The sequence below is a fragment of the Coregonus clupeaformis genome, chromosome 4, assembly GCF_020615455.1.
Source record: "Coregonus clupeaformis isolate EN_2021a chromosome 4, ASM2061545v1, whole genome shotgun sequence".
Taxonomy (NCBI): domain Eukaryota; kingdom Metazoa; phylum Chordata; class Actinopteri; order Salmoniformes; family Salmonidae; genus Coregonus; species Coregonus clupeaformis.
This window is the reverse complement of record NC_059195.1, coordinates 6095364-6167452: the sequence shown is the minus strand read 5'-3', so window position 1 is coordinate 6167452 and position 72089 is coordinate 6095364. Positions and strand designations below refer to the sequence as shown.

The 72089-nt window shown below is 42.3% G+C and overlaps 1 protein-coding gene across 1 annotated transcript; it reads right to left on the bottom strand.

Moving 5' to 3' along the window:
• Positions 1 to 43714: 43714 nt before the first annotated feature.
• On the bottom strand, positions 43715 to 64808 carry LOC121550500 (actin-related protein 3). The gene is made up of 12 exons (XM_041862782.2): positions 64608 to 64808; positions 61131 to 61186; positions 60633 to 60745; positions 57514 to 57624; positions 56733 to 56828; positions 56481 to 56588; positions 52480 to 52623; positions 50115 to 50288; positions 48774 to 48866; positions 48409 to 48534; positions 45712 to 45795; positions 43715 to 44817 (listed from the first exon to the last, which is right to left on the bottom strand). The coding sequence occupies exons 1-12, from the start codon at positions 64649 to 64651 to the stop codon at positions 44722 to 44724; spliced, it is 1245 nt and encodes a 414-aa protein (XP_041718716.1). The 5' UTR covers positions 64652 to 64808; the 3' UTR covers positions 43715 to 44721.
• Positions 64809 to 72089: the final 7281 nt, after the last annotated feature.

Here is a 72089-nt window from a genome sequence, read left to right as displayed (position 1 = left end):
ACAAGGAGTTCCACCGAGCTACATTACTCTCCACAATAAACAATCACACAAAAAGGCAAGGGGGCAGAGGGAACACTTATACAGGTACTGATGAGGGGATATGAACCAGGTGTGTGTAATAAACAAGACAAAACAAATGGAATGATGAGATGAGGAGGCCGGTGACAACGAACGCCAAAGCCTGCCCGAACAAGGAGAGGAGGCAACCTCAGAGGAAGTCGTGACAGGACGTCCTATGTTCACATGTTGTTGTTGTGTCCTTTTTAGATACTGTGTGGCTATAGCCCAGTGTTAACCAATATGGAAATAACATTGACATTTAACACTAAAAGCATTTACCTCCTTCAGTTTTGTTAGCATCTGAGACAAGGGGGCAGAGGGAACACTTATACAGGTACTGATGAGGGGATGTGAACCAGGTGTGTGTAATAAACAAGACGAAACAAATGGAATGATGAGATGAGGAGCGACAGTGGCTAGAAGGCCGGTGACGATAAACGCTCAAGCCTGCCCGAACAAGGAGAGGAGGCAACCTCAGAGGAAGTCGTGACAGGACGTCCTATGTTCACATGTTGTTGTTGTGTCCTTTTTAGATACTGTGTGGCTATAGCCCAGTGTTAACCAATATGGAAATAACATTGACATTTAACACTAAAAGCATTTACCTCCTTCAGTTTTGTTAGCATCTGATGCCTGCCATACAGTAAACGGCATTTGTTACATCTTCATGTGCATTGCCTTTTCCCCTGGTACAGATTATCTTTATCTCTACCTACTGTACCTAGTAATCAGCATGCAATTTGTACCTTTTACAACTTTCATCACCTTCCCCTCCATAGCCACCAGCAGGGATACTGAATACTGATATTCCGTGACCCAGGGCCAGTTCCAGGCATAAGCGACATAAGCAGTCGCTTATGACCCAGGGCCCCCTTTGATATTGTTAGTCATTCTCACTCAGATATCATATTAACTATGGCATAAGTCATTACAAAATATGTAGAATTGCAGGAAATTAACTTTTCTAACTGCAAACATTTCTTTCCATCCCGTGGCAAATGGGTAGAATTGCATGACATATTTTATAAAACTGCAACATTTCCTCTATGCCCCATGGCAAAATGTGAAGAATTGCAGGAAATTAACTTGAACATGTAATTTTTTCTCTCCACCGTGAAGGGTGTGACCTAACCAGGCAGCGCTCTCTGTCTCTCCGTTTTACCACAGAGATGGGATGGACACGGCCATGGATAGGGACAGTGAGGGAGCACACTGGGTTAACCAGGTGAGATATGAACATGACATATCATGCCTTTGAGGCTGTATCTGATTGAGGTCAATTTGTTGTGCTAGGCCGTGACAGGCGTAGAGACACAGACACCTCGGAGGCTGAGAAATTAGTGCCATCAGCGTCTCCACATCTAGATTAATGAGGGCCTGTAGTGCTGAGCCAGGCAAAGGATGCTCATTTGTTTGGGTTGCCATTGCCAGGGGAATTCAGCTCCAGCAGTTTGTTACCCCAGCAACAGTGCCGGCGATGCCTGCCACAGCGTCAAGGCTTTGTATTACGACGACGAAGCTCGTCACACTTTGTAATCTCTGATTAAATTAAAATGGCCTGGATAGCAGCTGCAAGCAATAACATTTTCTTCCTATCACTACCCCCTCTCACCCCACCCACCACCACTACTCCCACCATATCTCCTTATTCCTCTTTCAGATATTGTGTAATTTGAGGCACAGTTTCGTGGCCACAATATTGCCACAGACAATATTTAAGAAATTAAGTCAGTTTTTTCCCCCCGTTTCACCTATTTGGAAGAACACGTCGGTTTACAGGTGTCGCACGTACATTCTTCCCCCTATGGCAGCCAGGTGACTCGGGTCAGGTGACCTGGTGATTGTGTTTGGGTTTATTAATTTATACCTCAAACCATTCTCTATGAATTTTCCCTTTGCCTCGCTCTAGAATTGAACAGGGGAGAACGCACAGACACCAAGAAGCCGTTATGGTCAAATGTAGATTTACGCCTAAATAGACATACCCAAAAGTAATAATTTTTCATGAGATGGCCATGTTCTAGAAAGGTCTGGAACTCACCTTTCTGGTAAAAAATTATAATAAATTGCTGTACTCACTTTTGAGGACACAAGGTCAAGTACATAGTACAAACATTATGAAAATATAAAAAATCATATATATTTATTTTCCTATTCAACAAAAGTGGAGGAATAGGGCTTAAAATTACTGAAATGCTTTCTAAATATAGTAACAATCAAATTGTAAACGACTTACTATAAGATTTCACCTTTCTTATAACTGTAAAATAAATATAATCTTATTTATTAACACACAAAGTGATTACGTCCCTCTGTGACCAAAAGAAAGTGGTCATGTTTAATTCTACTAAATTATTTAGTATTTTTTCATGTTGAGAGCTCTAAATCCGACTGAGAATGTCACAGCGAGATGAAACAATGATTTCTGGATTCGCTAGACTGTCCCTATGAACATGCCGTCTCCCAGGCTCCGTCACTCAGAGGTAGAGGAAATCGATTATTTGTCTGGATAGGCAAGAAAATGTGACACATCACTCCCAATGCAAATGTGGGGTGTGAAACCTGACACTTCAAGTCTGCTCCGCTGACAGAGTGGTAGCAGAAAGCAGCCAGGTGGGGCTTTCTGGCACTATAAGGCACTGGACCCTGCGAAATTCACAGAGCGCTTCGTACACCAAAATGTCAGTCGGTCCAGAACCGCTCAAATTCCCCTAAATAGGGGACTTAACATCTAAGACATTAAAAACAATTAGCATGTATCTTTAGGCATTAGGCAGAGGGAAAGGACATTACCGTCACTTAGAGAGGGGAAGAGGTACAGTGTAGGTGCCCTGAGAGGAGCTCATTGCTGATGATCTCTGCAGTATGATAATGAGCATCATACTGACTGCAGTCCACACATCGTAATGAACCCATCAAAGTGACTGCGGTAGATTTAGTCAAATGTGAGAACAGTTAAATCTCTCAAAAGCACATTTCCATAATTACAATTCAACAACATCATGGTGCATCTGTGTATTTGGATAGCGATGGAAACATAAGGGAAAAATCCAGTGAACTACCAAATATATTAAGCTGATTTTCCTTTTAGTGGTTCTCACCAGAATACATTAAAATTAGTTTGGATGCTTTCTCCCGCTTTGGAGCATCTACAATAACTTTCATCTTCTTCACAGTTACATGACAGGCTAGAATATTGTTGTCACATAAAGCACATAAAAATGGTATGTGACTTTTTGTGGGATTTATGTTTGTTTACCAGACGTTAATCAAATAATAAGGAAAAAATGTGATTCATCTCAAACCCATTCAGACACAAACACTTCATAGTTGAAAATGTGAGGGTGTTCCCAGATGCTGTCTACTCCTAAACTGTTACATCTCTATCTGCCATGCTCAAGTACAGATTAAAGGCACACACACACTGCACATCCCCACGCACACACACACGCACACACACACACATTTACATTTACATTTTAGTCATTTAGCAGACGCTCTTATCCAGAGCGACTTACACACACACACACACCCACACACACACACACACACACACACACACACACACACACACACACACACACACACACACACACACATACACACCTGTAGACACACATTCAGCTCCTCTGACCTGAAATCGGTCTTTGAAAGCTGTGCTCAAAGGCTATTATGTTCAAGCGTTCTATTTTTGGAAGCGCTTCTATGCTTTCTTTCCTTTTGATGGAGAGCAAAGTATAAGTCAGACGGAAACAGGATAAGCCTGTTGCATCGGTCAAAAGTTATCTGCAGGTTTGTCCCGTATCTTGAATGGTGTATACAAAATAATTATTATATTGAAATGGAATTGCAAAATGTTGGTAACTTTCTCAATACCCAAGGTTTTCTCTCCTGGTTGGATTCAGGATTTCCTGCTTATTCCCTCCTTATTCCCATTCTGCTAATCTTCTAACTGGGATTTCTGGAAAACCAGGGAATTCTCGAAAAGGTACGGGAAATGTACAACCCTATGCTGAAATAATGTCCATTAGATAGTAATTGAAATACATATTTGATCCCTGGGTGTCACCAGTTTATTCATTACTATTCTGGCACACTGCCTATTAATCATTAGAAACCTTTGCAAACACAAACTGTATTTAATATGATTGTATAATGAGAAGTTCACCGTGACACACACCACTGGAGTGTCAAATGAATACTATAATAAACAGTAACTTCTTGTTAAATTAGAACATTCTTAATCTTGGAAAGGTAAATTCTTGTAATACACAGCAAATGGCAGGACCACCATTATCTCATTGCCTTTGCTCTGTATGGAAAGCTTTAGTGGACATGATTAGACTGTACATGCTAATAGAAGTCAGGTAATAGGCCTAAAACAAAGGAAAATTAATATTTATTTATATCATGAATAATATTTGTACTTACATTTCCTCTGTGTCCTATTCAGGCCATAAAAAAGCGCACGTACACACATGCGCTTGCTCGCTTCTCCGCACACTCACGCACGCACGCACTCTACACACACACACACACACACACACACACACACACACACACACACACACACACTCACTCTTTCTCTCTCTCTCTCTCTATGTAAAACACCAGGCAATCACCATGGGAATGTAATAGTATTACAGCAATAACATTTTTAGTGAAGCTAATCATCATTTAGTGCACATGTAGGTAGCTGGAAACTAAAAAGAGATTTTCTCTCAGTAGTCCTTGGGTGCTCGTGGAAGGTAAATTGAATTCTGTTGAATGTGCTTTCTTTTTCTCTAGCCGCTATCTTCAGTGTAGTGCAAACTACCCTTACAACAACAAAAAAATCTAATTTGCAGTATGTGAAATAGCTGTTTTCACAAGTTGAGCTTACATTTCACACGTGAAACCATAGTTTCACATGTACTACATTTTGAGTTCACAGGTTAACACCACCTTTTCACATGTGAGAATAATATGTTTTCACTTCACATGTGAAAATCAGATATGTAGTTTCATATGTGAAAATTTCACTTATATGTGGAATTGCATTTTCACGTGAAAAACAATCACATGTGAAAATCACATTTAACGTTTCATATGTGAAAAATAAGATGTATACATTTTGGGAAAGAGCAAGAAAGAAAGGTATTTCACTGTACTTGTGCCAATAAAACGTACAACTTAAAACTTCCACATTATTGTTTTACTCCAATGTTTGTAAACAAAGTAAACAAAGCCTAAAAACATGGTTAAAACTGTAATTGTTATATCATGGATGGTCAGTCCTTGCATCCATAGCGTAGTCTATGGATTTGAGAGTGGTTGCATTTCTCCAGCCCTATTCCTCTGATTTTTACCGAAACTGTGGTGGGGAGTAGACTTTGTTAATGTTTCAATTAAGGATTGCCGCTTTAATGGAGTAATATTGTTATTATATGGTGCAATCCTTTAGTGAGTGAGTTACTTTTGTGCCATTAATATCAAGCAAAACTTCTGGGGTCGAGAACAACATTTTTAGTATTGTAAATAAAAATAATGATATTGAAAGCAAAACATAAACCCCAAAGTATTGATTGCAAAAACAAAATAATGCATGGAAATCAATTAGAAATGTAAGAACAAATTAATTGTAAATGGTTGCAAAAATAAATAGTTTCATTGATTTTTTTAAAATGATAATGCGCTTAAATAAAACGCCTCCCTCTGCAATTTTCCCTATCTTTGGTTATGTTACCCTGGCCTTTGCTTTCACTGCCTTTTTTCCAGTTGCAAGTTTTGGCATATTCATTCCAGCACCATAGCACCCTGCATCCCACTGCTGTATTGCCTCTGAAGCTAAGCAGGGTTGATCCTGGTCAGTCCCTTGATGGGAGACCAGATGTAGCTGGAAGTGGTGTAGAATAAATGTTTGAAACTTCACACATGTCCAAATACATTGTGTCTGACTTATAAACATTTTCAGATGTGATTTGTTCATGTTTTTTTTTTTTTAAGGGTACGGAGACCAGACGAAATCAGATGAAAAAAAAGCATGCATTGCTACATATCTACTGTACCTCTAATATTTAGCACAGATATAAAAAAAAAATTGAACACTTTACTTGTTTTTTACACCATCACATTTCTACCCTAGCTTTATTTATACACATAGTATTCATTGGACATAAAATGCTTGCTGAAACCTTTGTCATGACTTGCCCTCATGGGCTGAGGATCAAAGATGCCGGCTAGGCAAAGGTTTGAACACCCCCTCTCCTGGGGGCCAGTTTTATGACCGGTCGTAAATTCCTTGCAGAAACGTTCTTTTCCATGCCATGCAGAATTGGGAGAGGGAATTTCACTGTGGAATAAAGGAAGCCTTCCCGCCAAGACTCCAACATCCAAAAGTGGATAATGAAACAATATTCTGTGATGTCACGAGAGGCTACACAGCTTTCAGCGGGATTGCTCAAGTAGTGCAAGGAGACCAGGTTCAACCAAAACAAGGATTTTATTAAAGGTCTTGGGAAACTAACGAAATTATAACACAATTCTGTTCTCTGGTGGCTCTTAAGGGTTAACAGTTCAGGGATGTCTCTTCCACATCCAAAATCATAACTCTCCCTCGCCCAAATAACTTTTCCCCAGTCTTACTGTATTCCACGTTGCAGCTAGTGGCCAACCCAGCAAAACGTCCTTCCAAATGTCCCACACGTATTTCCACAGGTGCATATATCCAAAGGTGAGTATTTCCCAAAGGTAAGTATCTCCAAATCCTTATATTCCTCATGGAAGTGGACGTGCAGCACTCTTGTCCTCCAGAGAGCCCAGGTTGGAGACTGTGTCTCTTCCCTTCCCAACCTTCAGCTCATCAGCTCCTCATTTGTTTCAGCTGCGTGGGAAGATTGGCCATAGAGGGTTGGAGTTCCCGACCATACCAGCAGATGGAGCCATAGCTGTCTGGGTTTGCAGCCACCTCAGGGGGATGTAACGTCCCTCCAGGACACAGCCTCTCGTGACATCACACATCCCCCTCCTCGGGACCGACGTCCTCGTCGGGGTAAAGGCAGCGAAGAAGGCATCACGCCGGGAGAGGGCGTCCGCATTGCCGTGGTGCTTGCCAGACTGCTCTCTCTTCAACTCCTCCAACTCTAGGACCAGGGACTCAGCCTCCTGTTGTCTCTCCTTGAGTTTCTTACTGAACGCATCAGCCTTGGTTTTAGCAGAGTTTAGCTTCTGTTGAGCAGCTTTCAGTTCCTTCTCTCTCTCTGCCTCCGCATTCTTCATCTTGTTCTCCAACACCTTGTACTTCTCCTCTGCCTTCTTCTGGACCTCCTTACTACTGCGCAGGGTCTCCTCACACTCCTCGATGGTCCTGCGCAGCCTCTCCAGCTCCTCCTGTTGCTTAGGGAAGGAGCTCTGTTGAGTTTAGCCTGGAGGATATCTAACTCTTCTGTCTTCATGTCTAACTGTTGCTTTAACAAACGATACCTCTCAGCGGTCCCCTTCAGACCAGACAGTTCTTTGTCCAGATTCTGTAGCTCCGTCTCTGTGTCGGTCTGGGCACCTGCCATCCCTATCAGAGCCCGGGCGGGAGCGAGTAACTCGGAGGATTGCACCGGAGCCTTCCCAGGATGAGTCTTGCCTCTCCGTTTCCGAGGTACTCGGGTTATCCTCTCCTGAGACTCTCTCCAGAGTGGGTAAAAGGCTGGGCAGTCTCGTCCAATTAGGACAGGGACGGGGAGGGAATCAACCACCCCCCGCCGTCGTGTGTATGGTTCCCCGTGTGCTGGTCATTGTAAGTTCAGTAATGGGGTATTCTCTGGTGTCCCCATGGACACAGGAAACTGGGAGGACTTTCCCCGGGGGTCAGACACGTTGGGCCCACCAAATCCTTACGCACCAGGGTGGCCCGGCTACCAGAATCCAGTAAGGCCTCCACATCATGGTGATTCACAGTTACCGGGCAGGTGGGGGGTCGATCTGGGCCGCCATCTACGACTCCCAAGAGCGAGGCAAAACGGTGTGTGGGTGCTGAGCTGGAGGACTCCGCAGTGGGCATAGGTTCATCGGCTGGTTTCCCACACTGCCAGGAGATATGTCCCATCTCCCCACACCGGTAACACTGTCGAGTTTCCCCCTCCTGGTGTACTCTTCTTGGACCCGCCTGGTTTCTGGCTCCCCCCGGAGCCGGGATAAGTCCTGACGTGGCTGGGTTCGAGACCTTGGGGTCCTTTGGACGGGTTCTTCCCATTTGTGGTGGGGCCGCCCTCCTGGGGTCTTTTTCGGGAAGCATTCAGCATCTCCGCTGTGGCCTGGTACTTTTCCACAGCTTCCACGGTCAGATCAGCCGTGGTCAAGGCCTGTTGACTGATGAACCGTTTTGCCTCATAAGGCAGGGCGCGTAGGTAACGATCCACCACAACGGCCTCCACCACCGCCGCTGCTGTATTCCTCTGCGGATCCAGCCATTTCCTTGCGTTCGGACAAGTTCATGCATCTGCGCCCGAGGAGGTTGGTCTGGTTGGAAGGTCCAGCTGTGAAAGCGCTGGGCCATACCAAACTTTGTGAGTCCATATCTGCTGAGGATCTCAGACTTCAGGGCATCATAGTCAGTAACCTGGTCAGGGCCCAGGTCCCGGGCAGCATTCAGCGCTTCCCCGGTTAGGAAGGGGGCTAACAGACCAACCCACTGTTGCTTGGGCCAGGCTTCCCTAGTGGCCGTGGCCTCAAATGCATGCAGGTATGCCTCAATGTCATCGGTAGCTCCCATCTTAGATATAAAGTCACTTGCCTTTATTGGGCGGGTATTTTGGACCACCCTCTGTCTCTGCAACTGCAATTCCTCTGCCTTCAGAAGGTTGGCTTTCTTTTGCTCCTCCAAGAGAGCCACGTTTGCTTGCATCTGGGCTTGCTGGCCAGCAACAAGGGCTTTCAATATGTCCTCCATTTCAGTCGGCGGGGAGCCTACGGCCAACTTGGAAAACTGGGTGATCAAACCTTCGGTATCCTCCTCTGACATGCACTATTAACGCTTGAGCGTGCCTGTATTCTCCACCATCTGTGATGTCACGAGAGGCTACACAGCTTTCAGCGGGATTGCTCAAGTAGTGCAAGGAGACCAGGTTCAACCAAAACAAGGATTTTATTAAAGGTCTTGGGAAACTAACGAAATTATAACACAATTCTGTTCTCTGGTGGCTCTTAAGGGTTAACAGTTCAGGGATGTCTCTTCCACATCCAAAATCATAACTCTCCCTCGCCCAAATAACTTTTCCCCAGTCTTACTGTATTCCACGTTGCAGCTAGTGGCCAACCCAGCAAAACGTCCTTCCAAATGTCCCACACGTATTTCCACAGGTGCATATATCCAAAGGTGAGTATTTCCCAAAGGTAAGTATCTCCAAATCCTTATATTCCTCATGGAAGTGGACGTGCAGCACTCTTGTCCTCCAGAGAGCCCAGGTTGGAGACTGTGTCTCTTCCCTTCCCAACCTTCAGCTCATCAGCTCCTCATTTGTTTCAGCTGCGTGGGAAGATTGGCCATAGAGGGTTGGAGTTCCCGACCATACCAGCAGATGGAGCCATAGCTGTCTGGGTTTGCAGCCACCTCAGGGGGATGTAACGTCCCTCCAGGACACAGCCTCTCGTGACATCACAATTCCTACTTCAAAGAATGTGGGAAATGGTCGGTGGGGACTTAAAGAACAATCATGTCAAATTCGTTACTATGTTGTGATGTCATTAAAGATGGTGGAACAACATAACTGTATCTCTGGGGGTGTACACTGCCCAGTTATGAGGTTTGCATCTAATTGTTGTATAAAACGAATGATTAAGTATAATACTACTTTTGTGAAGATAACAATGTGATTTTAGCATTCTAGATGAGATTATTGTTTTCCATATTGATTTGTTCTCAGTCAGTGGCCATGGCCAGATTAGCACAAACATGATGAAACGCCCCCTTTTCTACTCAAGTATAAAACCCCTCGAGACGAAATTCACCTCAGACCAAGCAGATTACAGTATAAGCCGGATGTTGCAAATGGTTGAATTTCTACCAGACCAGGAAGCGTGAAGCTGAAGCTACTCAGCTTAAAATGGTTAGACCAGGAAGCCCCATGGCTTAAAATAGTTGACACTCTACAGACCAGCAGACATGAAGCGTGAGCTAAATGTTACAAAATGGTTAGACCAGAAAGACCAGAAAACGTGAGACAGTTGTATACATTTGAAACAGAGAAACTCTGAAACTCTCAACCTCTACATGAGGTGAAGAAGAAGACAATGCACTAGACCTTAGCATCTCAGTCTGCAGCTGGCATGTATAGTCGTCTAGAGAACTTTCACTAAAGACACGAGTTGGGAAGGACAATCCCTCTCTGACAACCATTGGTACCTCTGAAGAATCTATTCTAACAGATCAACTCTACGAACTACAGGGTACGCTGAAGTAGCCGTTCTAACCATCACTACGACCAGACACTCTACCAAGGACATTGGGATCTCTGGTGGGCAAACCAAAGTCCTACAACATCAACTCAACTATCGAGGACAGATACACGTAAATACCTGTTGCATTTCTAATCCGAATGAGCGGGTGCTAAACATTTGTATATCCGTGAGCGTAGTTTCCAAAGTATATCTGTCTCTCCCTTCCAAGCATTCATGCTATTGTTAGTCCAGTCCACTAGGGACCTGTTTTCATTTATTACATTAGTAATCAATAACCTATGTGTGTGTGTGTGTGTGTGTGTGTGTGTGTGTGTGTGTGTGTGTGTGTGTGTGTGTTTGTATTGTGTTATTATTTAGTTAGTTTGTAAATAAATAATGAAGCCAATTAGTGTATTTGTGATGTGGTGATTTGAAGGAGTCAGGCGCAGGAGGGTATATCACAGAATAACAGGATTTATTCTGAAATACAGAGTTACGCAATAAAGCTTCAATACAGTCCAGTGCGCAAAACAGGCACACTGAAACCAAGAACGCACAAGGAAAAATAACCTGGTGATACAAAATACAAGGAGCTCCACAGAGCTTCACTAATCTCACAACATACAATCACACACAAAGACAAGGGGGCAGAGGGAACACTTATACAGCTACTGATGATGGGATATGAACCAGGTGTGTGTAATAAACAAGACAAAACAAATGGAATGATGAGATGAGGAGCGGCAGTGGCTAGAAGGCCGGTGACAACGAACGCCGAAGCCTGCCCGAAGAAGGAGAGGAGGCAGCCTCGGAGGAAGTCATGACAGTATTGCTGATTCATCAATAAGGTTAGGGTTCTTGCAGGTTCAAGGATTATGCGACGTTCAGAATGAGACTGATAAGAGGTCATTATTTAATAAGTGACTGTTATCGATATATAACATATATATATATCTCAGAGTTTAATTCGGGAGATGGTAACTCATTAAACAACTTCTTCTGTGGTGCCCCAAATTCCTAATGAGTTAATTGTTACATGATTAATTTAATTGAGTGACAATTAAGCATAGTTAGTTGATTCGATGAATAGCAGTCATACATTAAATTAAGTCACGTCACAACACCTTGCATCAGGCCTAACAGCTTGCCTGATTCTTGCATCACAACTTAAGGCAGTATCAAGTTGTTTCGCACATAAGCAATAACTCATATTCCCATCAATTCTGTAATCTAAAGATCAATATGATTGACCGATTGCCTGATACTTAAACTTTTGTATCATACAGGATTCATCAAATGCTCAGGGAAAGTGTGAAACGATCATTTATATAGATTAATGAAAAGTTGAGTATATGTTGCAGCAATTTGGTTACTCTACACAACACAGTGCAATGTTTGAATACAACAAGTCTTTGTGGTATCATTGACTTGCATTTCAGTTTGTTGAGGTTGAACATTTAATGCTTTCATGCTGCAATCCAATTTATAGGTAGGGGGACCAGTATGTCAGCTGAATCTATTTTGCCTATTGGAAACCACAACCACGAGAAAAACATTTTGGTTTCATGATTTCAATTTGCATTTCACCTATTCATCCCCTTACTTTCCAACAAAATGTAAACAGGTTTGAATGTAAATCGGGCGCATATAGGATGACAGGGAAAATTAAGTGAGTCCTTTAAGTCGAGTGCATAAACAGTCCATCAGGTTTCATTGCTCTTCCAACCCCTGATTGAAGTGAGGGTGCTTTGACACAAAATTGATTTCTATCTTCCTGGCACTAACTTCATTCTCCCAGATGATTGTTGGGAGATGGAGGTGAGTCAGTCCAGCCTACAGTCCTGAGGAGCGTCTGCTCAGGGAGATAGACTTGTTCCTAATTAACATTTAGCTCCGGGTAGGAGAGGCAGAATTCACTACCGCGATTACAGGGATCATGTGCTCACTCTGAAATGATTACGGGAGAGGGAATTCTCAGCAGATGCCTCATAGCTATGCTAATGAACCCACATTTACCTGAGGCTGGAAGAAACTATGCATGCTAATGTCTGTGTGCTCTTACAAAAAATGTGAAAACACATTTGCTGTTTCACATGTAAAAAAAAAATCCAACTGTGAAAATCTCCCTAACACATGTGGAATTGCAGATTCACATGTGGAGTTGAAATAAATGTTATTCCCCTCACATGTGAAAAGATGGTGTTAACATGTTGCTGTAGCAATGTTTCCCCCAGTGGAATTAGGGTGACCACATCTAAAAAGCCCGAATGCGGGACAAGGGAACGATTTTTTCGGGACATTCGCAGAACAGTGGACAGAGTAATTTAACGGATCACGTTCAAATGGTGACATAGTTATGCTATATGAAGGTCACTGCCTGTTAAAGAGCAATCCTTAGTTGCTACATCAATTTTTTGAACTTATAAATTAATGATATGTACCCATTGATTCTTGAAGAATATAACATACAGTAGAAATGCCTCATGAGCTTTGTTCAACTGTCATACCGCATCAGAGCCCAAAATATAAACTTGTTTTACTCCAATGTTTGTAAACAAAGTAAACGTAAACAACGACTGTACAGCCTAAAAACATGGTACAACTATAATGTTGATATCATGGATGGTCAGTCCTTGCATCCATGGCGTAGTCTATGGATTAGTCAGATATCTGCAGCCCCGTCCCTCAGCTTTTTACTGAAACTGTGGCAGGGAGTACAGTTTGATAATGTTTCTATTAAGGATTGCCGTTTTAAACACCTTTAATAGAGTAAGAGTTGTATTATATGGTGCAACCTTCTAGTGAGTGAGTTACTTTTGTGCCATTAATATCAAGCAAAACCTTGAAAAGTATTGATAGCAAAACAAAATATAGCAAGGAAATAATTTAAAAACTGTAAATGGATGCAAAAAAGTTTTGGGGTAACGCGGTTTTAAAAAATGCTTCCCTCTTTCCTGCAATTTTCAATGTCTTTGGTTACGTTAACCTGGCCTTTGCTATTTCACAGCCTTTTTTCCAGTTGCAGGTTTTGGCACATTTATTCCAGCAACATAGCATCCTGCATCCCACTGCTGGATTGCCTCTGAAGCTAAGCAGGGTTGGTCCTGGTCAGTCCCTGGATGAGAGACCAGCTGTAGTTGGAAGTGTTGAAAAGAAATGTCACGAGGGGATTTTTTTTCTACATGAGGGAATTACACGTGAAATATTGTTGAACTTTACATGTGTCTGAAAATGTTTTTAGTTGGGGGGAGGGGGGGTGATTTTTCTTCCACTTTGACATTACAGAGCATTTTGAGTGGATTGATTACAAACATTTTTACAATGAAATCCATTTTAATCCCACTTTGTAACAATAAAATCTGAAGACATCCAAGGGGTCTGAATACTTTTGCAAGGCACTGTTTTTGTTTGAAGTCTATTAATACATTATTTTATTTCAGAGAGACAAACAATCACTTTTTGTTGCAAAACAAGATATATTTGTCTCACTCTCAGAGAAAAAGGTAGCAATGTAAGGTTTTACACAGTCAAATGTGACAAATAATTACATTTTTAAGAAAGAACTGCAAGCAGAACCATACTGAGCATGCTAGCTCTGAAACAAAGAGCCTTGCCGATATCAAACACACCACCATTACTGAGTTGAGTTTGTGGTCCTTCAAGAGGAAGATGTCTTTGTTATTTTAATCAGTATTTCAATAAACCATGAGAGAGGGAAGAACTCAGATGACAAGCTGATCTGAGTGGCTTCCCTCTCAGCAACAGCATGGACAGTGAATGCTTCATTACTCCAGAGACCTAGGGAGGTAGGCCTTGATTAAATAGATACCACTACCTTCTTGGTTATTAAAACATACAGTTTCGGGCCTCCCGAGTGGCGCAGCGATCTAAGGCACTGCATCTCAGGCTATGTCACAGCTGGCCGTGACCGGGAGACCCATGAGGAGGCGTGCGATTGGCCCAGCGTATCATTTTATTCTAACATTGCATAGTTATCACTGGTAGTATGGCCTAACTAATGTATTATAGACAATTATGAGGTTGTTGGTTGTTACCGATATTTACACTGTTTGTTGATTAATAGTATGCTTAATAATAGGCATTCAGAATTATTTATTCATCAACTAGATTATATTTATACCACCAATTTGTTAGATCTGGATTAATAAACTGTAAATGATTAAACTGTAATAGAGAGATCAAAATGAAAAATAGGACAATGACCCTAACCAAAAATGTCAACCCTTCTTGCATTCAATGTTTGAGAGAGGGTAAAATCCGGAAAAAGAGTCTGGTTCAGGACCTTGGAAGTGCGTCATTTCAAGGGTCCCAAAGAGTGTTTTGTATCTCCTAAGACTTATTTTATTTCCCTTTCTCCAAGAATAAACAGCCTATATCTCTGGCAACTCGCAGCAATTGGTTTTCCTTTCTTTCTCAAATCAATCCACCTTAGTGCTCTGCCTCAAGCCTCAAGATGAGATTCATTCCATCCCTATGGCCCAAAACTGTTCATTCAGTTTGAGCTGATAGGAATCTGGCTGGGAAAAAGGGGAGCGAGGAGAAGATTCTATGAAATGAGTCCCGCTTGGACATATGAACGTGACCCGTGACTTATAAACTCAATAAAAAAAGAAACGTCCCTTTTTCAGGACCATGTCTTTCAAAGATAATTCGTAAAAATCAAAATACCTTCACAGATCTTCATTGTAAAGGGTTTAAACACTGTTTCCCATGCTTGTTCAATGAACCATAAACAATTAATGAACATGCACCTGTAGAACGGTCGTTAAGACACTAACAGCTTACAGACTGTAGGCAATTAAGGTCACAGTTATGAAAACTTAGGACACTAAAGAGGCCTTTCTACTGACTGAAAAACACCAAAAGAAAGATGCCCAGGGTCCCTGCTCATCTGCGTGAACGTGCCTTAGGCATGCTGCAAGGAGGCATGAGGACTGCAGATGTGGCACAGGTACAGGATGGCAACAACAACTGCCCGAGTTACACCAGGAACGCAGAATCCCTCCATCAGTGCTCAGACTGTCCGCAATAGGCTGAGAGAGGCTGGACTGAGGGCTTGTAAGGCAAGTCCTCACCAGACATCACCGGCAACAATGTCGCCTATGGGCACAAACCCACCGTCGCTGGACCAGACAGGACTGGCAAAAAGTGATCTTCACTGACAAGTCGCGGTTTTGTCCCACCAGGGGTGATGGTCGGATTCGCGTTTATCGTCGAAGGAATGAGCGTTACCCCGAGGCCTGTACTCTGGAGCGGGATCGATTTGGAGGTGGAGGGTCTGTCATAGTCTGGGGTGGTGAGTCACAGCATCATCGGATTGAGCTTGTTGTCATTGCAGGCAATCTCAACGCTGTGCGTTACAGGGAAGACATCCTCCTCCCTCATGTGGTACCCTTCCTGCAGGCTCATCCTGACATGACCCTCTAGTATGACAATACTGCTCATTCTGTGCGTGATTTCCTGCAAGACAGGAATGTCAGTGTTCTGCCATGGCCAGCGAAGAGCCCGGATCTCAATCCCATTGAGTACGTCTGGGACCTGTTGGATCGGAGGGTGAGGGCTAGGGCCATTTCCCCCAGAAATGGCCGGGAACTTGCAGGTGCATTGGTGGAAGAGTGGGGTAACATCTCATAGCAAGAACTGTCAAATCTGGTGCAGTCCTTGAGGAGGAGATGCACTGCAATACTTAATGCAGCTGGTGGCCACACCAGATACTGACTGTTACTTTTGATTTTGACTCCCCCTTTGTTCAGGGACATTATTCAATTTCTGTTAGGCACATGTCTGTGAAACTTGTTCAGTTTGTCTCAGTTGTTGAATCTTGTTATGTTCTTACAAATATTTACACATTAAACTTGCCTTGGATTAAGTACTGTCGTGACCAAAACACTCAGATGTAAATATAGTAGGAGAAGGATATTCTAGCTACAGATAGCTAGCTGTTGTTCGGTGCACACATTCCATCTAACAAAGCTGGACTTTTACGCCAATATAGCTTAACATTATAGGATTTATAAGATATAGTTAGCTTGATATTGAGACTCATGTTGGTTGAGGCATGCCGCAGTCAGGATATCATCTTGATGACTACTAGTGCCTCTTCCTCAGAGTCAGAACCCAGCTCAAACATGTATGGCTGAATAGGTGTCAGTCTACTGCAAATTATTAAATATATCTACACTGTAAAGGAAGAAGGGGGGTTCCAGCTTTCAAATCCTGACTATTTAGGGAGCCAGGTAAGTTTCTTATTTTAGATAATTTTTTTGATAACTTCCCGAAGACCAAAAATGTCAAAACACGCCTCAATCATGTTTTTGTAACAATAATAACATTATTATATTAATTCTGGTAAGAGTGGAGTGATCCTTTAAAATGTAGAAGTACGGTATTAGTCATTAGATACAAAGCATTTCCCTTGAAAGTCATATCCAATTGTCACGATCGTCGTTAGATGAAGCGGACCAAGGCGCAGCGTGATAGGCGTACATACTTTATTAAATGTACAACACGAACCAAAACAACAAAACAAACAATACGTGAAGTCCTAGGTTAAACAACAAACCTTACGGATCAAGATCCCACAAAATAACCGTGCCAAACAGGCTGCCTAAGTATGGTCCCCAATCAGAGACAACAAGCTACAGCTGCCTCTGATTGGGAACAACCCTGGCCAACATAGACATACAAGAACTAGAACACAAACCTAGAAAACTAAACAATGAAACCTACACACCCTGGCTCAACATATAAGAGTCCCCAGAGCCAGGGCGTGACAGTACCCCCCCCCCAAAGGCGCGGACTGCGACCGCGCCAACCAAACACAAGAGGGTAGGGGCCGGGTGTGCATTCCCCCTCGGAGGCGGATCCGGCTCCGGGCGTGACCACCACACTTTCTCTACCCCCCCGTTGCGCCCCTGGTCTGGTCCCGCTGGCCGGAGCCGGACTGAACACCGGTGGAGCGGATTGCTCTGGCTCCGGCGTGGAGCAGCTGACCGGTGCCGGACCAGGCACCGGTGGAACAGGCACAGACCGTGCCGGACTGACAACGCGCACCACTGGCTTGGTGCGGGGAGCAGGGACGGGCCGGACCGGGCTAACGACGCGCACCATTGGCTTGGTGCGGGGAGCAGGAACAGGCAGGACCAGGCTGGCGATGCGCACCACTGGCTTGGTGCAGGGAACAGGAACGGGCCGGACCGGGCTGACGACGCGCACCACTGGCTTGGTGCGGGAGTAGGAACGGGCCGGACCGGGCTGACGACGCGCACCACTGGCTTGGTGCGGGGAGCAGGAACGGGCCGGACCGGGCTGGCGACGCGCACCACTGGCTTGGTGCGGGGAGCAGGAACGGGCCGGACCGGGCTGACGACGCGCACCATTGGCTTGGTGCGGGGAGCAGGTACAGGCCGGACCGGGCTGACGACGCGCACCACTGGCTTGGTGCGGGGAGCAGGAACGGGCCGGACCGGGCTGACGACGCGCACCACTGGCTTGGTGCGGGGAGCAGGAACGGGCCGGACCGGGCTGACGACGCGCACTACTGGCTTGGTGCGGGGAGCAGGAACGGGCCGGACCGGCTGGCGACGCGCACCACTGGCTTGGTGCGGGGAGCAGGAACGGGCCGGACCGGGCTGACGACGGCGCACCACTGGCTTGGTGCGGGGAGCAGGAACGGGCCGGACCGGGCTGACGACGCGCACCACTGGCTTGTGCGGGGGAGCAGGAACAGGCCAGACCGGGCTGGCGACGCGCACCACAGGCTTAGTGCGGGGAGCAGGAACGGGCCTGACCGTACTGGGAACACACACCACTGGCCTTGTGCGGGAATCAGGAACGGGCCGGACCGGACTGGTGACACACACCACTTGCTTGGTGCGAGGAGCGGGACTGGGTTTCCTCATAAACCTCCGCTCCCTCTGCTGCCTAACCAGTTCCTCTCTCCATGCCTCTACACTCTCCTTCTCCCTCGTGACCAATGACCCCCTTAATCTGGCGGCCTCCTCTGCTAACCGGCTGAACCGCTCTATCGTGGCCTCCTGCTGCCTCGTCGTCCACGGCGTGAGCCCCCCCCTAAAATTTTTTTGGGCTTGTCTCTCCCCCGTGCTCATGGCCTCCATCCCACTTGCCAGACTCTCACTCATCTCCTCCCAAGTCCATCCTCTCTCCTCGTCACGCTGCTTGATCCAGTCGAGGTGGGATCTTCTGTCACGATCGTTAACGGATGAAGCGGACCAAGGCGCAGCGTGATAGGCGTACATACTTTATTAAATGTACAACACGAACCAAAACAACAAAACAAACGATACGTGAAGTCCTAGGTTAAACAACAAACCTTACGGATCAAGATCCCACAAAATAACCGTGCCAAACAGGCTGCCTAAGTATGGTCCCCAATCAGAGACAACAAGCTACAGCTGCCTCTGATTGGGAACCACCCTGGCCAACATAGATATACAAGAACTAGAACACAAACCTAGAAAACTAAACAATGAAACCTACACACCCTGGCTCAACATATAAGAGTCCCCAGAGCCAGGGCGTGACACCAATTATTCTATGCAGGTTATGAACTATAAAGGTATTATAAATGCATAGAATGTTTTATGGTTCAGGGGTGAAACTGTATAACAGAAGTGTTTATGGGTTTACACAGCACTGTGTGGAACCTAAACAGGAAGACATCTGACAAAGAAAGGCTTTTAGATGCTTTGGAAATTATCACATCACCCTGAATGTATCAAAGGTGAGAGAGACACTGCAAGGACACCCTTCTTTAACAACCTTTTCAACAGAAAACAGGAGTATACGTCAACATGAAAAAGACATCCAGAATACACAGTATACTATATAGAAAACCCAATACAATTTCAGTTTACTCACAAGAATGCCTTATGTAGGGCTATTGTGTGCACATCTTTGGACCATGGATTTGATAGTGTGTCACGATTCTCTAAAGCAGAACCCAGAAGCAGACCAGGACAAGGTGAGTAGAACGAAGGTGAGTATTTATTTACAGACTCAAATGTGGAAGCAGAATAATCCAGGAGACGGAGCGGGCAGCGGAGGTGAGTTGGTGGGAGTGAATAGGCAGATCCAATGGTGTCACAGAAGCCACCGACGACCAGGCAGGGGTGGGGTGAATGTTCCGGGAGAATGACTGTAGACAGAGTAAACGGAGGTGAGTACACGGCAAGCAAAAAGTACAGAACAACAAAACTAACTCTAGTAAACTTGAGGCTGATACGCTGACACAACATACTGTTCATGGCTAACGATCCGGCAGGGAATGGATGTCAGGTCAGAGCTTATGAAGTGGAGAGGTGATGATCAGGACCAGGTGTGCAGATAGCTGATGAGATGCAGGTGCGGGTAATAGAGAGATCTCCCGCCTAGCTTCGTCGCCTGGCAACCAGACAGGGTGCGTTCAGGAACCTCAGGAAACAGATTTCAGAACAGAAAACAGGCAACACAGGCAGAAACAGACTCAGGAAGCGAGATTCATGACATAATGTTAGAAAAGTTAACTTAACTTTTAATCTAAATACATATTAACTTCGTCCCTTACAATTAAGAGTAACAAATAACATCTTTCTCTAATCTCAGTTTGGGATGTCATATAGATGGCCTAGCAATCCCGTATCCGCTGAATATTTCTCACTTGAAGATGGCGCCTTCAGACATGGCAGCTGTGCTTCTAGCTCCTAAGCAACTATGCAGTATTTTGTTTTTTTGTGTGTTATTTCCTACATTATTAGCCCAGAATGTTTTTTTGTGTTTTTACATACAGCCGGAAATAACTTTTGGATATCAGAGGTAACTCACCAGCATTACGACCAGAAATATGACTTTCCCGAATTGGATCCTTTGTTCTTACCCCCCAGGGCAAAAACTCTCGACCATTGTTACTCCCCCTTCCGGTACAGCTACAAGACCCTCCCCCACTCTCCCTTCGTCAAAACAGATCACAACTCCATTTTGCTCCTCCTTTGCTATAGGCAGAAACTCAAACAGGAAGTATCCGTGCTAAGGTATATTCAACGCTGGTCTGACCAATCAGAATCCATGCTTCAAGAATGTTTTGATCACGCTGACTGGGATATGTTCCGGGTTGCCTCTGAGAATAACATTGACGTATACACGGACATGGTGACTGAGATCATCAGGACGTGTATAGGGGATGTCGTTCCCACTGTGACTATTAAAACCTACCCAAACCAAAAACCGTGGATAGATGGCAGCATTCGCGCAAAACTGAAAGCGCGATCCACCGCATTTAACCACGGCAAGGTGACTGGGAATATGGCAGAATACAAACAGTGTAATTATTCCCTCCGTAAGGCAATCAAACAGGCAAAATGTCAGTACAGAGACAAAGTGGAGTCGCAATTCAACGGCTCAGACACGAGACGTATGTGGCAGGGTCTACAGACAATCACGGATTACAAAGGGAAAACCAGCCACGTCGCAGAAAACCGACGTCTTGCTCCCGGACAAGCTAAACACCTTCTTCGCCTGCTTTGAGGATAACACAGTGCCACCGACGCGGCCAACTCCCAAGGACTGTGGGCTCTCATTCTCTGTGGCCGACGTGAGTAAGACATTTAAGAGTGTTAACCCTAGCAAGGCTGCCAGCCCAGCTGGCTGGAGTGTTTACAGACATATTCAATCTCTCCCTATCCCAGTCTGCTGTCCCCACTTGCTTCAAGAAGCCCACCATTGTTCCTGTACCCAAGAAAGCAAAGGTAACTGAACTAAATGATTATCGCCCCATAGCACTCAATTCTGTCATCATGAAGTGCTTTGAGAGGCTAGTTAAGGATCATATCACCTCCACCTTACCTGACACCCTAGACCCACTTTAATTTGCATACCGCCCCAATAGATCCACAGATGATGCAATCGCCATTGCACTGCACACTGCCCTATCCCATCTGGACAAGAGGAATACCTATGTAAGAATACTGTTCATTGACTATAGCTCAGCCTTCAACACCATAGTACCCTCTAAGAACATCATTAAGCTTGAGGCCCTGGGTCTGAACCCCGCCCTGTGCACCTGGGTCCTGGACATCCTGACGGGCCATCCCCAGGTGGTTAAGGTAGGAAACAACACCTCCACTACACTGATCCTCAACACAGGGGCCCCACAAGGTTGCGTGTTCAGCCCCCTCCTGTACTCCCTGTACACCCATGACTGCGTGGCCACGCATGCCTCCAACTCAATCATCAAGTTTGCAGACGACACAACAGCAGTAGGCCTGATTACCAACAATGACGAGAGGGCCCTGGCGGAGTGGGCCTCTCCCTCAACGTCAACAAAACATAGGAGTTGATTGTGGACTTCAGGAGACAACAGAGAGAGCACGCCCCTATTCACATTGATGGGACCGCAGTGGAGAAGGTGAAAAGCTTCAAGTTCCTCGGCGTACACATCACTGACTATCTGAAATGGTCCGCCCACACAGACAGTGTGATGAAGAAGGTGCAACAGCGCCTCTTCAACTTCAGGAGGCTGAATAAATTTGGCTTACCCCTAAGACCCTCACAAACTTTTATAGATGTCGGGCTGTATCACCACCTGGTACGGCAACTGCACCGCCCGCAACCGCAGGGCTCTCGAGAGGGTGGCCCAACGCATCACCGGGGGCACACTGTCTGCCCTCCAGGACACCCAGAGCACCCGATGTCACAGGAAGGCCAAAAAGATCATCACGGACATCATCCACCCGAGCCACGGCCTGTTCACCCCGCTATCATCCAGAAGTTGAGGTCAGTACAGGTGCTTCAAAGCTGGGACCGAGAGACTGAAAAACAGTTTCTATCTCAAGGTTATCAGACTGTTAAATAGCCATCACTTGCCGGCTACCACCCGGTTACTCAACCCTGCACTTTAGAGGCTGCTGCCCTGTGTACATAGACATGGAATCACTGGTCACTTTAAATGCAACACTGGTCACTTTAATAATGTTTACATACAGTTTTACTCATTTCATATGTACATACTTATTCTACTATATTTTAGTTAATGCCACTCAGACATTGCTCGTCCTAATATTTATATATTTCTTAATTCCATTCTTTTACTTTTAGATTTGTGTGTATTGTTGTGAATTGTTAGATACTACTGCACTGTTGGAGCTAGGAACACAAGCATTTTGCTGCATCCGCAATAACATCCGCTAAATATGTGTATGTGACCAATAAAATTGGATTTGATTTGACTTTTCAATATCCTTGCCTGTATCCTAATCTACCTGAACAGTCCAAGCGTGATACATGTGGGGGGAAAAGTAGAGATTGGAAAGACGGGAAAAACTGGTTTGACCCAATTTGATTGAGAGAACCTGGTACATCATGTTCAATTTCCCATGATTCTTCGATAAGGCAAACCACAGGGAGCACAGATAACACTTATAGTGCCTTCAGAAAGTATTCGTACCCCTTGATTTATTCCACATTTTGTTGTGTTACAGCCTGAATTCAAAATTGTTTAAATTGATGTTTTACACTTATCTAAACACAATACCCCATACTAACAAAGTGAAAACGTGTTTTAGAAAATGTTTCACATTTATTGAAAATGAAATACAGAAATATCTAATTTACATAAATATTCAAACCCCTGAGTCAATACATGTTAGAATCACCTTTGGCGGCGATTATAGCTGTTGGTCTTTTTTGCAAGCCTGGATTGTACAATATTTGCACATTATTCTTTTTGAAATTCTTCAAGCTCTGTCAAGTTCATTGTTGATCATTGCTACACAGCCATTTTTAAGTCTTGCCATAGATTTTCAAGCCGATTTAAGTCAAAACTGTAACTTGGCCACTCAGGAACATTTAATGTCATCTTCGTAAGCAACTCCAGTGTATATTTGGCCTTGTGTTTTAGGTCATTGTCCTTCTGAATGGTGAATTTGTCTCCCAGTGTCTGTTGAAAAGCAGACTGAACCAGGTTTTCCTCTAGGATTTTGCATGTGTGATTTTGCCGCTCTATTCTCTTTCTTTTTATCTTAAAATTCCGTTGTCCTTGCTGATGACAAGCATACCCATAACATGATGCAGCCACCACCATGCTTGAAAATATGAAGAGTTTGACTCAGTGATGTGTTGTGTTGGATTTGCCCCAAACATAACGCTTTGTATTCAGGACATGAAGTTAATTTCTTTGCCACTTTTTTTGCAGTTTTACTTTAGTACCTTATATTTTGGCCTTATATTTTTATTCTGTACAGGCTTCCTTCTTTTCACTCTGTCATTTAGGTTAGTATTGTGGAGTAACTACAAAGTTTTTGGTCCATCCATCCTCAGTTTTCTCCTATCATAGCCATTAAACTCTGTAACTGTTTTAAAGTCACCATTGGCCTCATGGTGAAATATCTGAGCGGTTTCCTTCTTCTCCGGCAACTGAGTTAAGAAGGACGCCTGTATATTTGTAGTAACTGGGTGTATTGATACACCATCTAAAGTGTAATTAATATCCATGCACAAAGGGATCTTCAATGTCTGCTTTTTTTTTTTACCCATCTACCAATAGCTGCCCTTCTTTCCGAGGCATTGGAAAACCTATCTGGTCTTTGTGGTTGAATCTGTGTTTGAAATTCACTGCTTGACCGAGGGACCTTACATATAATTGTATGTGTAGGGTGCAGAGATAAGGTAGTCATTCAAAAATCATAATAAACACAATTATTGTACACAGAGTGAGTCCATGCAACTTATTATTTGACTTGTTAAGCACATTTTTACTCCTGAATTTATTTAGGCTTGCCATAACAAATGGGTTGAATACTTCAAGACATTTCAGCTTTTAATTTTTTATTAATTTGTAAAAACATAATTCCACTTTGACATTATGGTGTATTGTGACACAAAATCTCAATTTAATCCATTTTAAATTCAGGCTGTAAGACAGCAAAATGTTGAAAAAATCAAGGGGTGTGAATACTTTCTGTGTCATATTGTTCATTGTGAATTACAGTGGGAATCATTCATCTCTCAGTGTGTGTGTGTAGGCATTCATGCATGCATGAGTGTGTGCACGATTGTGAAGAGTTGCTCCACCTTTGCTTTGATATGCTGTGTCTGCCTTTCTTCTATATCCCCCTTACAAAAAAAACGTGACAGTTGCAGTTTCATATATTTTCAGATGTAATAAATTCTTAGTTCACATGTTAACGCCATCTTTTTTTATGTGAGGAGAATAACATGGTTTCACCTCACATGTGAACTGCAGTTTCACATGTGAAATTGCAAGTTCACATGTGAAAAACAATTAGCAATTTCACATGTACGAAAACTCCACATGCGAAAATATAACTCTCACATGTGGAAATGCATTTTCACATTTGAAAAACGATCACATGTGAAAATCAAATTAGCAGTTTTACATGTGAGAAACATTCACATGTGAAAATCTAACTTTCACATGTGGAATTGCAAGTTCACATGTGGAGGTGAAATATTATTATTCTCCTCAAAATGTGGTTTTAACATGTTTCAGTAGCAATGTTTCCACATGTGGAATTGCACATTCTGTAATTTAATTATGTAAAAAGGGCTTTCTGAGCCATCAACTCCATTATTATTATAGTCCTCCATGGTGTTGCATTGATATACATGTATACTTAGCGCTACAACTAGGTAGAGGCATTCGGTGTGTTACTGCTGCAGGCGCGCGCTTCTCTTTATTGTAAATTGGTCCGTGACCATTGGAATAAGCCCAGTGAAAAGAATAGAGAAGCTCTCTGTGTCTACTTATTTTTATTCTATTTTCTGGTTTGTAAGCATGGTTATGTTTTCAAATTCTAGAGATTAAATAAAATGTGTTGACTTTTCTGGTCATTTTAATGTATAATTAGTTTTGACTGAGTAAAAAACAAGTACGATTTTCCCATTTACATGCGTGTAGCCAAGCTAAGTAGCTAGCTGGCTCATTTTTGTATGCAAGTCAAAGAGAACAAGATGAAGTTCTGGATTATTTTATATTTTTGTTACATTTAATATACAGGTCTTAAAAGGATGTTAACCCTTTAACTGGTACACCAATAAATAAATATATATATACGTATTTAGCCTTAATATAGACCATAAATTAATATTTGTTATTTCCATGACCTAAAATTTGATAGATAACGCATATATAATAAGGGTAAACTCATTTTGTATTCGAATTTGCATAGACTTTTTAAATCATCAAAAAAAGGATCCATTAATTAACATTATGTCTGCTTTAGTTACTTAAAATGGAAGACAGGCCTAATTAAATGAGGACTGATATCAAATAGGAATAAAATATGATACATTTGTGTGTCAAAATATGAATATTCAAATATATGTAAATGAATGCATTTACTCTTTATGTGCTCATAATATCTGTAAAATGACATGTACTGAATAATATTGTGAAACATATTGAAGATAACAGGCATACGATAAATACTGATCTGAATATGAAAATAGTTTTCTATTTGCACAGACAAAAAAAGAAAAAGATACATTGGAAGAGAAACCCAGTGTCGGACCTCTTGATCTAATGGTCAAGACATTGGTTTGGAGACCCGGGTTCTAAAACTGCCGGTTACAAAAGCAAAGGTGAAATTTAGAATATCACATGTGAAATGTTGGGAAACCACATGGGGCCATATTTGTGAACGTTAGAAAAGTTTTAGTTTTAGTTTTTTAAGCATCAGACAATTAAAATCGTTGACATATTTGCACGTGATCAAAGGCTACATATTAGCTGTTCCCATCACATAAACTGGCATATTTAGCCCTATGCTAACGTCACCAGGTGACTGTGATTATTTCCTGTAACAAATTCCTCATCAGCCTATCAAAGATCTTAAACTTTTTCTCCACAAACCAATGGCATTTCTTACAATAGGTCAACTTGGCCACCAGAGGGATATACAGTCGGAAGTTTACATACACTTAGGTTGGAGTCATTAAAACTCGTTTTTCAACCACTCCACAAATTTCTTGTTAACAAACTATAGTTTTGGCATGTCGGTTAGGACATCTACTTCGTGCATGACACAAGTAATTTTTCCAAATATTGTTTACAGATAGTTTATTTCACTTACAATTCACTGTATCACAATTCCAGTGGGTCAGAAGTTTACATACACTAAGTTGACTGTGCCTTTAAACAGCTTGGAAAATTCCAGAAAATGATGTCATGGCTTTAGAAGCTTCTGATAGGCACATTTACATAATTTGAGTCAATTGGAGGTGTACCTGTGGATATATTTCAAGGCCTACCTTCAAACTCAGTGCCTCTTTGCTTGACATCATGGGAAACTCAAATGAAATCAGCCAAGACCTCTGAAAAAAAAATGTAGACCTCCACAAGTCTGTTTCAGCCTTGGGGCAATTTCCAAATGCCTGAAGGTACGACGTTCATCTGCACAAACAATAGTACTTAAGTATAAACACCATGGGACCACACAGCCATCATACCACTCAGGAAGGAGACGCGTTCTGTCTCCTAGAGATGAACGTACTTTGGTGCGAAAAGTGCAAATCAATCCCAGAACAACAGCAAAGGACCTTGTGAAGATGCTGGAGGAAACAGGTACAAAAGTATCTATATCTACAGTAAAAATGAGTCCTATATTGACATAACCTGAAAGGCCGCTCAGCAAGGAAGAAGCCACTGCTCCAAAACCGGCATAAGAAAGCCAGACTACGGTTTGCAACTGCACATGGGACAAAGATCGTACCTTTTGGAGAAATGTCCCCTGGTCTGATGAAACAAAAATATAACTGTTTGGCCATAATAACCATCGTTATGTTTGGAGGAAAAAAGGGGTGGCTTGCAAGCCAAAGAACACCATCCCAACCGTGAAGCACGGGGGTGGCAGCATCATGCTGTGGGGGTGCTTTGCTGCAGGAGGGACTGGTGCACTTCACAAAATAGATGGCATCATGAAAAAGGAAAATTGTGTGGATATATTGAAGCAACATCTCAAGACATCAGTCAGGAAGTTAAAGCTTGGTCGCAAATGGGTCTTCCAAATGGACAATGACCCAAAGCATACTTCCAAAGTTGTGGCAAAATGGCTTAAGGACAACAAAGTCAAGGTATTGGAGTGGCCATCACAAAGCCCTGACCTCAATCCTATAGAAAATGTGAACTGAAAAAGTGTGTGCGAGCAAGGAGGCCTACAAACCTGACTCAGTTACACCAGCTCTGTCAGGAGGAATGGGAAAAAATTCACCCAACTTATTGTGGGAAGCTTGTGGAAGGCTACCCGAAACGTTTGACCCAAGTTAAACAATTTAAAGGCAATGCTACCAAATACTAATTGAGTGTATGTAAACTTCTGACCCACTGGGAATGTGATGAAATAAATAAAAGCTGAAATAAATCATTCTCTCTACTATTATTCTGACATTTCACATTCTTAAAATAAAGTGGTGATCCTATCTGACCTAAGACAGGGAATTTTTACTAGGATAAAATTTCAGGAATTGTGAAAAACTGAGTTTAAATGTATTTGGGTAAGGTGTATGTAAACTTCAGACTTCAACTGTATTTAAACCTCACAATTCAAGTGCCAATATTGCATGATCATCGCATCCTTGACTAAGGCTACTTACTATCACTACATTAGACAAAATCCAATGTTTTTGCTTATCCGTTTCACACACATCCATTTGCTTTTAGGGAGAAAAGATAAATTAGGTTTATACAGCATTACATTTTATCGTACATCGTAAAAAAAAAAGTTGAAAAGCCTTTGGATTTGTCAAATAGCTATCATGTACCGTAACCATCAATGCTTAACTGGTGGCAGACATCGCTAAAGCGGTTAACTTGAATGCGGCAGTGTTCAACCCTGAGGTCAAGACTCCCTCGCAAGCACTGCTGTCCCACAATGGCGTGGGAAGTAGCAAGTGTAGTCAGTCACCGCAAGCACACGCATACAACGCATACAAGCAACATCAGTACTTTCATACAAAATAAACAATCAGCAGTTTTATTAACTGAAACTGTACAATTATTTTATGTAAAACTTAACAGTGAAATCTGACTCCGATTCATCCTCTGGCTTCAAATCCGAAATCCAAACTCTCGCGGTAGTTCAATAGGAAACCTGTAGCTTTACTCCATATTGCCACAACCGTCGCAAGAGAGTAACCGGGGTAGAGCCCACAGCCTATACACATCTCAATGAACCATGGATCCTTGTAGGTTACATGTAATTTGATCAGAATAAGTTCACAGAGGTTTTCTTGTTCAAATCTTAGAGTGAAGAAAGTTTTTTATTCACCCACAACACTTTTCAATAGACTGTCAAAACACTATAAATAGACATGACAAGATGCCTCGAATAACATGTCACAATTGTAAATAACTTTTTTAATTACTAAATTACCACTCATGAAATGGAAGACAGAATTAAAATAATGTTTGTCTAATTATGCAGTGAGACTGTGAGAGCTTGATGGACAGTATAGTCATCATCACGACATGCTCCAGTCCACACTAAAGGCCAAGGTCCTTGAAGGTCTTCTTTAGACTGATAAAGTGAATCCAGGCTTTTAAATTATCAAGCTATCTGATGCCGAAAGACCAGAAAAGGTGCAGAGCTAATGCTATTTTCTCAAATATGCACTCAGCCACTGCAGTTTCAGAGCTGCATTCATTTCACAATGATATTGGATAAAAACATCGAAGCGTGGATGGACAACATAATATTAAGTCTGTGAAAAGACTGTGTGTCTGGTTTAAAAAAAGATGTGAGCTATTTTATAAAAAAACTTTCCAGTTTTTGCGCACTTCGCATCCCCCATAAGTGAAGTCAGAGAGCCAATGAACAGCAACAATACCAGTCAGCACTGTGGTTGCCTCAAATCCTGTGCTGTGAAGGATATTGGCAGCCAGGGAATTATGGCTACAAATAGCCATTGACTAAGGTAAAGCTGAGATTTCTCTAATGATATACTGGCTAATTGTGGTTGATGTAATTTGGGAATATTACCACGTTAGTGTAATAAATTGAGTTTAAAAAGCGTTTATATTCACTCAATTTCGATTGGACAACAGAGGGCACAACAAAACCTATTCCTCCTAAGGATCCTCAAAAGGTTCTACAGCTGCACCATCGAGAGCATCCTGACTGGTTGCATCACTGCCTGGTATGGAAACTGCTTGGCCTCCGACCGCAAGGCACTACAGAGCAGCTTCTACCCCCAAGCCATTAGACTCCTGAACATCTAATCAAATGGCTACCCAGACTATTTGCATTGTGTGTGTCGTCCGTCCGTCCGTCCGTCCGTCCGTCCGTCCGTCCCCGTCCCCCCCCTCCCTCTTTTACGCTGCTGCTACTCTCTGTTTATTATCTATGCATAGTCACTTTAATAACTCTACCTACATGTACATATTACCTCAATTACCTCGACTAACCGGTGCCCCCCACATTGACTCGGTATATAGCCTCGCTATTGTTATTTTACTGCTGCTCTTTAATTATTTGTTACTTTTATTTCTTATTATTTTGTTATTTAATGTATTTTTTGTATTTTTTGGTATTCTTTCATAAAATTGCATTGTTGGTTAAGGGCTTGTACGTAAGCATTTCACTGTAAGGTCTACACCTGTTGATTTCGGTGCATGTGACAAATAAAATTTGAACATTTGATTTGATTTATGGTGTTGTGAGGCTGGCATGACATCTATGTAATGTATTTGCTGAATGATACATATGGTTGTGTTACTGTACATGGAAAGCCTGTGGTGTACGCTGTTCTCTGCATCCCTCACAGTAAAGATCAAAGCTCAGTACTCAGTACTCTGTGCTCCTGTCCTCATGTCCCTTTACATTGCTTCTCTGAATCAATGACACATCTGTAACAATACCTGCACCTGACACTGCCATCCACAGAGCCCCTTATAGCCACCTCCAAACCTGTCTCTGCTCCCGCAGTCTCTCAGACAGTACCAACAGCCCACGCCTCACACCCTATTATCCAGGAGTCATCCTCAAAGAAGCCTTGGAGACTATTCACCGCACTGCCACACCTGCCACCTGGCTCAAAGGGTTTCCTTGTTGTTGTGACACTTTGATCTGCCAGACAGTAGCCTTGAAGAACTAATAGTTTTGACAGATGTCTAGTGTTTGGTCTGGACGGACTGTACAGTGATTGGACTTTCACTCAAACTTTTGGGTCTTGACACTTACTAAAAGCTATCGATTTGTGTCCTGTAGTACTCTTTTATAGAATAAAAAAAACTGTTGGCCATGAAGTATTATGTCTTTATTCACAAAGAAGATTTGTTGTCGAGAGATTTCTGTGAAATAAAGAAGTGTCTTCAGAAAGTATTCACACCCTTTGAGATTTTCCACATTTAGTTGTGTTACAGCCTGAATTTCAAATGGATGAAATTTAGATTTTTCTGTCACTGGCCTACACACAATATCCAATAATGTCAAAGTGGAATTATGTTTCTCGACATCTTTACAAATTCATTAGAAATTTACGTAAAAATGTATGCACACTTTGGATAAAAGCATCTGCTAAATGGCATATTATTGTTATTATTATTATAAATTAAAAGCTGAAATGTCTTGAGTCAGTAAGTATTCAACCCCTTAGTTATGGCAAGCCTAAATAAGTTCAGGAGTAAACATTTGCTTAACAAGTCACATAATACGTTGCATGGACTCACTCTGTGTGCAATAATAGTGTTTAACAAGATTTTTGAATGACTACCCCACACATACAATTATATGTAAGGTCCCTCAGTCAAACAGTGAATTTCAAACACAGTATCAACCACAACGACCAGGGAGGATTTCCAATGCCTCAGAAGGGTGCCTATTGGTAAATGGGTTATACCTTCGAGCATGGTGAAGTTATTAATTACACGTTGGATGGTGTATCAATACACCCAGTCACTACAAAGCTACATATCCTTCCTAACACATTTGCCTAATTGACAGAGTGAAAAGAAAGAAGCTTGTTCAGAATAAAAAATATTCCAAAACATGCATCCTGTTTGCAACAAGGCACTAAAGTAATACTGCAAAAAATGTGGCAAAGCAATTAACTTTTTCAGGATAAAAAATGTACGGAATGGAGCTAAGCACCGGCAAAATCCCAAAGGAAAACCTGGTTCAGTCTGCTTTCCACCAGACACTGGGAGATGACTTCACCTTTCAGCAGGACAATAATCTTAAACACAAGGCCAAATCTACACCGAAATTGCTTACCAAGAAGACAGTAAATGTTCCTGAGTGGCTGAGTTACAGTTTTGACTTAAATCTGCTTGAAAATCCATAGCAAGACTTGAAAATGGTTGTCTAGCAATAATCAACTTTCCAATTTGACAGAGCTTGAAGAATTTTGAAAAGAATAATGGGCAAATGTTGTACAATCCAGGTGTGCAAAGCTCTTAGAGACTTACCCAGAAAGACTCACAGCTGTAATCACTGCCAAAGTATTGACTCAGGGGTGTGAATACTTATGTAAATTATATTTCTGTATTTCATTTTCAATATATTTATCAAAATTACAAAAAACATGTTTTCACTTTGTCATTATGGGGTATTGTTTGTAAATGGATGACCAAAACATATATTTAATCAATTTTTAATTCAGGCTGTAACGCAACAAAATGTGGAATAAGTCAAGGGGTATCAATACTTTCTGAAGACACTGTATATTGTTCTTCGGGGACAGTGGTACACTATGCCTAGAATATTTTGCTTGCGATGCCAGGACAATACATAGATTTAATAGGAATGGATTTACCTGCATTCAATTACAAAAAATAAGAATGGATTAATTGTTACAATGGGAGGTAGGCTGGTAGGGAGAAGATAAACGTTAGCCAAATACACTCTAACAGCAAACTGTTAATAAATGGCCTGGCATTGGATAATACCCACAGTTTAGAAAATATGTGCATTTGGAATGGCACACTAAGGTCAACACGACCATCTGTTTCTCTCACATTCCAATTACTGTATGTTTGCCAACTGCAAGGAGCTGTACTTCCCACAGTCATTCAAAAATTACTTCTCCCCCACCCCGATCCTCAGCCAAATCTATGAATGTCCTTATGTTAATATAAGGTATTCAGCGCAGAATGTGTATAATACTAAACAATCTGTCTGAAATGATCTACGGTACGCAAATATATAATCTATGAATTATGGTTTCATTTACATTATAGCTCCCTGTCACAATCCGGGTTAGAACTCCGGTCTCAGAAGTGTAGAGCTGGGGGTACTACCCCTTAGCCACAGAGGAGATGTTGTAGGACCCAAATGAAACACCCAAGGCAATACTCCAGGCAAGTAGATTTAATGTTCACAAAACAGGAGGCAAAACAAAACAACTCCACGAGGGGAGAAAAACAAACTAAAGATAACTTCAAAAACTTACTAGGACAGACACGGTGAGACAAAGCAGGAGACACACAGTCAGGACGCAATAACCAAGTGACAAACAAGGGGAAAACACACAGCTAAAATACACAAGGGGAAACAAGGCACAGGTGACCTGGATAAGCTAATTAGGACACATGAGGAAGAACTAAGGCAAAGGGGAACACAGCTGACCTCTAGAGGCCAGGAGACAAACAGGGGAAGCAGGAAGCTGACACTCCCTAGCCGAACCAACTTCAAGTCAGTGCATAAGACATGCTTCACAGAATACAAAAGTACTCAATTATGTATTTTAGCAAAACCCCTCATGGTTATAACCTAGTAAGACCTAGTTTGTCTAAGTGGAAATGATGAGCCCTGAAAAAATGAAAGCAACACAAACAAGGAGGTAAAAAAAAGAAGCTACACTCAGAGCTCTCCCTCCCTCCATCTCTCCTGTTAGCTCTTATCCAGAGGATGGGCTAATCGCTCTTGTCCTCTCTTCCTCCTCCTCTGACTCCTTTCACCCTCTACATCCCTGCCAGTCTCCCTGAAATCTTCTCCTGGATGTGATCCCATCCACTTCTATTCAAACCTCAGACTCTTTTATCTCTGCTCTTTCTCCTCAGGCCTCTCTATCTATCCTGACTCCGCAGGGTCCAGCCCCCGTCCGTCCAATAAAAACTCATCTGACAACCTTGACATCCTGCTTCTTCCATCCTTCCTCCTCCCTTTCTCATCCCTTCTTCTTTGTACTTTGAGCGTTGTTATGAAATGTTTATTTCACCTGGGGAGAATGAAAATATAGACTTAGATCAGACTAGAGTGAAGCACAGTGGGGTTCTAATTTCTGAGCAAATATTTGGTTTGAAGTTTAGTTTCTCAAGGAGAGCATTTCTTCCAGTTATGGGGATAGTTCTTGTTAATAACCAAATTAGCCTTCTGGTCCAATACATCACATACAGTGCCTTCAGAAAGTATTCACACCCTTTGACTATTTCCACATTTTGTTTTGTTACAAGTTGGGATTAAAATTAATTTAATTGTAATATTTTGTCAACGATCTACACAAAATACTCTGCAATGTCAAAGTGGAAGAAAACTTCTAACATTTGTAAAACAATTACGAAAAATTCAACATATCTTGATTACATTAGTTTTCAACCCCTTGAGTCAATACATGTTAGAATCACCTTTGGCAGTGATTACAGCTGTGAGTCTTTCTGGGTACGTCTCTAAGATCCTTGCACACCTGGATTGTACAATATTTGCACATTATTCTTTTTTTTAAATGTCATGCTCCGTCGGTTGTTGATCATTGCTAGACAGCCATGATCAAGTATTGCCATAGATTTACAAGCCAATTTAAGTCAAAACTGTAACTAGGCCACTCAGGAACATTCAATGTCGTCTTGGTAAGCAACTCCAGTGTATATCTGGCCTTGTGTTTTAGGTTATTGTCCTGCTGAAAGGTGAATTTGTCTTCCGGTGTTTGTTGGAATGCAGACAACCTGGTTTTCCTTTAGGATTTTGCCTGTGCTTAGCTCTATTCCGTTTCTTTTTATCCTGAAAAACGTCCTAGTCCTTGCCGATGACAAGCAAACCCATTACATGATGCAGCCACAACCATGTTTGAAAATATGAACAGTGGTACTCAGTGATGTGTTGTGTTGGATTTGCCCCAAACATAATGCTTTGTATTCAGGACATAAAGTTAATTTCTTCGCCACATTTTTTGCAGTTTTACTTTAGTTCTTTATAGCAAACAGGATGCATGTTTTGGAATATTTTTTTTCCTTCTTTTCACTCTGTCATTTAGGTTAGTATTGTGGAGTAACTACAAAGTTGTTGGTCCATCCATCCTCAATTTTCTCCTATCACAGTCATTAAACTCTGTATCTGTTTTAAAGTCACCATTGGCCTCATAGTGAAATATCTGAGCGGTTTCCTTCCTCTCCAGCAACTGAGTTAGGAAGGGCGCCTGTATATTTGTAGTGACTGGGTGTATTGATACACCATCCAAAGTGTAATTAATAACTTCACCATGCTCGAAGGGATATTCAATGTCTGCTTTTTTTTTGCCCTTCTTTGCAAGGCATTGGAAAACATCCCTGGTCTTTGTGGTTGAATCTGTTTTTGAAATTCACTGCTCGACTGAAGGACCTTAAAGATAATTGTATGTGTGGGGTACAGAGATAACACTATTTTTGCACACAGAGTGAGTCCATGCAACTTATTATGTGACTTGTTAAGCAAATGTTTACTCCTGAACTAATTTAGGCTTGCCATAACAAAGGGGCTGAATACTTATTGACCAAAAACATTTCAGCTTTTCATTTTTAATTAATTTGTAAAGATTTCTAAAAACATAATTCCACTTTAACATTAAGTAGTATTGTGTGTAGGACTGAGACACAAAATCTAAATTTAATCAATTTTAAATTCAGGCTGTAACACAACAAAATGTGGAAAAAGTCAAGTGGTGTGAATACTTTCTGAAGGCACTGTATCTATTTAAGCTTATTTTAAACAGCACACATTGCAGCTAAACGTTGAACTAAGGGCATACATTAGGTTGGTTGACTGAGTATCAGTGTAGACGTTATAATTTCAATTTGAGTATAACTTCATCAATATTATTGGTTGTCCATTACAGTGGGGGAAAAAAGTATTTGATCCCCTGCTGATTTTGTACGTTTGCCCACTGACAAAGAAATGATCAGTCTATAATTTGAATGGTAGGTTTATTTGAACAGTGAGAGACAGAATAACAACAACAAAATCCAGAAAAACGCATGTCAAAAATGTTATAAATTGATTTGCATTTTAATGAGGGAAATAAGTATTTGACCCCCTCTCAATCAGAAAGATTTCTGGCTCCCAGGTGTCTTTTATACAGGTAACGAGTTGAGATTAGGAACACACTCTTAAAGGGAGTGCTCCTAATCTCAGTTTGTTACCTGTATAAAAGACACCTGTCCACAGAAGCAATCAATCAATCAGATTCCAAACTCTCCACCATGGCCAAGACCAAAGAGCTCTCCAAGGATGTCAGGGACAAGATTGTAGACCTACACAAGGCTGGAATGGGCTACAAGACCATCGCCAAGCAGCTTGGTGAGAAGGTGACAACAGTTGGTGCGATTATTCGCAAATGGAAGAAACACAAAATAACTGTCAATCTCCCTCGGCCTGGGGCTCCATGCAAGATCTCACCTCGTGGAGTTGCAATGATCATGAGAACGGTGAGGAATCAGCCCAGAACTACATGGGAGGATCTTGTCAATGATCTCAAGGCAGCTGGGACCATAGTCACCAAGAAAACAATTGGTAACACACTACACCGTGAAGGACTGAAATCCTGCAGCGCCCGCAAGGTCCCCCTGCTCAAGAAAGCACATATACAGGCCCATCTGAAGTTTGCCAATGAACATCTGAATGATTCAGAGGAGAACTGGGTGAAAGTGTTGTGGTCAGATGAGACCAAAATTGAGCTCTTTGGCATCAATTCAACACACCGTGTTTGGAGGAGGAGGAATGCTGCCTATGACCCAAATAACACCATCCCCACCGTCAAACATGGAGGTGGAAACATTATGCTTTGGGGGTGTTTTTCTGCTAAGGGGACAGGACAACTTCACCGCATGAAAGGGACGATGGACAGGGCCATGTACCGTCAAATCTTGGGTGAGAACCTCCTTCCCTCAGCCAGGGCATTGAAAATGGGTCGTGGATGGGTATTATAGCATGACAATGACCCAAAACACACGGCCAAGGCAACAAAGGAGTGGCTCAAGAAGAAGCACATTAAGGTTCTGGAGTGGCCTAGCCAGTCTCCAGACCTTAATCCCATAGAAATTCTGTGGAGGGAGCTGAAGATTCCAGTTGCCAAACATCAGCCTCGAAACCTTAATGACTTGGAGAAAATCTGCAAAGAGGAGTGGGACAAAATCCCTCCTGAGATGTGTGCAAACCTGGTGGCCAACTACAAGAAACGTCTGACCTCTGTGATTGCCAACAAGGGTTTTGCCACCAAGTACTAAGTCATGTTTTGCAGAGGGGTCAAATTCTTATTTCCCTCATTAAAATGCAAATCAATTTATAACATTTTTGACATGCATTTTTCTGGATTTTGTTGTTGTTATTCTGTCGCTCACTTTTCAAATAAACCTACATAAAAATTATAGACTGATCATGTCTTTGTCAGTGGGCAAACGTACAAAATCAGCAGGGGATCAAACACTTTTTTCCCTCACTGTATATCACACATGGGCTTTGCTCTGGGCTCCAGGGCTCTTCCTCTGAACCAGCTTCCCTCTCTGTCACACACAGAAGATCTTGTGTGAACTGTAGACCTCTGAGGCCACTCATTTCCTGTTCTCACTCAGTATGTGTATTCAGGCAAATGTGTCAGGATAAAGAGAAGACCTACTAAACATGCGTACAGACTTATATAACTCATGCACAGATTTTTCAGTGTGATAATACAAAATATTTTACCTAGGTGGAAAGAGACACCTGGCTGAAGACAGAACACCATGCATTTCAGACCCAGGTGATAATGTACTTTTGATACTGTTGTTTAAAAAGCTATTTTCACATTGTTGTAAAATTCGGTTAATTTGTGAGTGTAGCATTAGTTGGACCCATATTTGTGCATCACAAAAGCAGACACTTCACTCAAAAGTATGCAGTGGAACTATAGTAATTGGGTGCAATTATTGGTGTTTTGTTAGGGGATAGGCATAGGGCCAGAGTTGTTGATGCTGAACCTAAATTGGACGTGCAGTTATCAACAATGGGAATGTTTTGAATGTCCTGCTTGCAATAAGAGTTGGTTTAATAATAATAATTCATTTAATTTGTAGTGCTGAAAAATCATGATAAAAACAATCCAAAACACAGAACATTGTAAACAGACAACAATCAAAGCTATATACAGGTGTCGTCAGATCCGGTGGACAGGAGAACAGAATTAACATAGGTTCTTGAAAGCTCAGTCTTTAGCTGTGCCTTAAATGAGGCCAGAGACTCTGCAGACCTGACAGTGACTGGAAGTGTGTTCCACAGCCGAGGAGCCACAAAACTGAAAGTCCTGTCACCCATAGTTTTTAGTCTGCTGTGGGGCTGCTGAAGGTAGATGAACCTGGAGGAGCGAAGGGTGCATGTGGGGCAGGAGGGTAGGATGAGGTCAGACAGATACTTGGGTCCAGAGTTGTGGATAGCTTTGTAGGTGTAAACCAGGATTTTAAAGTCAATGCTTGAGCATATGGGGAGCCAGTGGAGGTTGAACAGCACTGGAGTGATGTGCTCACGTGGGGAGGTGTGGGTGAGGACACATGCAGCACAGTTCTGGACATATTGTAGCCTTCTTAGGCACTTGGCAGATGCGCCAACAAACAAGGCATTACAATAGTCAAGACGGGATGAGATAAAGGCGTGAATGAGTCGCTCAGCTGCAGGCTTTGACAGCATAGGTCGTAAGAAGGCAAGGTTCCGTAGATGGAAAAATGTAACTTTGTTCACACTTTTGATATGGGCCTCAAATGAGAGCTGAATGTCAAATATCACACCCAGGCTGTGAACCTCACAGGAGGGGAGGACCTTGACACCATCAAAATAGAGGCTGTAGGTGCTGATGTTGTTTATGATGGTGCAAGTGCCAATCAGGACGACCTCTGTCTTTTTGCAGTTTAACTGCAGGAAACTCAGCTGCATCCACCCTTTGATGCCCTGCAGGCAACTAACCAGGAGTGCAGTGGCATATGCAGTGTCAGTGTTTGTGGAGACATAAAGTGAAAGCCCAGTCCGTGTTTCCTCAAGATGTTTCCCAGTAGCAGCATGTTGATACAAAACAGTAGTGGCCCTAGAACCGAGCCTTGAGGGACACCCTGGCGAACCACCACTGTGTCTGACCTACTAGGGCAGAGGGCTACAAACTGGGAGCGATCAGTGAGATAGGACCTGAACCAGTCCAGGACAGTGTCTGACAGGCCCAGGAGCTTCTCCATGTGGTCCAAAAGAATGGCATGGCTGACCGTGTCAAATGCTGCACTGAGGTCCAGCAGTATAAGGATGCTGGCAGCCCCAGAGTCAGCATTCATGAGGAGGTCACTGGTGACCCTTACCAAGGCAGTCTCTGTGCTGTGTCTATCTCTGAACACCTCTCTCTCTCTCTATCTCTGAACACAGGTTGTGAGTGGCCAGATGGTGTTGGAGTTGGCTAGACACAGCACTTTCAAAGAGCTTACTGAGGAAGGACAGGTTGGTGATAGGCCTGTAGTTCTGGAGATTGTCAGAGTCAGATCCAGGCTTTTTAAGTACTGGTGTGGCTGCGGCAAGTTTGAGCTAAGGGGTACATCCAGCGGTGAGGGACTTGTTGATGATTTCCGTGAATAAAGGCTCCAGAGCAGGTAAGCAGGTCTTGACAAGGGAGGTGGGGATAGAGTGTTTTTGATGTTTTACATTTTGCTTTGGAAGAAGCAAAGGTATTGATTGCTCAGTTCTGGGGAGGCTGAGGTAGCAGAGTTGTTCACAGGTTGGAGGAGCTTGCTCACAGTAGAGAACAACACCCAGGAGTTACCACTGCTGTTGCTGATCCGTTGGGAGTAGTAGGATGTCAGAGCTGCATTTAAGGCCTGTTTGTAGTCTTTCTGATGTCGCTCATACATCTGCACATGTACAGTTAGCCCAGTTCTTATACTATCATTCTAAATGATGGCCAGTTGCTTTGAGACAGCGTAGATCCTCAGTGTACCAGGAAAAATATTTGGAGAAAGACACCAGGCGAGTTTTCAAAGGAGCAACTTCATCCAGTATTGAGGCCAAGGTAGTGTTGTATTGAGCCACACAGTCAGTAACTGGCAGGTTGGAGATGTATTCAGTAAGCTGGGATGTGTTTATAGTTTTGAGACTCCTAAACTGAATGGAGTGTTTCTTGGTCTGAGTGGGTAGAGGAATAGCAAGGGTGAAGGTGATGAGTTTGTGGTTGGACAGCCCTGACACATTTCCATCCAGTTTGGCCAGATCCACGCCTGTGGTACAGACCAGGTCCAGTGTATGGCCTTTGTTGTGGGTGGAAAAGTCCACATGCTGTTGGAGTCCAAAGTTGTCCAGGCCAGTAGAGAGACTGCTGTCAGGGGAGTCGACATGTGTGTTGAAATCACCAAGCACTAGCATAGCAGGGCACAAGGAGCTCAGGAGTGTTAGTAGCTCAGTTAGTTCAGAAAGAAAGAAGAGTTGAGCTTAGGAGGCCGATAAATCAGCACAGTACTGATGTGGAGCCAGTGATCTTGAAGGCCATGCATTCAAAAGATGAGACAGCTGGTACTGGAGTAGATTTCACAATATAGTCAGTCCTGTAGATTACAGCCAATCCACCACCCCGTCCGGATGTGCGAGGACAGTCCAGGTAAGTGTAGCCAGATGGAGTGCATTGGTTGAGGGATATGTACTCATTGGATTGATGCCAAGTCTCAGTGAGGCAGAAAAAGTCTAGACCTTTATCAGTGATGATATCAATCAGCAGTAAGCCCTTGTTTACGGATAATTTAAAAGACCCAGTTGAATTACTTGTTGAATTACTTTGGGAGTTGCCTGATGGGCGGCCTGCAGAACTGGCAAGTGTCCTTTATCATCCTTCTCATGTGTTAATTTTGTACTGCACTCATTGGGAGTGCACATAATAGACTTTAATTTGTTTAATAGTCTCGTACTGCCATGTCGTCTGCATTTTTTTTCGTAGGATCCCCTATTGATGAGGCTTTTCTTGAGCTCCTTACACAGAGTCTGTGTAAAACTTCTGAGTAATCCTACTGTATAATGAAGAAAGGTTGCTGCCATTTCTGTATCTTTTGAGATGAAGATCTAGCTAGGCTGGTAATTGAATTCAAACAATTAGCTAGTTGATTGAAGAAGATGGAGAAGTAGCCAAATATGATAGCTAATTTAACAATGATTTAAAAAACTAGATTCCTGTGTTCTATACTTGACAAGCTATTAAAAAAACGGTTGTTAAAAACAATGCACATTAAAAACACTTAAAACAAATAATTATGGATAATTTTGCAGGAGTAAACTACCAAGGATGCCACTAGGTTCCATGGCAACCATGGGACATCAACATGGTTTGTACTTACTTTTAGGGATACAATGTACACAATCAAGCACATACATCACGTTGTTTCAAATGAATCTATAAGTACAATTATACTAAAAACCAGCACAAAACATTTAGTTATTTCCGATATAACACTTTTTAATTTCTTACCCCACACACAATTCCTGCATTGTCAACAAAACTCATATGTTCCTTCTGTCACAGTACATGTATAAGTCAGAGCCTTGTTTTGTCCCAGCTTGCGCAAACAATACCAAACGAAAATTGCCCATTTAAGTGCCGGTCCACGAAATAGATTTTCTGTTGGTGGAATAAGGCTGTTTGAATGGACCTCTCTATCGGCATCTTCTAGTGCTGTATTTATTGTTTGTTTTGGGTAGGTTCTTTTTTTCAAGCAGGAACCTATTACTGGCTCGTAAGTACTTCAGTTTTGCTTGGTCGGTAGCTAGGTCATCGTTGGCCAATTAATTGAGAAACCCCCCCTGAGCATTCAGATTCCCCCAACACTGTAGCAGGACAAATAGAGAGTGAGCTGAGAAACGATAGCCTCATTTATATGGAAAATAGGTTTCTTCTTTGAGCATTAAAAAGCAAGATTATTTCCCAAACCATACAGTGTGGAGAACAAGTATTTGATACACTGCCGATTTTGCAGGTTTTCCTACTTACAAAGCATGTAGAGGTCTGTAATTTTTATCATAGGTACACTTCAACTGTGAGAGACTGAATCTAAAACAAAGATCCAGAAAATGACATTGTATGATTTTTAAGTAATTAATTTGCATTTTTTTGCATGACATAAGTATTTGATCACCTACCAACCAGTAAGAATTCCGGCTCTCACAGACCTGTTAGTTTTTCTTTAAGAAGCCCTCCTGTTCTCCACTCATTACCTGTATTAACTGCACCTGTTTGAACTCGTTACCTGTATAAAAGACACCTGTCCACACACTCAATCAAACAGACTCCAACCTCTCCACAATGGCCAAGACCAGAGAGCTGTGTAAGGACATCAGGGATAAAATTGTAGACCTGCACAAGGCTGGGATGAGCTACAGGACAATAGGCAAGCAGCTTGGTGAGAAGGCAACAACTGTTGGTGCAATTATTAGAAAATGGAAGAAGTTCAAGATGACGGTCAATCACCCTCGGTCTGGGGCTCCATGCAAGATCTCACCTCGTGGGGCATCAATGATCATGAGGAAGGTGAGGGATCAGCCCAGAACTACACGGCAGGACCTGGTCAATGACCTGAAGAGCGCTGGGACCACAGTCTCAAAGAAAACCATTAGTAACACACTACGCCGTCATGGATTAAAATCCTGCAGCGCACGCAAGGTCCCCCTGCTCAAGCCAGCGCATGTCCAGGCCAGTCTGAAGTTTGCCAATGACCATCTGGATGATCCAGAGGAGGAATGGGAGAAGGTCATATGGACTGATGAGACAAAAATATAACTTTTTGGTCTAAACTCCACTCGCCGTGTTTGGAGGAAGAAGAAGGATGAGTACAACCCCAAGAACACCATCCCAATCGTGAAGCATGGAGGTGGAAACATCATTCTTTGGGGATGCTTTTCTGCAAAGGGGACAGGATGACTGCACCGTATTGAGGGGAGGATGGATGGGGCCATGTATCGCGAGATCTTGGCCAACAACCTCCTTCCCTCAGTAAGAGCATTGAAGATGGGTCGTGGCTGGGTCTTCCAGCATGACAACGACCCGAAACACACAGCCAGGGCAACTATGGAGTGGCTCCGTAAGAAGCATCTCAAGGTCCTGGAGTGGCCTAGCCAGTCTCCAGACCTGAACCCAATAGAAAATCTTTGGAGGGAGCTGAAAGTCCGTATTGCTCAGCGACAGCCCCGAAACCTAAAGGATCTGGAGAAGGTCTGTATGGAGGAGTGGGCCAAAATCCCTGCTGCAGTGTGTGCAAACCTGGTCAAGACCTACAGGAAACGTATGATCTCTGTAATTGCAAAAAAAGGTATCTGTACCAAATATTAAGTTCTGCTTTTCTGATGTATCAAATACTTATGTCATGCAATAAAATGCAAATTAATTACTTAAAAATCATACAATGTGATTTTCTGGACTTTTGTTTTAGATTCCGTCTCTCACAGTTGAAGTGTACCTATGATTAAAATTACAGACCTCTACATGTTTTGTAAGTAGGAAAACCTGCAAAATCGGCAGTGTATCAAATACTTGTTCTCCCCACTGTATATATATATTTTTAAACGTGATGGTACATTCACTAACTGGTTGTCAAGTGCAATTGTAGGCGTTCTCTGGTCGTTAGTTCTATTCGTATTGACTGCCATGTAAAGCGAAACTACCCAAGCACTGGTCGATGGTTCCGGAACTTTGCAGGTTGCGATGTCAAACAAAAACATAACACATGGCCTCATGCATTATTGCTTAATTGATTGCCATCCACTATATCATTTTAAGATATAGGCTAGACCTTATTTAAGAAGTCTGAGAAAATATTGCACATGAACACGTAAATTATCAAGGCACTGGACAAAATTAGAGACAAGGCAAACAAGAACCCAGTCAAAAAACCCTAGTCGTTTTCTTTTTTGTTTTATCATGGGCTGGAGCTCTTCATATGACATTGTGTGGTGTTGACTGTGTTTGTTGTGTGTTCTGTTTGTTGCTGTTAATTTGTGTGTGAAAACTCAATAAAAATTCTAATCATTAAAAAAAAAACTGTCCAGTCAAGCACTGAGAAACAAATGTGAGCCTTTATTGGAATGTTGCAAGGCATTAAATACACAAATCCCACCTTTTTTAATAATTTGGCATTTAATTAAAAAAAGGCTAACAATACTGGTCCTACAGTCATTCACTTTCAATTTCATCATTATTTCATGAATAGAGTTCTCCTTTCTTTCACTGCAATATAGAAAAGGAAATCTGGCATGGTCGAAAGTAAAAGCAGAGGTGTGTTAATGTAGAATTAAAGGGGGAATAGCAAGGACAGACATGGGTAGAATGAGGGAGAGACATGAAAGTTTTCTAACTTTAAAACATACTGTGTATCAAAGCTGCATTGTGGGTTAAAACGGTCACTTGCTGATACTGGTATGCATTTATTCCCCTGATATCCCAAGTTTTACATATAAAAAAACCTTTGTATGAAATATAAACAAGCTCTTGCTGTGATACATATAGTGAAGTGCATTTGAAGCAGAAAAAAAGTATTATAATAAAGACATTAATATGTTCTATAACCTTGCCATGATCTACGATATCTCGAGTTGCCAGATATTCCCTGGACTCAAGTTCTACAAACATAAATAATGTTTTATGACTTCTGGTTTTATTATCATTTATCATCAATGTTATTGTCGTCATCATCATCATCATCATCACCATCATCAAATCCCCCACCACCCCACCATCATCAAGCTTTCAGCATGTTACTCGACAGATCCGGAAATGATCTTTTATAGTTTTGGTTTAGAAACCATATTTCCCTCATTTTGGAAAACAAAACAAAAAAATGAACATTTCCCCCAAGAAAATTCAAGCCGGACTGTGTTTGGGTCTGGTCTCTTTTTTTCCTTTTCAAAAATTATTTATCGCCTCTCGTTCTGTACATCCAAAATGAACGAGCAATTAAAAATTGCAACCGCACCAACCCTGACCCGCTGCCCCCCTCCCATGACCACCCCCTACCCTTCCAACCCAACCCACCCGGTCTAACCATTAGATATTGGACGGCCACAGTTAAGACATGACTCCGAACACGGGGTTGTGACGACAGATGCTGGGCCCGATCTCCTCATAGTCCTTTTTGGTGTGGCATACCTGGTAGAACTCAGGCTAGAAAAGAGAAAGCAATGTGTTGACATTTGGCATATTTGAATAAAAGAGAAAAAAAACAAAAAAACATTGAAAACAAACGATCTTAAAGACATTACAAAACAAGAGTCAAAGCGAGTGGGTTTGGGTTTTTCTTCCTTAAAAAAAAAAAAAAATCTTAAAAAGAGATGTTTAAGATGCCCATCTCTTCCATACAAACCAAAGAACATTACGTTAGAAAAAAATAGATCTACAGTATATGTCCTTATTAACTTAAGCCTAAAAGCATTTAAATGATGTGCTGTAAAACGTCAGTGATGACACAACCCACTTTACGGTCACATCCTACAGTACTGGAGCATTTAAACGTCAGTGATGACACAACCCACTTTACGGTCACATCCTACAGTACTGGAGATCCTGTTCTAAAAAGATGTTATTCAGTTGACTCATCATGAGTAATGCAATGTTGTAAACTCGCGACACTCACAATGAACATTATCAATGGATGCCCCTGAATTCATTATGGACTATTCCCTTTTACATTGGAATTATTCACAATTACCTTGGCATTTCAAATCAGGTTACAAGGAAACTGGAAGATAGTATGCCCTTAGAGTAAACACTAAATGGCAGTAATCATTCTGAAAATGCAAATCACTGATATAATTCAGCTAAAGTGCTGACAGTAACCTTTCATTGCATCATCTTGGACTACATTCTAGGGAGGCAAGTTATGCAGATGGCACATAAAATAATGACATTTTCTGAATGACATTTCAAATCAAATTGTTTTACTATGTTAGATGTATCCTTATATGAAATTTGTTCCAAAGTACACTACATAATTTCTACAATTCCACTTATAATACAGTTTTCCCCCACATAATGGAGGAACAGAATAGCAATACTTACAGTTGAGGCTAACATGGATCCTCCGAACCACACTGCATATCTCTGCATATGATGAGTGATGACTTGCACATCAATTGGTTTGGGCTGAGAAGGAAAAAGCAAAAACCAGAAATAAATAGATGTTAGGGTTTTGTCTGGATCAAAAAGGGGCTAAGGTGGTGGGCGTGGCAATGGGCGCGGTCGGCACGGCTGAATTTTAGAGAACATTTTAGCGGCCTCCATCTTGGCGGTGTAAAGCCAATTTCCTGCAATTCTACAAATTCCTCCAAGGAGCTGAGAGAAATTGTTGTTGTTTTAAAGCTAATTTCCTGCAATTCTACACATTTTGCCATGGCTAATGCAGTGTTCTTTTCCTCAAACATAACAAAATCAATATTACTAAATACATTGTTTTTACATTTTTTATTCCCCGATGACTGTGTAGCTTTTATTTGAGTGATTGTTAGTTCTCATAGATTACGTTATAAAAAAATGTATAGGTCCATTATCTTTTTTACATACAGTGCATTCGGAAAGTATTCAGAGCCCTTGACTTTCCACATTGTTACGTTACAGCCTTATTCTAAATTTGATTAAATTGGGTTTATTCCTCTATCTACACACAATACCCCATAATGAAAAAGCAAAAACAGTTTTTTTGAAATGTTTGCAAATGTATTAAAAATAAAAAACTGAAAAATCACATTTACATAAGTATTCAGACCATTTACTCAGTATTTTGTTGAAGCACCTTTGGCAGCTATTAAAGCCTCGAGTCTTCTTGGGTATTACGCTACAAGCTTGGCACACCTGTATTTGGGGAGTTCCTCCCATTCTCCTCTGCAGATCCTCTCAAGCTCTGTCAGGTTGGATGAGGAGTGTCGCTTCACAGCTATATTCAGGGTCTCTCCAGAGATGTTTGATCGGGTTCAAGTGCGGACTCTGGCTGTGCCACTCAAGGACATTCAGAGACTTGTCCCGAAGCCACTCCTGAGTTGTCTTGGCTGTGTGCTTAAGGTCGTTGTCCTGTTGGAAGGTGAACCTTTGATCCCACTCTGAGGTCCTGAGCGCTCTGGAGCAGGTTTTCATCAAGGATCTCTCTGTACTTTGCTCCGTTCATCTTTCCCTCGATCCTGACTAGTCTCCCTGCCGCTGAAAAACATCCCCACAGCATGATGCTGCCACCACGCTTCACCGTAGGGATGGTGCCAGGTTTCCTCCAGAAGTAACGCTTGGCATTCAGGCCAAATAGTTCAATCTTGGTTTCATAAGACCAGAGAATCTTATTTCTCATCATCTGAGAGTCCTTTAGGTGCCTTTTTGCAAACTCCAAGCGGCCTGTCATGTGCCTTTTATTGAGGATTGGCTTCCGTTTGGCCACTCTACCATAAAGGCCTGATTGGTGGAGTGCTGCAGAGATGGTTGTCCTTCTGGAAGGTTCTCCCATCTCCAAAGAGGAACTCTGGAGCTCTGTCAGAGTGACCATCGGGTTCTTGGTCTCCCCAGATTGCTCAGTTTGGCCGGGCGGCTAGCTCTAGGAAGAGTCTTGGTGGTTCCAAACTTCTTTGTTTTAAGAATGATGGAGGCCACTGTTCTTGGGGACCTTCAATGCTGCAGAAATTTTTTGGTACCCTTCCCCAGATCTGTGCCTAGACACAATCCTGTCTCGGAGCTCTACGGATAATTCCTTCGACCTCATGGCTTGGTTTTTGCTCTGACATTCACTGTCAACTGTGAGACCTTATATAGACAGGTGTGTGCCTTTCCAAATCATGTCCAATCAATTGAATTTACCACAGGTGGACTCCAAGTTGTAGAAACATCAAAGATGATCAATGGAAACAGGATGCACCTGAGCTCAATTTCGAGTCTCATAGCAAAGAGTCTGAATACTTAACGTAAATAAGGAATTTGTTTTATATTTTTGATAAATTAGCAAAAATGTAGACAAACCGGTTTTTGCTTTCTTGTTATGGGGTATTGTGTGTAGACTGATGAGGATTTTTATTTATTTAATCCATTTTAGAATAAGGCAGTAATGTAACAAAATGTGGAAAAAGGGAAGGGGTCTGAAAACTTTCAGAATGCACTGTACTTATAATCTGGTTTTAGTAGTTTAAGTTTACACTGAAAGCGTAAGGTCCAATGCAGCACTTTTTATCTCAATATCAAATAATTTCTGGGTAACAATTAATTACCTTACCTCTGACTGTTTTCAATTAAAAGGGTCAGAAAGAAACAAAAATAGTTTGTTAGCAAAGAGCTATTTTTTTCTAGGACTGTCTGGGAGTGGTCTAAGTGGTGTGGGGAAAACTAGCCGTTATTGGCAGAGGTTTGAAACTCTTTCTTATTGGTCTATTAACTAAGTCTTTTCAAACAGCTCTTACATTAAAAAGAGCATTTTCACAGTATTATTCCAACCTCATAGTGTGGAAATATATTAAAACAAAGAAAATCAAGTTGACTGCACTGGGCCTTTAAAAAAAAAAAAATATGCTTACACTGTTTGGACGTAGGCTTCACAAAAAAACACTTAGGTGGCCTTCCCAAGGATTTCAATGGCTGAAAAATCCCTGGATTATACATTTCTCTGCCAAAACTGTAGCTGGTTACAGGCTCTGACTAATAACAGCAGGGATTCAGAGCTTGACGGGACCACTTCTGTAAGGAAACAGGAACAGCTCTAGTAAGGTTACCATGACTAGGTAATGCTCTCACCTTGAGCTTGCCCCCACTCAGCTCCTCACTCATCTTCAGCCTGGCGTCCACAGTCCTCTTCAGGTCCCTCTGCAGGCGCCGCCCAAAGTCCCTGAACATGGTGGAACCTCCTGACAGGACAATGTTCTGGAGAGGAACACAGGGGGACGAGTCAGACATTGTGACTAATAAAGACACTGGTTAACACATGCACTAACACACAATACGGGGTTCAACTTGCGCGCACAGAACATTTTAAAATATTGAAAGGAGTTGCGGACCAGAGAGCTGATAAGTCTGTTCAAGTCAAACCCAAAATGCTTATTGGATATTAATGGGATGTGTTTTTTTAACTAAGATCTATGTAGTTCCAGGGATATGATTACCTTGTAAAGAGGACGTCTGACGTCAATGGGGCAGTTCTGGATAACCTCGTCCACAACTTCGGAGATGGGCTGGGTGAAGTCAGGATTGGCAAACTGGAGATTGAGGAAGAGTGAAGGGAGAAGAAAAGCGTGAGAGAAAGAGTTTATAATTGTATACACACCCACATTCACAGAAATCTCAAAGAATATCTTAACCATTTTAAAGATGTCTATCTCCATCATTCACTATGGCTTCTGCAGACCTGAACAACTCCTCTTCTGCCTGTAATTTGTGATTATAGGTCATCTGTACTTCAGTGTAGGACAGGGTTCCCCAACTGCCCCCCCAAAAAAATATATATATTTAAAAATGTTTATTGTTGAATATAAGACTGTAAAAACACCAGCAAATCAGCTCCAAGATATTTACATTTTGGAAATCTGTTTCAAAGTATTCCCACGCATAAAAGAGATACAGGTAACTGCCAAAATAAAAAAAACACCAAAATAAAGTGTCTTAATAGGGCGAGCCAGAACAGCTTCAATGCACCTTGGCATAGATTCTACAAGTGTCTGGAACCCCATTGGAGGGATGCAACACCATTATTCCATGGGAAATTCTACCATTTAATGTTTTGTTGATGGTGGTGGAAAACGCAGTCTCAGGCGCCGCTCCAGAATCTCCCATAAGTGATCAATTGGGATGAGATCTGGTGACAGGCGGCCATGGCATATGGTTTACATTGTTTTCATGCTCATCAAAACATTCAGTGATCATTTGTGCCCTGTGGATGTGGGGGCATTGTCATCCTATGAGGGCATAGCCATGGTAGCCAAAATAATGCCCTGCCCATCATTTTTATACATGAACATAATGGGATGTGAACTGCTTAATTAACTCAGGAACCACACCCTGTGTGAAAGCACCTGCTTTTAAAATACTTTCCCTCGTTTCCTGTATTTTGGCAGTTAACAGTACATGTGATCATATACAAATGTAAGCCAGGTTTGAAACAATTATGTTTTAGTCAAATATTATATCTGTTTGGGCTTCTTGCGGTCAATTTGCAGTCTACAAATTATTTGTAATTATGCACCGGCCCTCTACCATCCGCTCAAGAAGAAATCGACCCGCGGCTGAATCTAGCTGATGATCCCTGATGTAGGATTACCCTACTTATGATGGTCCTTACCACACATTTTTAGCTACTGTAACCTAGGACCTAGGGGTCAGAGTTAACATTACGCTAATGCTCGATGACACTGAAGAGAACATTTCCCACTCATGGTATGCTAGTCTAATTAGCATAACGCTAACCTCTTGCTATGCTGCTGTTTAATAGCGTAGTGCTAACTGCTTACCTCTGGATGGAAGAAGATCTCAGGGCCAAGGAAGCGCTCGTAGCCCACATCGACGGTGAACTCCTTCTTGCTGATGTTGTTAATTCCGGTGTACTGCTTGATCCACTTGGAGCCGTCCGTGTCGTACTTGTTGAACTCTTTCACTAGGTCAGGACACACGTAGCTGAAACGCTCCTGGTGGAAAAAGACATGGACAAAGCGTGAGGGGATGATGAAGTACAGTGTAACTGGTTACATACTGTATGTTACATTCTGTAGGGTCAGTGTGGTCCACAGTACAAGACTTACAGAGCTGGACTGAAACTTATTTTTAAAGTTCAATAGTCATATATTTATAATTTTTAGGTGTTAGTATACATGTTTAAAGGTCTTTGATCTTGGTGAGCAACACAACTCAGGACGTAAAACATAAATCCTGACACCAGGGGCTCTTCTTCCTAAATTAAGCTGTTGTTGATTAAGTACCTGCTAGTGCTGAGCGATTAACTGAAATTTCGGTTACTTTTCAGTTTTAAAATAACTAATTGACCAACTTCGGTTCAATTATTTGAATCCCTTTTCGTTTGGTTTTTGTGAGCTCAATGCGCACATTGCACAGTATCTCTAGAGATCAAGCCCGAACTGTGCAATGTAGTAGGGAGTCATAGTTTCCAACAGGCCAATATTCTACACTGTTAGTGCAGAAAACGTGGTAATTTAATTACAATGATCATAATCAATTGCTCGCCTACTTGTCCAGTCTGTGTTTCTTTTACGCGTGCTACATTAGGTTTGTGTGAGGCAGACACAGAAAGTGAGAGAATAGACAGAAGAATGCACGATCGAGAGGGATAGAGCGCATCGCCTGAAAATACATGATCTAAGTGATTGATAGTTGGTATTCAGCAGTCATAAAAGTATGCCATATTTACTTGGAAGAAATACTAAAATAGTGATTTTGTCAGACAGCATAGGCAGCAGCTCTACAGAGATGAGATGACTTGGAATGAAATAAAGTCATCAAATAAAAATAATGTAATATACACAACTGAAATATTTTATTTAAGTAATGTGATAAACAGTAATGAATGGGAAGTCACTACCATCATGGGACTTCTATTAATTGTTGTATTCTGTGTTGTTACAGCATTCAACCCACATAATGCATTTAATGTTATACATTTTTTTAATCAAAACCGAAAACCGTGATTCTTTTTTATAATGAACCCTATAATGAACCCTAATTACATTTGAAATTATTTTCTTAAGGGTTTCCAACAACACAGGACTACACTTAAACAATTCTCCAAAACACAGATTTGGGTAGATGCAAATGATTGATAGCTATTTTTTAAACAATGATCTTCAACAGTATGGCCAACAAGGATTTTAGATTAGCCTTTCAATAAACATTTATTGCTTTGGATCAAGAAGGGACGTGAGGTGAATCACAATTGATTCTGGTGAAAACAAGAGGAACAATTACAAGCTTAGGGTTAATGGGAACACCACACCCTTTGAAGCACCAGGGGATTGAAGTCGTCCATCTTGAAGTGTAACCGGAACAAACTATCAAAAACAGAACTGCGTCTATGTGTCCCATGTTCCAAACTACCTCACAAAAGAGAAGACTGAATATCAAGTGATGTGCTTAGCAGGAGGTATTAAACTTACCGATAGAACAATGGCTCCACCTAGTGTTCTAGCCAACAAACTACAGACAAGGTGAGAATTACACATTGTAGACATCTTAGTTTATTTATTTCTTAATCTATATTTCATTAAAAAATCTGAGTTTTGCTAGCAATGTTCATTTACTCTGTCAACTTCCCAACTTCCACTGCAAACAGTGACAAAATCTGAACTGTGTGAGTGGTGGTTGCTAGAGGAATGCTGTTGGGGCGCATACCTTCATTGAATGAAAGTGCTGGACAATAATGAGAGTGGTAGACTAGTTGTTGGAGAAAGACAAAACAGTGGGACTTCTGCCAGAGTGGTCGGTCCAGGACCCAGGACCAGAGTGACAGGTGTTATGATGCAGTAGTGCGAGTTGTGAGGAACTGTCTAACTGTTGTTATCAAGCCAAGCTAGTATGCTACTGCAATGTAGAATTAATTGTGTAAATCGCACCCGAAACAGTTCTTGTGAAAGCATGAGATATTTTGTTGAATTTTTACAAATGGCTTAGGGAACCACAACAGAGTACATTATTTCTGTGTGAAAATGTCCTAAGGCAACACAGGATCGTTTCAATTTGAAATCAACATTCTGGAAAAACCTTGCCTCAGAACCAGGGATAGGGTTAAGAATTTGGTCTAGGATTGGCTCCTTGACTGTACTATGAACACAGTGGTTGGTGAGTGGAGTGGTGGTTGACATCACCTACCTTGACTGCCTTGGCCGTCTCCAGGGACTGCTCTGGGGGGATGCCCACCTCCCGCTCCCTCAGAAGCTGCTGGGTGAAGTAGGTGATGTCACGACCCGCGATGGGGATGTGCTTTATACAGCTGCCGATGACGTAGCCCTCAGCCTATAGCAACACAAAGAGACAGATGGTTCAGAGTTCACAATGTCTAGGGTGAGGGGATGTCACAGCATATAAGAATAAATAAGTCAAAGTAGATGCACGTGTTTAAATAACGCTCATGCCAGATTCACACTATTGTGCCGAACTAAACCGTACTGTGCTGGCCTGGATATTTTCTTTTCACATTGTCCTTTCCAGCAACTACGGTGAATGTGTAGTCAAGCCAGCCCAGTACAGTTTGGTAGTGTGAAAAGGGGATCAGCGAATATATAACTGACTGTATTCTTTAAGCAACCTTGAATAGGCATCTTTTTATTTCATACATTTATTAGCATTACATGCTCACATCCTGAATTCTCCCTCAGTATTAAGTTTGGCTGACTTTCTGTATGTTAAGCAGTGGCTTGTACATCCTACAAAATGCTGACTTAAATTGCCACTGACCACACAACGTGTGTTCTACCAATACATTTCCTTGCCAGGCAATTCTTCCTGTATCTAAGGCTGTGTGTCAAAAGTATAGAGAGGCCTACATGGATAGTTGCTTTCATCTGCACTGATTGAAAAGAAATGGCCAAGATAGTAATCCTTTCCCTGGCTTTTACCCATCCAGTCTTTTTTATACTGAACAAAAATATAAAGGCAACATGTAAAGTGTTGGTCCCATGTTTCATGAGCTGAATTAAAAGATCCCAGAAATGTTCCATACGCACAAAAAGCTTTTCTCTCACACATTTAGTGCAGAGATTTGTTTACATCCCTTTAATTTCCCCTTTGCCAAGACAATCCATCCACCTGACAGGTGTGGCATATCAAGAAGCTGATTAAATGGCAGGATCATTCCACAGGTGCACCTTGTGCTGGGGACAATAAAAGGCCACTAAAATGTGCAGATTTGTCACAGAACAATGCCAGTTATGTCTCAAGTTGAGGAAGCGTGCAATTGGCATGCTGACTGCAGGAATGTCCACCAGAGCTGTTGCCAGAGAATTGAATGTTCATTTCTCTACCATAAGCCGCCTCCAATGTCGTTTTAGAGAATTTGGCAGTACGTCCAACCGGCCTCACAACCGCAGACCACATGTAACCACGCCAGCCCAGGACCTCCACATCTGGCTTCTTATCCTGCGGGATCGTCCGAGACCAGCCACCCAGACAGCTGATGAAACTGAGGAGTATTTCTGTCTGTAATAAAAACTAATTCTGATTGGCTGGGCCTGGCTCCCCAGTGGGTGGGCCTGGCTCCCCAGTGGGTGGGCCTATGACCTCCAAGCACCACCCATGACTGCGCCCCTGCCCAGTCATGTGAAATCCATAGATTAGGTCCTAATTTATTTATTTAAATTGCCTTATTTCCTTAAATGAACTGTAAATGTTGCGTTTATATTTTTGTTCAGTATAGATTTGTTAAGTGAAGGGGAATGAAACAGGCAAAGGAGGCCACTGAGAAGTATTGAGACACATGAACCTCAACATGCAGGATCAGGGGTCTGGCTGAGAGAGCCTTTCGCTGGGACCATGGTTGTGTTCAGTATGACACGCAGTAGCAAAACATTTAGCAATGGAACACAAAAATCTGTGTTCCTATTGGACAAGTTCAGGTTGTACCTTTCCGTCTCTCTATAAAAAAAATAAAAAATCCCTTTACTCTCTGGGTTTTTCTCAATATTTATTCTACCTTGCTCCATACTCATGCTCCATGTGCATTCTCCGACCACGTTCTCTTGAGTATGTTCTTGTGAGAACGAGTGTGGAGAATGCATAAAACACTACATTTGAGAAGCACTCGCACTCCCCCTACTGTATTACCTCACACTTCACCTCCCCATTCACTGAGCCTTCTTCCAACATATACACAAAGCAAGCGTTTTACTTCATAATTATCAGCTAGGTACAGTGCATTCGGAAAGTATTCAGACCACATCCCTTTTTCCACATTTTGTTACGTTACAGCCTTACTCAAAAATTGATTAAATAAAAAACATGTACTCAATCTACACACAATACCCTATAATGACGAAGCAAAAACAGGTTTTTTGAATTTTTGTGCAAATTGATTACGGTACAAATAAAAAACGGAAATACCTTATTTACAGAAGTATTCAGACCCTTTGCTATGAGACTCGAAATTGAGCTCAGGTGCATCCTGTTTCCATTGAGCATCCTTCAGATGTTTCTACAACTTGGTTGGAGTCCACCTGTGGTAAATTCAATTGACTGGACATGATTTGGAAAGGCACACACCTGTCTATATAAGGTCCCACAGTTGACAGTTAATGTCAGAGCAAAAACCAAGCCATGAGGTTGAAGGAATTGACTGTAGAGCTCCGACACAGGATTGTGTCGAGGCACAGATCTGGGGAAGGGTACAAAAATGTTTTTGCAGCATTGAAGGTCCCCAAGAACACAGTGGCCTCCATCATTCTTAAATTGAAGAATTTTGGAACCACCAAGACTCTTCCTAGAGCTGGCCGCCTGGCCAAACTGAGCAATCGGGGGAGAAGGGCCTTGGCCAGGGAGGTGACCAATAACCTGATGGTCACTCTGACAGAGCTCCAGAGTTCCTCTGTGGAGATGGGAGAACCTTCCAGAAGGACAACCATTTCTGCAGCACTCCACCAATCAGGCCTTTATGGTAGAGTTGCCAGACGGAAGCCACTCCTCAGTAAAAGGCACATAACAGCCCACTTGGAGTTTGTCAAAACACACCCACAGGACTCTCAGACCATGAGAAACAAGATTCTCTGGTCTGATGAAACCAAGATTAAACTCTTTGGCCTGAATGCCAAGCGTTACGTCTGGAGGAAACCTGGCACCATCCCTACTGTGAAGCATGGTGGTGGCAGCATAATCATGCTGTGGGGATGTTTTTCAGCGGCAGGGACTGGGAGACTAGTCAGGATCGAGGAAAAGATGAACGGAGCAAAGTACAGAGAAATTCTTTATGAAAACCTGCTCCAGAGCGCTCAGGACCTCAGACTGGGGCGAAGGTTCACCTTCCAACAGGACAACGACCCTAAGCACACAGCCAAGACAATGCAGCAGTGGCTTAGGGACATGTCTCAATGTCCTTGAGTGGCCCAGCCAGATATCTAAAAACCAGTTTTTGCTTTGTCATTATGGGGTATTGTGTGTAGACTGATGAGGGAAAAAACGATTTAATCCATTTTAGAATAAGGCTGTAACGTAACAAAATGTGGAAAAGGGGAAGGGGTCTGAATACTTTCCGAATGCACTGTATATGAATCGTAATAATGTAGCTAATCAGATAGTTTAACAGGCAAAAATGACCTAAAACTAATATTACGCAAGATAGATTCAATTCTTCATGGCTATCTGGCTAGCTAACAGTACTAGTATCTAGCCCTATTGACTTACTTTGGGCTTGCGATCTACGGTACGTAGGCAGGTAAACATGCCAAAATTAACACAGCATGTATTTATTAACGTATCAAGACATATGAAACTTGAATAGGCAATATTTCATTCCGAAGTCTGAGTTTATTTTCTCTCGCTTAAGCTGAAATAATGGCTGCCATTGATTTCAATATTTTGTATATTTCTTTGAATACTTCCCGTTGAAGCTTGCATCGATGCATGCTTCAAAATATGTACAAACGGAGTACGCATTCGAGAAGTGCCCTCCGTGCTCCGTTTTGCATACTTTGATTTGGACTCATACTCAGACCCTCCTGTGCTCTAATTTGTGTGCTCGGAGCGCAGTAGTGTGCATTTTAAGAAACACCCTCTGTGTGTGTGTGCACTGTATAGCGTGTGCACGTGTGAATGTGTGTAATCGATCAGTCTTTTCTGTCAGATGTGAGAAGACTTTCCTCAGGTCAGGTGTGTTTGTCACTCACCACAGGGATAACATGGGTGACTCCATCTCCGCTGTCGATGACCGTCCCCGTCAGTGTCCTCTCCCCCACCTGTCTGGATGTCCAGGAGGCCGCCAGCGCCAGGACAGCCTTGGGTATAGAGAACACAACGTCAATGTGACACCATTGTAAAGCAACAACATTGAGGTGTACCACATCAGGGTGTCCGTGATGTCATTGACCACATTATTTTGTCTGCTAGATATAGTGTTCCCAGGGATGATGAGGCCATACCTGCACTGCAATGTAGAGCCCTGGGACGTTGAAGGACTCAAACATGATCTCTGCTGTGTACTCTCGGTTCTCTGGTGTATTCAGAGGAGGCTCTGTCTGCAAGAGGACACCACAGTACTGGGAGTTAGACTTCAACACAGACACACTAATCCAACCAGCATCAGATTCATTAACAACCACATCGACCCTCAATTACAGGTAATAGTCTATGCTATGTACCTACAGAAAAGGTCTTAGTTACAATGTATTATAACAGCCTTAGCGTTCCCCCTACATTCATTTATCAGCAGCGGCCAACACTGCAAAAAAAAGAAGGGAAAAAAAGGTATTTATTTGTATTCTGCCGAGACGCGCTTTTAAGATCAGAGTAACAACTTACATCAGACCCTCCGAGAAACCTCCAAGGTAACTAGATAGCGAGCTTGTAATCCTGGAAGTGTAGCCAACCCTATTAATAGATGTATGCCCCAGGAAGACCCAAGGTTTTTAGCCCACTGTTTTAACCGTTTTGTTTCAGTTCCCTCACACTGGGTGTTCCATTTCACTTGGCTCACAGTACTGATATAGTCCTACTTCCTTAAGTGTCTTGGCATTTACGACAGCACTTTTTAATCCAGGGGTGCACAACTCTGGACCTCGAGTTCCGCAGTCCCGTTGGTTTTCGTTTCCCCCATCAGGTTGGAAAGAGAGCCTACCCTCTTTGTGGCAAGTGTGCCCTCTATCCAACTGTATTGTGTCTTTCTATCCCATATATGTCCCATTTGGCCCAAGGTCCTCTTACCAACAGGAAGTAGTGGTCCTCAGGCTCCGCCCTCAGGTACTTGAAGATCACCTGCTCCATGAACCTCTCCATCAGGTCCCAGTCCTCCACAATGCCGTGACGGATGGGCCACTGTGGGTGAGAGGTCAAAGGTCAGTCACACTGGCAAACAAAGGGCCTGGTTTCCCGATAGAACTTAGGCTTATGAGTGTTTTAACAATGCATCTTTCTTACAACGGCCGAAGATCTAACATGTGTTTACCAAAACACCACGCAGAGAGAACGTTCGCTAAGTGCGTCGTTGAGGCATGTGTCGATACTGATAGGATCGAAAGAGAGCGGTGTTCTCGGATCAGCTTTCCCCATTCAAATCTTACCTTAACATTCAAATTATTCCACAATACTGACGACGGATCAGCTCCTAAAAATATATCATCCCTGGCTGCAAATATTGAGGTGGGTTATTCTAATGCTTACCCTATAATAATAAATCAAGATTTGGCACATCATTGTTGTTACACATGAAATATATTGAGACAAAATTAAACAGTAGCCTACAATTAGCAAAATATACAGTTGAAGTCGGAAGTTTACATACACCTTAGCCAAATACATTTAAACTCAGTTTTTCACAATTCCTGACATTTAATCCTAGTAAAAATTCCCTGTTTTAGGTCAGTTAGGATCACCACTTTATTTTAAGAATGTGAAATGTCAGAATAATAGTAGAGAGAATGATTTATTTCAGCTTTTATTTCTTTCATCACATTCCCAGTGGGTCAGAAGTTACCATACACTCAATTAGTACTTGGTAGCATTGCCTTTAAATTGTTTAACTTGGGTCAAACGTTTCGGGTAGCCTTCCCCAAGCTTCCCACAATAAGTTGGGTTAATATTGGCCCATTCCTCCTGACAGAGCTGGTGTAACTAAGTCAGGTTTGTAGGCCTCCTTGCTCGCCCACGCTTTTTCAGATCTGCCCACAAATGTTCTATAGGATTGAGGTCAGGGCTTTGTGATGGCCACTCCAATACCTTGACTTTGTTGTCCTTAAGCCATTTTGCCACAACTTTGGAAGTATGCTTGGGGTCATTGTTCATTTGGAAGACCCATTTGCGACCAAGCTTTAACTTCCTGACTGAGGTCTTGAGATGCTGCTTCAATATATCCACATAATTTTCCTTCCTCATGATGCCATCTATTTTGTGAAGTGCATCAGTCCCTCCTGCAGCAAAGCACCCCCACAACATGATGCTGGCACCCCCGTGCTTCACAGTTGGGATGGTGTTCTTCGGCTTGCAAGCCTTCCCCTTTTTCCTCCAAATATAACAATGGTCATTATGGCCAAACAGTTCTATTTTTGTTTCATCAGACCAGAGGACATTTCTCCAAAAAGTACGATCTTCGTCCCCATGTGCAGTTGCCACTGCTCCAAAACCCCATAAAAAAGCCAGACTACAGTTTGCTTCTTCCTTGCTGAGCGGCCTTTCAGGTTATGTCGATATTGGACTCGTTTTACTGTGGATATAGATACTTTTGTACATGTTTCCTCCAACATCTTCACTAGGTCCTTTGCTGTTGTTCTGGGATTGATTTGCACTTTTCGCACCAAAGTACATTAATCTCTAGGAGACAGAACGCGTCTCCTTCCTGAACGGTATGACGGCTGCGTGGTTCCATGGTGTTTATACTTGCGTACTATTGTTTGTACAGATGAACGTGGTACCTTCAGGCGTTTGGAAATTGCTCCCAAGGATGAACCAGACTTGTGGAGGTCTACAAAAAAGAATTCTGAGGTCTTGGCTGATTTCTTTTGATTTTTCCATGATGTCAAGCAAAGAGGCACTGAGTTTGTAGGTAGGTTTAGAAATACATCCACAGGTCCACCTCCAATTGACTCAAATTATGTCAATTAGCCTATCAGAAGTTTCTAAAGCCATGACATAATTTTCTGGAATTTTTCAAGCTGTTTAAAGGCACAGTCAACTTAGTGCATGTAAACTTCTGTCCCACTGGAATTGTGATACAGTGAATTATAAGTGAAATCATCTGTCTGTAAACAATTGTTGGAAAAATTACTTGTGTCATGCACAAAGTAGATGTCCTAACCGACTTGCCAAAACTATAGTTTGTTAACAAGAAATGTGTGGAGTGGTTGAAAAACTAGTTTTAATGACTCCAACCTAAGTGTATGTAAACTTCCGACTTCAACTGTAACTCAATTGAATGATTGATTTGAATATTAATGAATTATACAGGCCTATGTATCCTATAATGTAGTATATTTATCTTTTAATGCAGTCATCTCGGTTTTCATTTGAAACATATTTTGATCCTTCTCTTGTTTTTAAGAATTGCAAAGACATTGGCAACTTTGTACTCATAGTTAACTTCTTTGTGAAGCTATCGGTGGTCACAGAGAGACAGATAAACATTTGATTCTATGTTTAGTGGATCTCTTCTGTGTATAAAGTGACGCGGTAGGGGAAAAAACGCATCTAACGACGCACTTAGCTGTTCTACGAGAGGTCTGAGGCAGTCGGTAAATAAGTATTTTCAATTGCAACATTAGTAACGATGGTTTTGGGAAACAGCTCAGAGATTTAACGATGCTCCTACGAAGATTCTAACTATGAACGCAGCCTTAAGATGCTTTTGGGAAACTGGGCCCTGTCTAGTAAATTACTTAGTGACTAAGTACACCAACATACATTTTAGTCCATGGTTGAATGACACTTCAAGTACAAGACCATACAATGAGTAGGCCTACATGGCCTAGCAGCACATCATGTGCACTAACAAACATTCAGTGCATTGCTTGGTGAAACATAGTAGTGACAAATAGTAATGTGAAATGAGAGTGACTGGCTGTTGACAGATGCCTCTCTGGTGCAGTATACTGGTTTCCGTATTTCCTTGGAATAGGAATCTTTGAAATGCACAGTATGCAAGTTCTCACATGACAACTTGTAGGCCATTTATCATGTTCAATTGGTGGGTTTGTGCATTGTATTGGTCACACACAAATGGCACTTTAGGGCTGTCATGTTTGGCATTGGGCAGGTTTGCTTGTAGTATATGTGAGTTTAAATATACTGTATTTGGTGGTCCTGTAGCCTTTTTGAGCCAACGGGTTTGGTACCTTTGTGGCATAATTGGGCTTGTCTATCCCCTCGTCTCCGATGAAGAAGTCCAGGTCGTCCACCCCCTTGACCGTCCTTGATCCAACCTTGGCCGACTCTTTGATTGCAATACCTGGTAGGGAGGAGAGAGACCAATGGAGGGAGAAAGAAAGAGAAAGACAAAAAGAGAGAGCGAGAGAGAAAGAAAGAGAGAATCAAGTAGACTAAGGCAGTGTTTGATGAAAGGGCTTAAGACATAAATCCAGTCGAACACCAAGTGCAAGAGTGACCTATGCCTTCACTGTTCACTATCCAGCCTTGTATTTCCAAAACATGGCCCCAAAGAGTTCTAAAATAGAAAAACAGGCTTGAAAACACTTTCAGCATCAATAATATCAGATCATTACCTAGACTCTTTGAAACCGTGTTAGGGCTCTGCTTATTAAAATTACTTTTGTCTAGGCAACAGTTAGGCCTATCGTCAATGTGAGGCGAATCGTCTGGACACATATACCCACATGATGGAACAATGAACTGTGGCTCTGTGTTCCCTGCATACCCCAGCTTAGTGTATCTGAAAGAGAGAAGGCACACCATTAGATTGAACAACACTTGCTCGCATTTTCTTTGTATGGTGACACTTTATAAAAGGAGAAACAATTAAAAATCGATTAGCAGGCATAGCCTATATTTTGGTTTGGCCTAGCTTCTGTGATTTTTATCAATACAACCCCTGTTCTTCCATGGATCAGTCTAGTGCCAACAACTGCAGCTCAACTCTGAATAGCCTACCCTTCAATAGGAAGAGTGTAAAAGGGCATTTGGAATCTAAGGGGTTATTCATACATTTTCCCAAATCCACAACTTCAGTATAAATCTTAGCAAATCATCATCCTACCACTGGTCTGAGTGCCAGCAGTGTTGCAATTAAGGTTCACTTACACTCGGCTAAAGCCTTATCGCAGAACGATAAGCTGCATACACAACAGTTAACTTTGTGTTTACTGTGAATGCGTAGCCTAGAAAACTCAGCCCAAGAGAGCTCAGCATAGTTGAGACAAAGGCTACTACTATAAGGATATGAGACACATCGTCTGAGATGCTTTTCAATACCATTGTTTCAGTGCAGTATGTTAGCCTATAGAAAGTAGGCCAAGTTGCTTTTAAGTCCTATTTTACATTTACATTTTAGTCATTTAGCAGACGCTCTTATCCAGAGCGACTTACAGTTAGTGAATACATTTTTTTTTTTTCACTGGCCCCCCGTGGGAATCGAACCCACAACCCTGGCGTTGCAAACGCCATGCTCTATCAACTGAGCTACATCCCTGCCGGCCATTCCCTCCCCTACCCTGGACAACGCTGGGCCAATTGTGCGCCGCCCATGAGTCTCCCGGTCGCGGCCGGCTGCGACAGAGCCTGGATTCGAACCAGGATCTCTAGTGGCACAGTTAGCACTGCGATGCAGTGCCTTAGACCACTGCGCCACTCAGGAGCTGAGTTTTAACAGCATTGTAAATATAGCAAGGCCTACCCAATGAGTGAGGAATAACAGAGCCTGTAAGGATTAACATTTTAGCAGGTGCACGTGGAATGCACAAAAACATAGCCTTGGGGCTTCATTCCACAGAACAGTCCTAGCTTGTCTGGGGCAGCTACCTGCCTCAACAAGCCTGTTGCACTACACTCTTAGCAGTGGACATAACCACAGGAGTGCTCAAATCCAAATCGACCCTCTAGTGAGCAAGCCCCTCCTCACTGAGAGGATTGGATAGGTATAGCCTACAAGATATGACAATGCTTAGGCAACACCCATCCAATCTTCTTAGAAATAGGCCTACGGAAGTGCCTAAAATGGAGGGTAGGAGATAGAGGTCAATTTGGGATTGGGCATTAGGCCTAGGCAAGGCCTGAAATTTAAGCTAGGCTACCTTATTACGGTGTTTGATGAAAGACCACAACGTGACTCAAGGCCTGGTATAGGCCAAGTTTGAATAATGATAATGGCCTTACTGTGTGAAATCAAACTGTTTGCTGAGCATGATAAGCAAATGCCGACTCCACCCTAGCCCCAGGTACTAGACTTAGCTGCAAGCCTGGCCTGCAACACCTGCATTTGAAACATTTGTTTAGACCAAGAACAGACCCCTGCAAAAGAAAACATACAGTAGCCTACATAAAACAGTGGCTCTTCACAGACCTCCCAACACAACTGTTATAGAGAAGTGGACAAAATAAGCCCCATAATAACTCTGCTGCTCCATTTCACTGTTGAGTTCTAAGAATAGCGGCCCACTTGTGCATGAGGTAAGAGGATGTGGAGTTCTGTTCAAATATTCTGGCTGTTGTGAGCATGACTCATGAGCTGTGTGGTGGTGTTGCCTACTCAACCAGACTTCTGCTGGCCTGGTAATTTAGCATCTTGGCCTTCTCAGCAGTTTCAAACATCTGCTCTACAAAGGAGTTAGCATCATTTTCCATCCTCAGCTGTAGTTTTCAAGTCCTCTTCCCCAGTGTGGACCAGATGCACTAGCCTAGCTAATAGCCCAAAGGGAGTGGGGAAGATAAGTGGAGAGGTATGCAAGGAAACATGAGTGATAACCCCAACTATAGTATTAAACATAAATCCCTGTCATTTCAAATAATCTAAGTCTCTAGGTCTAGGCTATATCAAATGCCTACATTAGATAACGCTCATTAGATTAAAACGTGTGCATAAATAGACAGTAAGTAGGCCTAACGATTAGGGCTGGGAATTGCCAGGGACATCACGATAAGATATCACGATACTTAGGTGGCAATACGATATGTATTGTGATTCTCATGATTGTATATGCATTGCGATTCGATACTGTGATTTTATTGCGATTCGAGTTTTGGTGCAGGTATAGCTGACTAGCGCAAAAATAATATAGCGATATTGTCAAAACTATATATCGTAAAAAATAATCATATTCCCCCCATCACTAGTAACGGAATGCAAAAAACATGATTGTGTCTGAATTGCATTAAACAAAGTGATTATTTGCTAAAACAAGTTGCAGGCAACTAGAATTCTGTGGTGAATTACACTGTTCAATAATGAGGGATTAGCCTAGGTCCAACTGTTATTAATTCACTGGCTTTTAATTGATCTTGGGACCTGCAATCAGTATATTGGCATTCACAATATTTAGAGATTATAAAAAAGGATGGGCATGAAGCAGAAGTATGCACAATCAAAACAAAGTGTTGTAGAACTGTGAAGTCACCCAAATGAAAATCCTCGTGCTTTTCTATAGAATACAAATCAGTCTTTGTTATTCAGAAAATAATTCATGTATATTTTCATTTGAGATGGTAAAGGTCCGGCTAAATTGAAGAAATTAGAATAGTATGCTAATAGAAAGAAAACATGTTCTGATGCCGAAAACGACCATATATGGACTAAAAAACGTGAATGAGGAAGTCGACAATGTAGGAAGTCGCTCTGCGCGTGCTCAAAGCCGGGCATCACTAGTGAGCAAGCACTGTAAAATTACTTATGAAATGAATACCATTACAAAATTCAACTTTACAATAAACATGGAAAGTCCCTTTATACTGTCCACTCAAAGTATTTCCGAAATGCAATATATTAGATCCCCAGCAATGAAGCACAGTCAAATAGATTGGGTGGATTTTTTGTATTGAAAAAGCCTTTCCAACAGGAAGAAAACATTTTCTGATGATGAAAGCAAATAGCAGGCTTATTGCTAAAACAGCAGGCTTATAGCTAGCCATCTAGCGAATACAGCAGAAATTTATGTTCAAGGCAAGTGCTGTTAAACAGCAGTACAATAACAGCCTAACAAAACGATTAAAACACGTTAGTTTTGTCAATGAAAGGTTACATTGATTGAAATTATTAGCAAACTATAGCTAGCACACACACCCAGTTGCTGACAGCGATGGGCTCGGTGACACCCAAAATCTCGGTGCGCTGTCTGCAAGGCGGTCTAGTTTGAATAGCTTACCCTGTACCGCAGTCGACAACACACGCCGGTAATCGTCCTGCCATCTCGTGTGCTTCTGGTAATCACAAATGTTTTCTGTTAATCGATAGCTGTCTGTGTCGGGTGGAGGATCTTGCAAACCGTCCACAGGCGGAAACCTGAACCCGCACAAGTACTGTTTCTAACGTTACTTCCGTACTCGGTCTAGGGCAGGCAAGATGGCTGACGCAGGGGAGCGCTTGAGCGAAGCAGGCAGAGGCAGTTTCACAGCTGTCAATCACAATAGCCCCTGAGAGCAAAGCATCAACACACTGCCAGGGGAATAAAACGTGACACAATAGGTGGTTGTGCCGAAATCAAATCTATCTAATTGTATTACATCTAATAAAATAATAGAATGCTGCAATAGTCAATATTGGCCTAGGGCACATAAATTTAAATAGACAAATTATCTGGACCAGGATTGAGATCAAATCCAGAATGAGTTTTACAGTGCTACACAATTAACATATTGCATTATTTTAATTATATTTATTTTGTATTAATTAGGGGGTAGATCAGCTTTAATATTGCAGATAAATTGTAACTTCCATCAGTGTAATTGTCTGCATTACTTCCAATCCCCCATATGTTTTTTCCTGCAAATAAGTAAATAACACATATATATATATAAATAGTCTTTGACAATTTTGAGGGACCATCAGTCCTGTGTTCCAATGGCACGTTGTGTTTGCTAATCCAAGTTTATCATTTTAAAAGGCTAATTGATCATTAGAAAACCCTTTGTTGCGAAATAGGAAGCCAATTCTGAATTTAACTTTGGATTGGAGATTCTTAATGTGAGTCTGGAAGGAGAGTTTACAGTCTAACCAGACACCTAGGTATTTGTAGTTGTCCACATACTCTAGGTCAGACCCGCCGAGAGTAGTGATTCTAGTCGGGTGGGCGGGCGCCAGCAGCGTTCGATTGAAGAGCATGCATTTAGTTTTACTAGTGTTTAAGAGCAGTTGGAGGCTACTGAAGGAGTGTTGTATGGCATTGAAGCTCGTTTGGAGGTTTGTTAACACAGTGTCCAATGAAGGGCCAGATGTATACAAAATGGTGTCGTCTGCGTAGAGGTGGATCTGGGAGTCACCAGCAGCAAGAGCGACATCATTGATATACACGGAGAAAAGAGTCGGCCCAAGAATTGAACCCTGTGGCACCCCCATAAAGACTGCCATAGGTCCAGACAACAGGCCCTCCGATTTGACACATTGAACTCTATCTGAGAAGTAGTTGGTGAACCAGGCGAGGCAGTCATTTGAGAAACTAAGGCTATTTAGTCTGCAAATAAGAATGCGGTGGTTGACAGAGTCGAAAGCCTTGGCCAGGTCGATGAAGACGGCTGCACAGTACTGTCTATTATCGATCGCGGTTATAATATCAATGATGATCAATTAGCCTTTTAAAATGATAAACTTGAATTAGCAAACACAACGTGCCATTGGAACACAGGACTGATGGTTGCTGATAATGGGCCTCTGTATGCCTATGTAGATATTCCATTAAAAATCAGCCGTTTCCAGCTACAATAGCCATTTACAACATTAACAATGTCAACACTGTATTTCTGATCAATTTGATGTTATTTTAATGGACCAAAAAAATGCTTTTCTTTTGAAAACATGGACATTTCCAAGTTACCCCAAACTTTTGAACGGTAGTATATATATACAATGGGGAAATAAAGTATTAAGTCAGCCACCAATTGTGCAAGTTCTCCCACTTAAAAAGATGAGAGAGGCCTGTAATTTCCATCATAGGTACACGTCAACTATGACAGACAAATTGAGAAAAAAAAATCCAGAAAATCACATTGTAGGATTTTTAATGAATTTATTTGCAAATTATGGTGGAAAATAAGTATTTGGTCACCTACAAACAAGCAACATTTCTGGCTCTCACAGACCTGTAACTTCTTCTTTAAGAGGCTCCTCTGTCCTCCACTCGTTACCTGTATTAATGGCACCTGTTTGAACTTGTTATCAGTATAAAAGACACCTGTCCACAACCTCAAACAGTCACACTCCAAACTCCACTATGGCCAAGACCAAAGAGCTGTCAAATGACACCAGAAACAAAATTGTAGACCTGCACCAGGCTGGGAAGACTGCATCTGCAATAGGTAAGCAGCTTGGTTTGAAGAAATCAACTGTGGGAGCAATTATTAGGAAATGGAAGACATAATCTCCCTCGATCTGGGGCTCCACGCAAGATCTCACCCCGTGGGGTCAAAATGATCACAAGAACGGTGAGCAAAAATCCCAGAACCACACGGGGGGACCTAGTGAATGACCTGCAGAGAGCTGGGACCAAAGTAACAAAGCCTACCATCAGTAACACACTTCGCCACCAGGGACTCAAATTCTGCAGTGCCAGAAGTTTGCTAGAGTGCATTTGGATGATCCAGAAGATGATTGGGAGAATGTCATATGGTCAGATGAAACCAAAATATAACTTTTTGGTAAAAACTCAACTCGTTGTGTTTGGAGGACAAAGAATGCTGAGTTGCATCCAAAGAACACCATACCTACTGTGAAGCATGGGGGTGGAAACATCATGCTTTGGGGCTGTTTTTCTGCAAAGGGACCAGGACGACTGATCCGTGTAAAGGAAAGAATGAATGGGGCCATGTATCGTGAGATTTTGAGTGAAAACCTCCTTCCATCAGCAAGGGCATTGAAGATGAAACGTGGCTGGGTCTTTCAGCATGACAATGATCCCAAACACACCACCCGGGCAACGAAGGAGTGGCTTCGTAAGAAGCATTTCAAGGTCCTGGAGTGGCCTAGCCAGTCTCCAGATCTCAACCCCATAGAAAATCTTTGGAGGGAGTTGAAAGTCCGTGTTGCCCAGCGACAGCCCCAAAACATCACTGCTCTAGAGGAGATCTGCATGGAGGAATGGGCCAAAATACCAGCAACAGTGTGTGAAAACCTTGTGAAGACTTACAGAAAACGTTTGACCTGTGTCATTGCCAACAAAGGGTATATAACAAAGTATTGAGAAACTTTTGTTATTGACCAAATACTTATTTTCCACCATAATTTGCAAATAAATTCATAAAAAATCCTACAATGTGATTTTCTGGATTTTCTTTTCTCATTTTGTCTGTCATAGTTGACGTGTACCTATGATGAAAATTACAGGCCTCTCTCATCTTTTTAAGTGGGAGAACTTGCACAATTGGTGGCTGACTAAATACTTTTTTTCCCCACTGTATATACACTGCTCAAAAAAATAAAGGGAACACTTAAACAACACAATGTAACTCCAAGTCAATCACACTTCTGTGAAATCAAACTGTCCACTTAGGAAGCAACACTGATTGACAATAAATGTCACATGCTGTTGTGCAAATGGAATAGACAACAGGTGGAAATTACAGGCAATTAGCAAGACCCCCAATAAAGGACTGGTTTTGCAGGTGGTGACCACAGACCACTTCTCAGTTCCTATGCTTCCTGGCTGATGTTTTGGTCACTTTTGAATGCTGGCAGTGCTTTCACTCTAGTGGTAGCATGAGACGGAGTCTACAACCCACACAAGTGGCTCAGGTAGTGCAGCTCATCCAGGATGGCACATCAATGCGAGCTGTGGCAAGAAGGTTTGCTGTGTCTGTCAGCGTAGTGTCCAGAGCATGGAGGCGCTACCAGGAGACAGGCCAGTACATCAGGAGATGTGGAGGAGGCCGTAGGAGGGCAACAACCCAGCAGCAGGACTGCTACCTCCGCCTTTGTGCAAGGAGGAGCAGGAGGAGCACTGCCAGAGCCCTGCAAAATGACCTCCAGCAGGCCACAAATGTGCATGTGTCTGCTCAAACGGTCAGAAACAGACTCCATGAGGGTGGTATGAGGGCCCGACGTCCACAGGTGGGGGTTGTGCTTACAGCCCAACACCGTGCAGGACGTTGGCATTTGCCAGAGAACACCAAGATTGGCAAATTCGCCACTGGCGCCCTGTGCTCTTCACAGATGAAAGCAGGTTCACACTGAGCACATGTGACAGACGTGACAGAGTCTGGAGACGCCATGGAGAACGTTCTGCTGCCTGCAACATCCTCCAGCATGACCGGTTTGGCGGTGGGTCAGTCATGGTGTGGGGTGGCATTTCTTTGGGGGGCCGCACAGCCCTCCATGTGCTCGCCAGAGGTAGCCTGACTGCCATTAGGTACCAAGATGAGATCCTCAGACCCCTTGTGAGACCATATGCTGGTGCAGTTGGCCCTGGGTTCCTCCTAATGCAAGACAATGCTAGACCACATGTGGCTGGAGTGTGTCAGCAGTTCCTGCAAGAGGAAGGCATTGATGCTATGGACTGGCCCGCCCCTTCCCCAGACCTGAATCCAATTGAGCACATCTGGGACATCATGTCTCGCTCCATCCACCAACCACAGACTGTCCAGGAGTTGGCGGATGCTTTAGTCCAGATCTGGGAGGAGATCCCTCAGGAGACCATCCGCCACCTCATCAGGAGCATGCCCAGGCGTTGTAGGGAGGTCATACAGGCACGTGGAGGCCACACAAACTACTGAGCCTCATTTTGACTTGTTTTAAGGTCATTACATCAAAGTTGGATCAGCCTGTAGTGTGGTTTTCCACTTTAATTTTGAGGGTGACTCCAAATCCAGACCTCCATGGGTTGATAAATTTGATTTCCATTGATAATTTTTGTGTGATTTTGTTGTCAGCACATTCAACTGTGTAAAGAAAAAAGTATTTAATAAGATTATTTCATTCATTCAGATCTAGGATGTGATATTTTAGTGTTCCCTTAATTTATTTGAGCAGTGTATATATACACACACACACAGTTGAAGTCGGAAGTTTACATACACTTAGGTTGGAGTCAATAAAACTCGTTTTTCAACCACTCCACAAATCTCTTGTTAACAAACTATAGTTTTGGCAAGTTGGTTAGGACATCTACTTTGTGCATGACACAAGTAATTTTTCCAACAATTGTTTACAGACAGATTATTAAACTTATAATTCACTTTATCACAATTCCAGTGTGTCAGAAGTTAACATACACTAAGTTGACTGTGCCTTTAAACAGCTTGGAAAACTCCAGAAAATGATGTCATGGCTTTAGAAGCTCTGATAGGCTAATTGACATCATTTGAGTCAATTGGAGGTGTACATGTGGATGTATTTCAAGGCCTACCTTCAAACTCAGTGCCTCTTTGCTTGACATCATGGGAAAATCAAAAGAAATCAGCCAAGTCCTCAGAAAAAAAATTGTAGACCTCCACAAGTTTGGTTCATCCTTGGGAGCAATTTCCAAACGCCTGAAGGTACCACGTTCATCTGTACAAACAATAGAACGCAAGTATAAACACCATGGGACCACGCAGCCGTCATACCGCTCAGGAAGGAGCCGCGTTCTGTCTCCTAGAGATTAACGTACTTTGGTGCGAAAAGTGCAAATCAATCCCAGAACAACAGCAAAGGACCTTGTGAAGATGCTGGAGGAAACCGGTACAAAAGTATCCAAATCCACAGTAAAACGAGTCCTATATCGACATAACCTGAAAGGCCGCTCAGGAAGGAAGAAGCCACTGCTCCAAAACCCCATTAAAAAAGCCAGACTACAGTTTGCAACTGCACATGGGGACAAATATCTTTCTTTTTGGAGAAATGTACTCTGGTCTAATGAAACAAAAATAGAACTGTTTGGCCATAATGACCATCGTTATGTTTTAGAGGAAAAAGGGGGATGCTTGAAAGCCAAAGAACACCATCCCAACCGTGAAGCATGGGGTGGCAGCATCATGCTGTGGGGGTGCTTTGCTGTAAGAGGGACTGGTGCACTTCACAAAATAGATGGCATCATGAGGAAGGAAAATTATGTGGATATATTGAAGCAACATCTCAAGACATCAGTCAGGAAGTTAAAGTTTGGTCGCAAATGGGTCTTCCAAATGGACAATGACCCCAAGCATACTTCCAAAGTTGTGGCAAAATGGCTTAAGGACAACAAAGTCAAGGTATTGGAGTGGCCATCACAAAGCCCTGACCTCAATCTTATAGAAAATGTGTTGGCAGAACTGAAAAAGCGTGTGCGAGCAAGGAGGCCTACAAACCTGACTCAGTTACACCAGCTCTGTCAGGAGGAATGGGCCAAAATTCACCCAACTTATTGTGGGAATTTTGTGGAAGGCTACCCGAAACGTTTGACCCAAGTTAAACAATTTAAAGGCAATGCTTCCAAATACTAATTGAGTGTATGTAAACTTCTGACCCACTGGAAATGTGATGAAAGAAATAAAAGCTGAAATAAGTCATTCTCTACTATTATTCTGAAATTTCACATTCTTAAAATAAAGTGGTGATCCTAACTGACCTAAGACAGGGAATCTTTACTAGGATTAAATGTCTGGAATTGTGAAAAACTGAGTTTAAATGTATTTGGCTATGTGTATGTAAACTTTCGACTTCAACTGTAAATCTTCTAGTTTTACTGATTGTGATTTATCTTAAATTCTCTTAAATTCTTAAATAATAACTTTATAATATTCATAATCTTCTAACTGATGATGTATTGCTGGCCGGCTAGTGACATGTGTGGATCTTTTTGTATATGGTGGATAGCTAAGGTCTAGACCTGAGTCAAGATCACTTTTTAAGTCAAAAAGCAAGCCGAGATCTACCGCTCAATGTTTTTTTTTAAACATCACTTAAGAAACATAAGCCTATGTAACATTAAGCTATTAAAAACAGATCTGTAGCAATGAGGTTTTTGCAGTAGGCTATAGGCCCAATACATTATCACTGCATATTGGCTATGCTTGAATTGCCCTGCAAATGTTATTCTTCGCAGACCGTTTTGAAATTATATAAAAAAATTGTAGGTATATGATCATGGTAATAGATAATTTGTTGTATTACTTGTGAGGCAAAGCTTAGTGAGCATAATAATTAGCTTTTTGTTTTATTTTACTGGACTGATGGCCTGCATCTGATTGTCAGTTTCAGAGGAGGGAGGAAGGGAGAGCGCAGCGGTGAGGCTGAATGACTTCCAACATCTGGTTCAGTATAAGCAGGCCCAGGCCCTGGTGAGGAGAACTATACGTCAGCAAAGAGGGCATGTTGGCATCATTTCTGTGATACCATTGGAAGGGTGACATCTATGGGAGCAGTGCGGGGGATGATCAAGAGGATGAGTAGGGTCAGAAGGGAGTGGGATTATCCAGTGTTGACGAATTTGGGGGATATGACAGTAACAGATGAGGAGAAGGCAGAGATGATGGCCAAAGTATTTGTCCAAGTGCAAAGCTCTGTTAATCTGGAAGGGGAGAGCGAGAACGAGAGAGGAGCACCCTGGAGTGCTGGACAGGAGGGAGGATGTAAATGATGTGGCGTTGAATGCACCATTTACCATGGCAGAGATGAAGAGTGCAATAGGCAAGGCTGGGTTAACACCTGGGAAAGATGAGGTGTGCTATGTCATGTTGGCTCA

Coding starts and splice junctions, on each gene's coding strand:
- LOC121550500 (XM_041862782.2), bottom strand. CDS start 64,651: ATGGCAGGACGATTACCGGCGTGTGTTGTCGACTGCGGTACAGG. Junction 60,746..61,130: donor ACAGTTCATTGTTCCATCAT/GTGGGTATATGT, acceptor CCTCCCTACCAG/GTATTGCAATCAAAGAGTCG. Junction 45,796..48,408: donor TGAGTGGGGGCAAGCTCAAG/GTGAGAGCATTA, acceptor TTTCCTTCTCAG/CCCAAACCAATTGATGTGCA.